At 51.8% G+C, this 70,127-nt stretch overlaps 1 protein-coding gene and 2 long non-coding RNA genes across 6 annotated transcripts in view; 1 reads left to right on the top strand and 2 right to left on the bottom strand.

Moving 5' to 3' along the window:
* LOC131509709 (uncharacterized) overlaps positions 1-2,773 on the bottom strand; it is a 4,485-nt gene extending 1,712 nt beyond the window's left edge. The window contains exons 1-2 of the long non-coding RNA XR_009260666.1: positions 1,341-2,773; positions 1-312 (exon numbers count right to left, since the gene is read on the bottom strand). The exon at positions 1-312 is cut by the window's left edge and continues 1,712 nt beyond it. This is a non-coding gene — a long non-coding RNA (uncharacterized LOC131509709). The remainder of the gene's footprint in view (positions 313-1,340) is intronic.
* A 9,061-nt stretch (positions 2,774-11,834) lies between these two features.
* Positions 11,835-22,061, bottom strand: LOC131509708 (uncharacterized). Of its 3 annotated transcripts, XR_009260665.1 has the most exons (4): positions 21,937-22,058; positions 21,342-21,557; positions 13,733-14,152; positions 11,835-12,013 (listed from the first exon to the last, which is right to left on the bottom strand). It is a non-coding gene; the product is annotated as an uncharacterized LOC131509708 (long non-coding RNA). The 3 variants fall into 3 exon arrangements; XR_009260664.1 differs by having other exon boundaries at positions 11,835-13,310; positions 21,342-22,061; XR_009260663.1 differs by having other exon boundaries at positions 21,342-22,059.
* Positions 22,062-22,336: 275 nt separating this feature from the next.
* On the top strand, positions 22,337-37,028 carry KLF15 (KLF transcription factor 15). 2 transcript variants are annotated; one of them, XM_058725745.1, is made up of 3 exons: positions 22,337-22,447; positions 27,021-28,121; positions 35,793-37,028. In XM_058725745.1, the coding sequence occupies exons 2-3, from the start codon at positions 27,046-27,048 to the stop codon at positions 35,959-35,961; spliced, it is 1,245 nt and encodes a 414-aa protein (XP_058581728.1). In that variant the 5' UTR covers positions 22,337-22,447; positions 27,021-27,045; the 3' UTR covers positions 35,962-37,028. The 2 variants fall into 2 exon arrangements, with proteins under 2 accessions (XP_058581728.1, XP_058581727.1); XM_058725744.1 differs by lacking the exon at positions 22,337-22,447 and adding an exon at positions 25,423-25,718.
* The last annotated feature ends 33,099 nt before the right edge of the window (positions 37,029-70,127 follow it).

The following is a 70,127-nucleotide window of genomic DNA, read 5'->3' as shown; positions in this document are numbered from 1 at the left end:
GGGAAAAAAAATGGTTCCCCCCTTGGGATAAATATCTTACTTGAAAGAGAAGTAAATATCAGAAAATGGCTGATTTCGTTATTTGATGAGATGAAGAAGGCCTCAAATCTGTTGCACGTGGACAAGGAAGATAAAAAGAAAAATCAACAAAGTCCAGGCGGTAATACTGGAATAATGGCTGGATGTGCGAAAACGGGAGATGTGGTTGACAGGCATCCAGAACGCGGGAGTCAGAAGCTCGGAGGCCTGTGGACTGACACGGGAGTTCCTCTTCAGGGCAAGACAGATAGTTGCAGCATAGAAGCCAAGGGCCTTCGGGGGAGGAAAAAGCAAGGAAGGATGTAAGCCAGCGTGGATGAAAATACGCCCACTAATAAACCAAACCAAACAAACTTGAAAACTCAGTGGTAACATACGGCTGGGACATGTTTACGTATTTTGCAGAAAAATGCTGAGCCCCCAGAAGCTTGCTGGCAGAAGACAGAAACTATTTTTAAAGACATGAGCTTCGGGGCGCCCGGGTGGCTCAGTTGGTCAAGCGTCCGACTTCAGCTCAGGTCATGATCTCACAGTCTGTGGGTTTGAGCCCCACGGGCTCTGTGCTGACAGCTCAGAGCCTGGAGCCTGCTTCGGATTCTGTGTCTCCCTCTCTGTCTGCTCCTCCCCCACTCATGCTCTTTCTCTGTCTCTCAAAAATAAATAAACGTTAGAAAAAATTAAAAATGAAATAAAATAAAGACATGAGCTTCAAACTGCACCCCTGAGAAACAGCCCTGAGTGACAGAAGCCCTCCGGGGGCAAGAGTAAGACAAAAGGATTCTACAACCAGCTAAGTAGCGTTCCTGATCCTTTCTCAGACTTGGAGTTATTGTCTGTCCCAGCCAGCTGCCCCTGGCATTTTTCTTCTCTGTTTAACAGATGGGGAAACTGAGACCCAAACATCTGGAGGCCACACAGCTGGCAGGCCTCTGAGCCTCTGGCGGCCTCTTCCCCTGCATGGTTATGCCTTCCCCAGTGGTCAGTATCCCCTACATGTGGGCCCCCCTCCGTCACCAAGCATCCTTCATGTGACCGCTACTCTTGACTCCTGTCCGTCAACGCCTCCTCCAAGGCCCTGGTACACAGGCTCCCCCTACCTCTGGTCCCATGTCCAACCCTGTCTGCCTGCTCTGTTGGACAACCTGCACCATCCCAAGGGGGTGTCAATGCTTACACTCCTGAGCAATGCTCTGTGCCTGGGGCCGCCACCCTCCCGGGTAGCGATCATCCTGGCTCCCACCTCCAGTGTGGGGTCAGGGGTGGGGAAGTGGGACTGCCTGGCGGTCAGACCCGAGCTTGACCTTCTGGGCCTCTGTTGCTTCCCATCTCTGATGAGGACTCAGTCTTCTATTTTCTTTACAGATGTCCTCCCTCAGGATGAAGGTTGTGACTTTTTTTTGTCCCAAACTTATGGCTCTTCAAGAGCCTGCGCTCTGGCTTCAGATGACTTGCCTTCAAATCCAGACTCTGCCATCTTTCAGCTGTGTGACCGGGGGTGAGTTCCTTCACATCTCTGTGCCTCAGCATCCTTACCTATAGGACGGGACCATGAGTGCACATGCTGTATAAGGCTATGTGAGCATTAAGTGAATTAATACTGGCAAAGCTCTTGGAATAGAGCCTGGCCTGGGCTAAGCTCTTGGTCCCGCTGTGTGTCCTGCTGGATTCACGCCGCGGCCGCTCCCCTGCCTCAGACACCTTCATCCATCTTACAGAGTCTCCAAGTGCTCTCCTGGCTTCCACCTTATACAACCTTGCCCCTCTCCTTTGACTCTCCCTGTGTTGCTGTGGCCACACTAACTTCCTTGCTTTCTTAGCTACCACAGGCCGGCTGCCTCAGGGCATTTGCACCCTCTCCTCTTCCCTTCCCCTAGAAAGACTGCTGTCACTTCAACAAGCCTCACTCCCAGTGGCCTGTTCCAGACTGCCTCCTGCGTCTCTGGCCTGGGGCTCCTGAGCACAGCACTCTATTTCAGTTCTTCTCCACCGCGTATCCCCCTTCTGACCTCTCCTATCATTGCCTGTGTGGGCCTTTCTGCTGTCTGTTTTCTGTCTTCCCCGATAGAACGCAAGCTCCTCGAGGGCAGAAGTCTTTGCCTGTGTGTTTGCTGCTGTGGTTCAAATGCCCAGGTGGTAGCTGACACGCAGCGGTGACTCATAATGCGGACTGAACTGGGATGTTGTGTCTGAGGCGGGCACATTCTTCAGGGCCTTGCACGGAAGGCGGAGGCCTGCATCCCAGAACCCCGCCTGACTGCCACATGCCCCACTGCCCGGCCCACAGTTGGAGGCTCACTTCTCGGGCCCCTAGCTGTTCTCGCCCCCGAATTCTCCTGGTTTCTCCGACAGTGGCAACACACCCAGTGCTGTATGGGACACATTTGCTCTTGCAACAAGTGGCCAGAGGCACAGAATAAAGTCCCGGTGAGGACTGAACCAGATAAAGAGCCATTTTCAGGCAGCTCCTGAGGTCTTGCTCCTGAGGATGAAGGATGGCCTGAGGCTGGGTCAGTGTGGAGGGCCCAGCCCTGCAGGGGCGAGATAGTGATCCCTCTCCCCGCCTACAAGAGGAACGGGAGCCGGGCAGGGCTGCTGGTGGGGCTGGCAGTAACTGGGCAAAGGGGTTAGGAGTGGGTTAACCCAATTCCCTTTGATTCTCTTATCAAGAGCCAGTGACACACCTTGCAGATGTTAACCCAACTTTAAAAATGCAAATATCCTTGACCTAGCTCCACCCCCCCCCCTTCCCTTTCTCCTTCCCCTGCTCGGCCCATTATGCTACAGGGGGCGCTGGCAGTGAATGGTGAGTCACATGCACAGTGGAACTGAAGTATCAGGGAATATCCGCTGTATCCACACAGAACAACCCCAGGGAGATTGTTAAGAAGTGTGTGTGTGTGTGTGTGTGTGTGTGTATTAGACTCCACTGTGTATTAAAGATGGACACGCTTTTCTGCTTGGCAAACCCATGGAGATGACCTCAGGGTGGCCTCTGGGCAGGGGCACTGTGGGAGGGGGTGACAGTAGGAGGCACACTGGCTCTTTATTGAACACCCATTTCCACTTTTCGACTTACTTGCTGTGCGCATGAGTTACACAGAAAACTCTGCTACCCTGAAAACAAACATAGGCAGCCATGGTCCCAGCAATGGGCATGCTGGGCACACACTCACTCACCAGGCACGGACTTCCATTCCCTTCGTGCCTTGCTCGGGGCTCAGCACAGGGAGGGCGCCTCGGGCGTTCTGTTTTGGTTTTAAATGGTTTTTGTTTGTTTGTTTGTTTGTTTTTTTAATTTTAGTTTCTGGGAAAGAGAGAGAGAGTGGGCGCGTGGGAGAGGGAGGGGCAGAGAGAGAGGGAAAGAGGAGTCCAAGCAGGCTCCGTGCTGTCAGGTCCAATACGGGCCTCGATCTCACAACCACGAGATCATGACCTGAGCCAAAACCAAGAGTCGGACACTTAACCGACCGAGCCACCCAGGCGCCCCTGGTGCGTTCTGTTTTGAACCAGGGAGAACCCATTCATAAGTCACCAGGAAGCCGACTGAGAGAATGTGGCGGCCCTGAACCATGCTAGCCCAGGACCGCAGATCCGGGGCTGAACGGCAGGATAGTGAAGAGCTCTGTGCAACTCCTCACTGGCCTTGGCTGGAAACAAGCCCTTCCCTCTGGCCTGCTGACCTCTGCTCCACTGCCTGTGCTGACCATGCTACGGACACACTGGTGTTGTCTTGGTCTGTCTCACCTCAGTGCCTTTGCATGTGCCGAGCTCTTGGCTAGAGATGCTCTCGTGTGATTCTCAGCCTGGCTGGGCCCTTCCATGTAAGAGAAGCCTGTCTTGACATTGCAGTATAACTATGCCTTCTGTTCCTCTTTTTTCTCTGTCTCAGTCTGTGGCTGGTTTTCTTCAACCACGTTACAGGTAAGCTCTCTTCCCGACAGGTGTTCCTGTAAGTGCCAGGGAGCAGGGGCTGCGCTGACCTTGTCTGCTGCCTTCTCCTCAGCACCCAGAATGGAGCCTGTACCTGGTAGCTAGAGCACACACACCTGTCTCCTTGATGCCATCCCTCCCTAGCCCTTCTGCCCTGATTCTCATGGCCCCAGAGCCCACAGGAGTCGGTAGGGGGAGTCCTCTCACGGCCCCCAGTATACCCACCCCATGTGGCCTCTCCCATCTCCCCCCAGCCTCACCTGGGGTCAGTACCGGTGTGCACAGGCAGGGCAGGAAGCCATAGGGTCCCGGACGGGACATCCTCCTCCCTGGATTCCCTCCTCCCCAGTAAGATGGGGACAAAAACAGTCAAGAGGATGATGCGGTGAGCCAAGGGAGGTGAAAAGCCAGAGAGGAGAGCCTGGGCAGGTCCCAGGGAGCGGGGACGGGACAGCAGCAGGAGCTGGCCATCTGGAGCGAGAGTGCAAAGAAGGGAAGCAAGGACCCTTGTCTGCAAACGCAGTGACCCCCCCCCCCCCACTTTAAAAAGTACCCGTCCTCTGGAGCAAGCCTGAAAGGGACTCTTCAGGGGACAGTGACTGTTTTGGTGCCTGCAATGAACTCTGATGTTTTCCTTCCTTTCCCTTTTGATTGTACCCTTCGGTTTTGTTCCGAACAATGCTGATTGCACTTCACTAAAGGGATCGCCATGACCCACTTACTGGGCTCTAACTTGCAGCTGGACGTAGAGGTAAACACGTCTGGCAAGCAAGCATGGAGGGAAGGTGCCATCCAGGCCTGGCTCTGCCGCTTCCCGTGCCCCTCCCCCCAGCACGTTGGGGTCCGGGAGATGATGAGTGTCACACACCTTCCTCCATCCTGCTGGGTTGGGCTCGTCCCCCCACCCCAGATGCCACCCCAGGCTGAGCTCGGCCTGTCTGTCGTTTTTTGCTGTGCCTTAGGAACATTCCAGCATGATCCCCTTTAGCTCAAATGCCACACCTGGGTGGTGACACACCCAGGGCGCCCTGGTGTGGATGGACCAGCAGGGAAGAGCCCTGTCCCGACCTCCAAGGGTGCCCTGTTCCCAGCCACTCCTCTGCCCTGCGCCCCACTCTGCAACCCCTGGGCTGCCCGTGGCCTGGTGACGGAAGGGGGCACCTCACACAGCCCGCCCTGCCCTGGCGCTCTGACCAGGGGACGCCTGCACCTTCCTGGTGGGGAGATACTCTGAGTGTCCTGGCTGCCCACAATGCCTGTGTGCCTTGACACCTGTGCTCTCCCCTCACCCACCCTGGGCCCCCACTACATCTTGCATCTTGTGTTTTCTGAAGAGCCCCCAAAGTGGAAAAAAGCCCTTTCTGCAGGAGTCTAATCCAACCCACAGGCTGGTCCTGGGGTTCTACCTTCATGTTCCCAAGGCCATTTCCTCTGCTGCTAGCCCGCCCCAGCCAGCTCCGGCTCTCACCTGGCTCTTCCATTGGCCCCACTCTGCTCCCCACCCCTGTCAGGGACCTCTGCTATGTCCTGGAGGCTGACCTTGCACCTCAGAGGGGATGTCTGTGTGGTTGGGCCAATGATAGGCAGACAATGGGAGGTGGGAGCGGAGAGGGGTGAGGCATTTCCCCTGAACCAAGGTTCTGGCCCGCTGCTGGCCCCTACCTTCCCACGCGGTTCCTCCAGCTCCTTCCGGCCTTGGTGGGGGTGACTGGTTGTGGGACTGCCCCTCACCTGCCCCACCTGCGCGGAGAGCCCGGTCTTTAACTCAGTATCACCCTTTTGAGGGCGTTGTCTGTCCTTCGGGGACTCTGGCTGACTGACTGACACACCCCAGACACTCCCTTTTGCATACAACAGCAGGATAGTCTTTAAAACCTCAGTCTGGTCCAGTCTCTCCCTCCCCTAAACACGCCGCCGTGGACTCCCACTGTGCCGAGCAAACAAACAAAAATCTTTATTTCCATCTACAACGGCCTGGCGTTAAACTGCCAGTTGCAGCCCCTCAGGGGGTCAGGAGGTTAATTGCAGGGGTTGCATTCCTTTCCTTTCTTCTTCCTCCCTCCTTTTGAGGAGAGCAGAGCAGAATAGACAGAATAGAAAACCCCAGCACTCAGTGCCAGGAGCGCGGGTTAGGTGATGGGGTGAGACTTTTGCTAACACACAAGCTGGCGAGGCCGGAAGGTGAAGTCTCACCGTGGGTTGCGGTGTGCTGAATGTTGGAATCCCTGGCCTTCTCTGGCCTCCTCTCCATTGCTCCTGCCTCACCCCCACAACTGCCTGGCTCACAGCCTCGGCTTCCTGTCAGCGCCTCAAACCCACATGCTCTTTCCCTCCTGAGGCCTTTGCATGTGCTGTTCCCTTGGCCTGGATTGCCTTCCGTTGGCTCCTCCTAAAAACTCCTCCTCACCCCAGTGTCACCTCCTCAGAGAGGCCCTCCCCGGTTGGCCACCCTGAAGCAGCTTCCCTCTGTCTGTCCTGGTCACAGGACATTGGTTCCTTAGAACCTCCATGAGGACATAAAAGCTGTTGGGTGAGTATTAGTAACTGTTCCTAGCACTTATTCGCATGAGGAGTTACGCCATGTCCCTTTACTCCTCTCCTTGCTTATTCCCACTGGAATAAAAGCTCCAGAAGATGGGCTTTTGCCTCTAGTTAATGGCTGTATCCCCAGACCAGTACTGGGTACACGGTAAGCACTGCAGTATACCCGGGCCAGCACCGGGCATATGGTAAGTTCTCCATAAATGCGCGCCAGGTAAATGAGTGGATGAAGTGCTCCTGTAACAGAGAACAGGGAGGTTTCAGGGAAGCACATCTCAGGATGCCTTGCGTGTTTGGCGACCCTGGGTGGGGGCTGGGACTCAGAGGAGTGGGTGTGGGTGAGATGGCTGAGGGTCCTTGAGCCTCAGGCTTCGGCCCCTTGCCCGCCCTGGGCCCCGCTCGTGTCAGCACCTATGGCTTGCAAGGTCCCACACAGCCCTGACCTGACAGCTGGAGCTCCCTATGGGTCCCTGCTCCTGGGACGGGTCCCTTCCTGTGGCAGAAACCTCGAGGATAGGCACCAGGAAAGCCCCCATCCTGCCTCTGCTGTGTGTAGGTGGTATCACCAGACACGGTCCTCTGTGTGGCTCCCCCTTCAGCTGAGAAGTCAGGATGGAAAGCGATATGTACTGTGAGGACCGAGGGAGATAGTGTGCTCTGCTGAAAGACTGATGTGCAGTGTGACATTGACAGTAAATCATCCCAAACTGGGGGCAGAGTGGGTGCCTGCCGGTTTGGCCAGTTGAAGAAGTAGCTCCTGGGTCCCACGATGGCTCATCCATTACATGTCAGTGGTGGTTCCTGAAATGCCACTGTCTGGACCCTCCCCCCACCCCCAACCTGGTAGCTTCTCCCGAATCCTCTTCTGTAGGGCAAATGCCTTTGGGAAAGGCCGTGCGATAGGGCTCAATAGGGCTCCTGCTCAGCTCGCTGTGGAAAAGAGTTTTTCTTGAAGGTGGGGATTATGCAAAAGGCCAACTCATGACAGGAGGAAGTGCTGAAGCCCAGAGAGTGTGCAGGGAAGACTGGTCATCCAGGGATGGCTGGCCTTGACTTTTAGACACAGGGGACGTCCTAATCTTAGCACACACCCATCCAAATAATTCCAGCTGGACTAAAGAAGCAAGTGAGAACACCGAACCGTGACAGCACTGGAAGCAATGCAACAGGGGTCACTATGCAACAGGGCGAAAATGTGACTAATCCACAGGTAACCCTGAAAGAGAGGAATTTGCTAGATATGACCCCAAAGGCAGAATCCTTAACTGCATTTGGCTCCATCAATCTAAAAAAAAATCCTGCAGCTTCAAAACGTGGCTGGTCACATCCCTGGTGCATAGAGTTCACGCATCCTTCCTGTGCAGTTCCTACACACCGGTAAGAGAAATATCAGTATCTCTATACAAAGTAGAGACAGGACTCCACGAAGAAACACAAACTGCCAGTAAAATATAAACACAGGAAAAAATGCAACTTCACCAATAATCCAAGAGATACACATGAAAACAACGGCACTTTTTAAAAAACCTGACACACTGGCAAAAACTGCCCAAAATGTTGTCACTTTTTATGAAGTGCTAATATTCAGTACCGACCAGGATATTGGAACTTGGGGATTGAGATTCATTGATGGCAGGGATCCAGATTAATATAATTTTTGGAGGACAAATTGGTCAAAGAAACCAAATCTAAAAATACCCCTTGACTCAGAAATCTCACTTTTCAAATTTATCTTTAAGAAATAGTAGGATAAGTACACAAAGACTATTGCAGTTTTGTATATATGAAAATTTGGAAACAATGTAAATGTCCTTCAAGAATGGATTTGGTAGGGGGCACCTGGATGGCTCAGTTGGTTAAGCATCCAACTTTGCTCAGATCATGGTCCCATGGTTCATGGGTTCGAGCCCTGCGTTGGGCTCTGTGCTGACAGTTCAGAGCCTGGAGCCTGCTTCGGATTCTGTGTCTCCCTCACTCTCTGCCCCTGCCCCACTCATAGTCTGTCTCTCTCTGTCTCTCTCAAAAATAAATAAGCATTAAAAATTTAAAAAAAAAGAAAAAAGAACAGATTTGGTAGGATCCCTATGTTATACAGCTGAAACTAATATAACATCATATGTCAACTATGCCTCAATAAGAAATAAAGATACATTATTAAAAAAAAAAAGATTTACCAAATATAGAATACTAGGCAACTTAATAAAAGTAATTGCTATTGGGGCACATGTGTGGCTCAGTCGGTTAAGTGTCTGACTCGATTTCAGCTCAGGTCATGATCTCATGGTCATGGGATTGAGCCACGCATCGGTCTCCATGCTGGGTGTGGAATCTGAGATTTTCTTTCTCTCTCATTCTCTTCTCTCTCTCTCTCTCTCTCTCTCTCTCTCTCTCTCTCTCTCTCTCTCTCTCTCCTGCTCCCCCACTTGCTCTCTCTCTTTCAAAAAATAAGTAAAATGTTTAAAAGTATCTGCTTTTGGGGCACCTAGGTGGCTCAGTCGGTTGGGCATCTGACTTTGGCTCAGGTCATGATCTCATGGTTCGTGAGTTTGAGCCCCACGTCGGGCTCTGTGCTGACAGCTCAGAGCCTGGAGCCTGCTTCAGATTCTGTTTCTCCCTCTCCCTCTGCCCCTCCCCTCCTTGCACTCTGAGTCTCTCTCAAACATAAATAAACATTAAAATTTTTTTTAAAAAAAGTAACTGCTATTAATTTATCATTATTGGCACAGGAAGAGGTACACAATATATTGTTCTGTTTGAAAAGGCTCTAGAAACAACCCAACTGTCCATCAATGGATGAATGGATAAGCAAAATGTGATAGAATATGGTTCAGCCTTTATTTTTTATTTTTTTTTTTTTTAATTTTTTTTTTTCAACATTTTTTATTTTTGGGACAGAGAGAGACAGAGCATGAACGGGGGAGGGGCAGAGAGAGAGGGAGACACAGAATCGGAAACAGGCTCCAGGCTCCGAGCCATCAGCCCAGAGCCTGACGCGGGGCTCGAACTCACGGACCGTGAGATCGTGACCTGGCTGAAGTCGGACGCTTAACCGACTGCGCCACCCAGGCGCCCCAAGGTTCAGCCTTTAAAAGGAAAGAAACACTGTCACATGCTACAACATGGGTGAGCCTCAAGGACATTCTGGTTCATGAAAGAAGCCAGTTACCAAAGGACAAATATTGTATGATCCCACTCCTATGAGGCCCCTGGAGTGGTCAAACTCACAGAGACAGAAAGTAGAGGGGTGGGTGCAGGGGCACGGGAAGGGGAATGGGGAGTTAGTGTTTAATGGGGACAGAGTCTCAGTTTGGGGAGATGAAAAATTTTGGAAATAGTGGGGATGGTTGCACAACAGTGTGAATGTACTTAATGCCACTGACTGCACATTTCAATGGTTAAGATGGTCAATTTTATGTTACATGTTTGTAGTCACGAGTTTTACAAAGTCTCTAAAATAGTATGTATGATGTGTTTCCATTTTTGTAATATAGCAAGAAAACGTTAACAATGATGGGATTACAGATGAGCGTTTTCTTCTTTTTTATACCTGTCTGTATTTTCTGATTTGAGGGCAGTGAGAGCATTTACTACTATACTAATGAAAAACCTATTTAAAAAATAACATACCAAGTTGCACAATCAAACGATATTTTTTTTCTGGTTATAGAAGTAGTATATATTCATTGTAGAAAATCTGGAAAAGTGAAAAATAAAATGCTAAAAAAAGATCACTTGTAATCCCATTATTCAATATAAATACTTTCATTTAAAAATTTTTTTTAGGGGCGCCTGGGTGGCTTGGTCAGTTAAGCGTCCGACTTCGGCTCAGGTCATGATCTCACGGTCCGTGAGTTCGAGCCCCGCGTCGGGCTCTGTGCTGACCGCTCAGAGCCTGGAGCCTGTTTCAGATTCTGTGTCTCCCTCTCTCTCTGCCCCTCCCCTGTTCATGCTCTGTCTCTCTCTGTCTCAAAAATAAATAAACATTAAAAAAAATTAAAAAAAAAAAGAAAAAAAATTTTTTAATGGTTATTTTTGAGAGAGAAAGAGAGAGAGTGAGAGAATGAGTGGGGGAGGGGCAGACACACACACACACACACACACACACACACACACACACACGCAGAATCCGAAGCAGGCTCTAGGCTCTGAGCTGTCAGCACAGAGCCCAACGCAGGGCTCGAACTCACGGACCTTGGGATCATGACCTGAGCTGAAGTCGGATGCTTAACCGACTGAGCCACCCAGAAGCCCCTCTAATGTTTTCTATAAACATATATTCTTTACATAATCACATATAGAATAACTCCTACATAAATTTTTCATCCTGCCTTTTTTCACTGTAACTTTTATCAAATAGTCTTATGAAAACCCAATTTAAATAGATAAATGATATTCCACTACATAGATGGGGCATTGTTCATTATCACTTTCCTTTGGCTGGACATTCATTCAGTGGTTTCTAATTTTTCTCAGCTGGAAGCAACATTGGGAAGAACAAGCTTGTATAGAAATCTGCCAACAAATCCGATCACTTCTTTGTGATCAGTTCCTAAAAGTAGACTTACAGACTGAAAAGTGATGTCTATATTGCAAGGTTGCTTTCTGGAAATGTACCTCTTCCCAACAGTGTTATAACTTAAAATGTCCTTGTCAGTTGGATGAAGACAGCACGTTTTCATTTGTGTTCTTTTGATCAGTGGTGATGTTAGAAATTTCCCTGTGCATGCACTGGCCATTTGCACATTCTGTTTACATCTTTTTCCCACTTGGGTCACCGTTTTCCTTGTTGTGTTTTGAAATGACAAGGAGTTCCTCCCTGAATCTGCCAGGTGGCTATTGTCAGGCTGGCGTGGTGCCCGCCCAGTGCTCTCGGTATCTTCGTGTAAGTCCAAGATTCTGACACAGAACCCCCCCCCCCCCCCCCCCCCCCGCTTACCTGTTAAGCCTGCCCTGTGGGTGCCGATCAGTGGCCACTTCCCAGCCCCACTGGTTCCCTGTGGTTTGCTTGGGGCCCGTGATAGCTAGCAACTTCCCGGACTACCAGGATAGGCACCTGGGGAAAGGAGATGGGGACCTCAAGTACAAGGGTGGCTTAAAAAGCACACACTAAACCTCGAGGGCTTTAACTAGGCAGGAATGACTCACCAACTCCCTGTTATCCATCAACATCTCTCTGCCGGAGCAAGGAGGGGCCAGATTTCACTGGGAAGGTGATTTTGATCCATCTTCATTTCTGCATGTGAATTCAATTCCTTCCATTGAACCGCGGCTCTGGCATTTTTCTCTCATAATTTGTCTCTCTCTGTCTCTCTGTCTCTCATCTGTCGCTTTGATTTGGTTCTCAGGTGTGTCCATTCTGCTATTCAGTCTTGGTTGGGCTTTCATGATTACTGTGAACGCTTACGTTTTCGAATGTTCTTTCCTGTTCTCTGAATGCTCCTTTTTCATAGTGGTTGGTTCTTGTTTTACAGGTTTGCTATTCCTGTGGTGATAACAACAGCGCCTGTATCACAGAGAAGTTGTGTGGCTTAAGCGAAGTGGAAGTTGTAAAGCACTTAAAATAATGCCCAGCATATAGAAAATACTCATAAATGCTAGCCCTTAGCTCCAAGCCTGGTGTATAACAAGCACTTAATAAAAAAGTTACCTGACGTATTAGCAGCAGTTCATAGAAGATTTTCCAAGAAAGTTTGGGAGCTCGGGGGCTGTGTCAATGGCCTGGGGTGCATTGCTTGCCCCTGGCCTCCCAGTACAGTCGAGGGAGCCACCCACAGCCTGATTTCACCTTTCCTTCCCCAAGACTGTGCCTCAATGGCCTCGAGAGACTATTGGTTCAGAGTCTTCCACTGAGGACCCCTCAGAGGCTATTTTGGCCAAACGTTTGGTGCAGAGAGGAAAACAGTGCCACAGAGTATATACAGTGACTCGCTCTGATCTCTGCAGCTGGAGACAGGACAGGACTGCAAGTGTCTGGCTTCCCAGCCCCACTGGCAGACAGACACAAACCCGGCCACACAGCTCACACCCCAACCTTGTTTTCTCCCAGTGACAGTGGCTCCTTCTGCATGGTGGCCTTAAAGGGCAGAGACATCCCTCCCCTTTTTCTTTCCCCTTCCCACGGGCTAGAGCCCACGTGTAGCTGTGAGTCGTCATGTGGGAGAGGGCAAGGCCCTGCAGGGAAGGAGCCTGGCAGGCAGCAGTCTGGCCTGGTGGGTGGGTGCGAGATGGATTCCTCTCTTATTTACAACGCTGCTAGTCTCAGAGCCAGTGTCACATCATTGTCCTGGGCCTCCCCCCTCCCAACAGTGGGCTGGAAGCTTGGCTCAACCCCAGGCCTGTGCCCACTTGGCTGCTGGTCACTACTTGGACCTCCAGAGCCATGCAAGATCCCCTAGGCCTAGGTGCAGTGGGATCGTCCAGAGGTGTGGGGGTAAGGACAGTAAGGACTGAGTGACAGAAGATGCTGAAGAGGCGAATGCCAGGTGTCACTGCCGGAGCTGGGCTTCATCTGTCTCCTGCCCTGGGAATTGTGTGAGGTCTGATGCCCTGACCCACCCCCTCCAGGCTCCCACCTGACACCTTGCTAGGGGACCCTTTCTCCAGACCCTTCTCCTACTGCCCCTTCCCAGGGTTTCAAAGCCTTCTCCAGGAAGCAGCAGACGCCTCCCAAATTCCCATGACCTCGTTATTTTCCGGAACCTGAGCACCACCTCCTGCCGGCTGGGCTGTGTGATTTCTAGTAAGTGACTTCACCATGCCTCTGTTTTCCCATCTGTAGCATGGACCAAGTAGGAGGGGGGCTATGCGGATTAAATAAAGTCACCTGTTTAAAGAGATTAGCACAGGGGCACCTGGGTGGCTCAGTCGGTTAAGCTTCCGACTTCAGCTCAGGTCATGATCTCATGGTTTGTGGGTTCAAGCCCTGCATCGGGCTCAGTGCTGACAGCTCAGAGCCTGAAGCCCGCTTCAGATTCTGTGTCCTTTCCTCTCTCCCCCTCCCCACTCATGCTCTGTTGCTCTCTCTCTCTCTCTCAAAAATAAATAAACATTAAAAAAAATTAAAATAGATTAGCACAGTGCTGGGCATACTTCCTGCCTTCCCCTTGCCCACTTGACTTTTGCCCAAGGGACTCCTGCTGTTTCCAACCAGTGGGCCCATTAAGTTGTATCCCATGCAGGGTTGCCGAGCGCCCCCCAGAGGAAGCTTTCTTTCTCCACTGACTTGCTAGGCCAGCAGCCAGCTTGGATGATGATGCTTCCCCCTTCCCGGGTACACGGAGGTGGGGTAGATGCAGCAGTGAGAGCGCTGGTGGTCTTGTGAGGACTGCTGGTCCCAGGACTGCAGGCTGGTGTGAGGTCTGAGGTGGGGGTCCGCCTCTGCTGCATCCAGCCGTTCTGGCTCCATCCTGACTCCTGACAGGGAGATCCTCTCTGAGTGGCAGGGAAGGGTACAGGTGGCCTGGGAGGAGCGGCAGGGTGAAGCAACAGTGGGGACGCTGTCCTGGGGCCAAGCTCTACAGCCTGGGATGGGAGAAGAGAAGTCTCTGGAGCGAGATAGTTCTCTGTTCTCTTTTTGTCTTTGCCAGTGCATTTGCTGTGTGACCTTGGGTGAATTGCCCCTCTCTGGCCTCAACTTTCTTTTCTGTAAAACGGGAAGAGTCAAGATGTGAGCGCTGCCCCCCGTGTCACAGCGCCGGGCCTGGCACGCCACAGACCCCGCCCTCCTCCACCTGTCTCAGAGTGCGTGGCTGTGAAGGGTTCAGCATAGACCCGGCACATGGTAAGTCCACCCTCTTTCTCCGCTGCCCTCTCCGGCAGCCTGGGACTGGTGAGGCTGCTTGGCACCCCTTACCATGAGGCAGATCTGGGCTTCCTGCCCTCGCCGGTGGTGGTAGGTGTCAGCAGGAATTGGATGACTAGGGAGGGCTGGCCGCTGTGATTGGCCGTGCTGCCTCCATGACGTGAGTCCTCAGTGTGACCCTCACTGAGGGGGCCAGGAGCAGGGGCTCGAAGGCCTCCTCTGCCTGGTGGCCTGGCTCGTGTGTCAGGGTTGGGACAAGTGTCTACCTGATTTCAGCAGGCTGGCAGCTCCTGCATTAGGGGAGGGGCTGCATCTCAACACTCCCTTCTAGCCTGGTGTGCACTGTCCAGCATGGTGGCCGCCAGCCGCATGCGGTACCTTACTGGACAACAGGCATACATGGAGCATTTCCTGCCTCACAGAAGGTTCTAGCGGATAGTGCTGCTCTAGATTTCTATACAACTTCACTCCATGAGCTGGGTGCTGTGGCGGTCCCCGAGATGGCTGAGAAAGGGTCCAGCCCCCAAAGAACTCATTCACTCACTCATCATACAATAATCAAGGACCTTCTGGGTGCCGGGAGCACATGGTGATGACCAAGGTGGACCTGTTCCCTGGCTTCACAGAGCTTCCTGTTCTACAGGTAGCCAAATCTCTGCCGTTAACAGAGACTCAAAGTAGTGTTGGCTTAAACAAGCTACACTTTGAGTTTTCTCTCCTTGAAATCCCACGCTGGTGAGGCAGTGCACTCTGAGGCTGTTTGGGTCTGTATTCCTTCTACCTTGTCCATCTCTCCAGCAGACAGTATTGGCCTTGTCTGCCCGCATTCCAGCCAGCAGGGAGGAGGAGGGAACATGGAAGGAGGCATACCCCTTCTCTTCCCAGGGGAACGCAGAAGGGACAGCCATCACTTCTGCATACATCCCATTGGCTAGCTGCAAGAAAGGCTGAGGAATGCAAGCTTTCTTTGGGGCAATACTGTGCTCTGCTGAAAACTGGGAGTTCTGGGAAGGGATGGATAGGGATCTGAGGACTGGCAATCTTTGCCCCAGAGAGACAAGCGTGAAAGAAATGAACACACATAAATGGATAAACCTTGAAAAATTCTTTGAAGGAGAGGCACATAGTGTAGGGAAAACATATAAAGGAGGTCAGGTAGGCTTCCCTGAGGAAGTGATATCTGAGCTAACAAGAAAGAGGGGTAAGAGGGCTCACAGTAAAGGAACAAAGGCAGTGGTGGGTGCAAAGGCCCTGTGATCACAGGAAGCTTGGCACACTTCGGAAACTTAAGAAGGCCTGGTCCACAAAAGAATATGCAGAAATCTATGGACAGGGCAGATACAGTCCCCAGGAATGGCCCTTAGAAAGGAGCTATGTGGTGTTGGGACTCAGATACCTACTCTGTTCCAGGCACCTTTCTAACTAAGGTTTCTGTGTGTGTTAATGTGTTTAATCCTTGAACAACCTATGAGACAGCTACCTGGGCCAGTTCTCATCTTCAGAGAGCAGATGCCAAGAAGGGGTTAGACGTGCAAGAGGCTCATGGGGCAGTGCCTGTGGAGGATGAGGGGAAGGAAGTAGGAGCAGGAACTGGCAGGGAGAGCCTTCGATCTGGGTGTGGGGTTGGCACCCGTGAAAGGAGAAGAGAGGAGGGAGGATAAAGAGGGAGAGCCTCGGGCTGCAGTGCAGCCAGGAGACAACTGGGCCACACTCAGTGGAAAGCCCCCGGGGTCAGCCTGCCTGTGGGGAAGCGGGGGTCAGGCAGGAGCGGTGGCTCCAGTGCCTAACATCCTGGCTTCTGGGTGAAGCTCGGCCAGATCCCCAGGTGGGGCTGCTGCTGGAGGCAGTCAGTCAGCAGTGCTCCGTGTGGCAGCTCTTTAAGAGAGACTGAGCAGGACACCTGTATGGCCGAGGCACAATTGCTGCTGTCCCCGCATCGTAGGTATGGTGGCCCACAAGGGGAAACAATGTTCCTAGAGTTACGCAGCTCGGGGGTGGCAGGAGCATGATGTGAGCCCAGGCAGGTCAGTGCAGAGTCCTTGCTGTCCTTGGGTGGGACAAGTGGGGCAGGAGGCGCGTCACTCAGAGCCATGGATGCCCGGGGAAGTTAGGGCGCAGACCTTTTACTGTGACCATGGGGAGCCAGTGTGGGCTCTGAGGCAGGAGACTGCTTTGCCTGGCCACCTGCGTCCCCCCGCAGCATGGCCATCCTGCTGCCCCCACACATGACTAGGTGGGAATTGCTGGATGAAGCACTGGGTGAGGGGGGTGCCGGGATGGGGGCACCCTGGGGGGTTATGATGTTACTATATCCCTCCCAGTTTGTACGTTGAAATCCTCAGTACCTCAGAATATGTACTGTATTGGGAGACACAGTCTTTACAGAGGCAATTGAAGTAAAATGAGGTCATTGGGGTGCCCACACATCTCACCTGACAGGTGTTAATAAGAAGAGAAGGTTAGGGCCCGGCCCACGTGAAGAGTCGGAGAAGCCACCATCCACAGAAGGAAGCAGAAGGAAGCAGGATTGCTTCATCTTGATCTCAGACTTCCGGCCTCCAGAACCGTGCGGAAATCATGCGTATTGTCTGAGCTGTCTGGTCCGTGTTACTTGTCACAGCAGCCTGAGCTGACTAGTACCCCGGGGCAGAGGGGCAGGCCTAAGGGGTTTTCCTTGGGACGCCTGGTGACATCTGCGAGGTGTCAAGGGGAGATGTCTGGGGAGGATTTGGAGCTGGGGGCTGGGGGGAGGCCAGGGCCGCAGACATCCCATGCCTCATGGATGCGGTTTATGGGACCACACACAGGGCTCCTGCCGGGGGAGCAGAACGGCAGAACTGGCGAGGCCCACCAAGCATGTTCGGGACAGGCCCTGCCAGGCCTCGTGTCTCGTCCAAGCCATCTGGCTGTGGGTGTCCCGGGCCCTGCAGCGGGCCCAGCCCCTCAGCCAGGCCTCGGGAGCCCGCAAGGACAGGGCCGCACGGGCCTGAGGGGGCAAGTGTGTGCGGGCCCTGCCATGACCGCGTCATTGGCCCCTGCGAACAGGTGCCTCCTCTGAGCATCATTTCCTCATCTGTGATGCCGGCCTCTGGGGTGCCGTGAACACACAACAAAGTGAGCATCTTTGAAGTGCGATGCGTGCGCCTCCATATTATTAACCCGAAAGCTGGAGATACCCAGCCAGGAGGGTTGCCCCCAGACGAGCCTGTGGAAAAGAGACACTGGGCGAGGATGGGGGCGCGGTGGGAGGCAGAGGCTTTCTGGGCAAAGGTTAGGAGAGGGGGGGCTTCAAGCTCTGCCAGGCTGCCTGAGAGGAGCCACTCCTGCTGGAGAGACACAGCCAGCTGACAGTGACCTACAGGGGACAAATGCAATGTCATGTTCCTCCCATCCTCACCTGTCACCAGTGCCTCCCACTGGCCAAACCCTCTCGGAAACCAAAGGGCCCCTGTTCATGGTCTGTGCAGATAAGCCTCTGGGGGCACAGAGCAGGGGCAGAAGGGCAGAGAGAGATCTGGAGGGGCAAACACAGAATGTGCAGCACACAGAAAGGGGGCATCATTCGCTTCCTTTGTAGACACAGAAGAGACAAGCATAGTACGTACAATTAGGTCACATGGAAACAGAAATACTGAGCGGAACTGAGGCCGAGTGCAATTTTACTCTTCATTTCATGCCTTTCTGCGGTGCTTCAACACTAAAACAATGTGCAGGCATTACTTTTAAAAGAATTACTCAAGGGGCGCCCGGGGGGCTCAGTCAGTTAAGTGCCTGACTCTTGATTTCAGCTCAGGTGGTGATCTCAGTTTCTGAGATCGAGCCCTGTGTCAGCCTCTGCGTTGATGGTGTGGAGCCTGCTTGGGACTCTCTCCCTGCCTGTGTGCTCTCTCTCTCTCAAAATAAATAAATAAACTTCAAAAAAGAAAAGAATTATTCAAACAAATGGCTTGGATGTCAGTCCAAGTGGCTTGGGCTTGCACCTGCAAGGGGACAGAGAATCTACACCTTTGGTTCCATCCACAGTGTGGCCACTGTTTCATAGGCTTTCTTGTATTTTCCGGCATTCCAGAGCACGTCCTGGACTGCCTCCTCTCCAAGGGGGCCTGGACATACGCTTCTCAGCAAAGTTGTTCCCTCCTCCCCAGGAGGGGCTGCTTGCTGCCCTGTTAGAGCTCATTTACTGCCATTATCCAGCTGCCCCCTGGGGGGGGGGGTGTGTGCTGTGTGCCAGGCTTCCCATTCCCCAGCATTGCCCAGTGCTGCTAACCGCCTGTCCTCAGTCTCTGGACCTTTCCAATGCCTTTTCCCATCTATTATTGTTTTGGCTCCTCCAACAACCCTGGGAGGTAATGAAGTCAGGGGTCCTGGCACCCATTTTATAGATAAGAAAGCTGAGGCTCTGATGGGCAAAGTAACTTGGACGGACTCTACCAGGACCGGAGGCCAGGCTGCCATAAACACAGTCCCGCTGGGCTGAGACCCAGCCTGCCTCCTAGTCTGGAATTCTAGCAGATGTCAGAGAGACCACCATTTATGGCAGAGATGGGGAGGAGGGAAGCTGAGGAGCCCTCTGTCTCCCGGAGCTGTGCCTGTGTCCTCGAAACAGGGAAAGCTGGAGCCCCTGCCCTAGAGGTGAGCCCCACTTCTGTCCCTGGGGTCTTTGCAACCGTTCAGGGCTGGACAGGTACCAGGGACTCGGGTCCTTTTCTGTGGGAGATGATGTACAAGTAGGGAAGGAATTAATTGCGTGGGAACGTTGGGGGTTTTCATTGCTATGAAGAGAAATATTTCTTTTTCTTTGTCATCTGTTTGGAAAAACACTACCTGGTTTCTTTTTCTTCTAACAGAGTCTCCCCACAACATGGGGAGAGTTTTTCTACTTAGATACAGCCATACCTAACTACTCAGGTGGACATTCAGCTACTTAGGCTGCCAGTGTCCCCACATTCACTCATTCATTTATTTATTTTCTCAACAAAAGTTTACTGAGGTCCTACTACATGCCGGGCACAGTGCCACAAAGGATAGGCATGTGAGACCTGGTCTTGCCTGCATGTGGGAGAGGTTTTTATGGGACTATGTCCCCAAGAAAGGTAAGTTTGAGCTGATGGCTGAAGGATGAATACAGTTCACCAGGCCAAGGTGGGGGCTGGAGGGAGGAGGAGACTGAAGCAGAGAGAAGGCACCCTGTACAAAGGCAGAAACTAGCTTGAGGGTGCTCTGGGTCTCTTTGGGGAAAACCGTTCTAATTTCTCCAGTAGCCAACTCCTTAACTCATTTGGGGTAGGTCCCTCAGCCCTGTTGAATTCCTCTCAAGCCGACCTTTTTGCTTTAAATCAGAAATTCATTAATTCAATAACTGAGCACTTACTATGTGCCTGATGCTAGAAATATGAAGGGAACAGGTGGAGAGAAATCACTGCTTTGGTGGTGCTTACATTCTATTAGAGGAGACAAAAACAAATAAAATATAAAATATATAATACATTAGCAGGGAATAAATATCAATTAAAAAGTTAAACAGGATAGGGGAATAGGATATACTAGGGAGAGTGTTAACATTAAGAGAGAGAGAGAGAGAGAGAGACAGAGTGCGAGTGGGGGAGGTGCAGAGAGACAGGGAGACACAGAATCCGAAGCAGGCTCCAGGCTCCCAGCTGTCAGCGCAGAGCCCGACTCAGGGCTCAAACTCACAGACTCATGGACCGTGAAATCATGACCTGAGCCGAAGTTGGCCCCCCAACTGACTGAGCCACCCAGGCGCCCCAGGGAGAGTGTTAACATTTTAGACTGGGTGGTTAAGGCAGGGCTCCCTGAGAAGATAACATGCAGAGAAAACCCTGAAGGAGGAGAGAGAACCATGTCATTTGCATGGAAAGAGCTTATACAGGCAGTGGGAAGAGCACATGCAAGGGCTCTGAGGTAGGACTGTGCCTGGTATGTTTGGGGAATGATGTGAGCAAGGGGAAAAGAGTAGAGTGTAAGGTCAGGGATCTAATTTTGGGGGGGAGGCGATCCTGTAGGGCATTGCAGGCTGTGATGCTGGGAACCCCTGGAATGTTCTGAGCCAATGAGAGACATGATCTGACTCAGGTTGTAACAGGAGCACCTTGGCTGTCCTTCAGTTTCTTCCCCTCCCCCCAGTTTTATTGAGACATAATTGACATGCAGTATTGTATGAGTTTAGTGTCTACAACATAACAGTTCGACACCTATTTTGTGAAATAATTACTGTAGTTTTAGTTAGCAGCCATCATCTCATATAGATATAATAAAAAGGAAACGAAAAAAAAGAAAAAAAATTTTCCTTCTGGTGAGAACTCTTGGGACCCACTCTCTTAATCACTTTCCTGTATATCACACAGCAGCACAGTGCATCACGTTGCACATGACTTCCTGGGACTTAGTTCTCTTACACCTGAAAGTCTGTACCTTTTGATCCCCCTTCTCCAAATTCTTCTCCCCTGACCCTCTGCCTCTGGGACCACAAGTCTGATCTCTTTTTCTATGAGTTTTTTTGTTTGTTTGTTTTTAGTTTTTAAAATTTCACAGAGAAGTGAAGTCACACAGTATTTATCCTTTTCTGCTTTTCAGTTTCTGACCACCTACGTGCTGAAACTGCTATGGGTGTATTTCACCTTTAACACCAGTGTCCCCTAACCTGTCCCCCCCCCCCCAGCCCCTGCCACCCCCAGCTGGGTTTGGCTCCTGGTGGCAGCAGGAGCCACATCCCTGGCCCCAGCTGGGTATACAGGGAGGACCACATGACCCAGGGGCAAGCACCAGCCTGGATTTAGGAGCCCAGACCCACAGCATTCCAGAGAGCAGGGAAAGGTCCTGGCTATGAGTACGCTGCTCTGGCAATACACTGGGAGAAAAGTGGAGGGAATGCTCTCTATCTCCCAGGCCAGGAAGGGAAAGGATGTCACTCCTTAGAAGGAGCTCTGCCCACGTGTCCCTGTGTTGCCCGGAAAAATGCCCTCCGGGGGCAGGCGGACAGGCTCTGCCTCACCCCCTCCTCTCTCCTTACCAGCCGAGTCACCCGGGGAGGACCCGTGGCCCCTCACAGTCCATGTCTTCATCTGTAGGCTGAGGATCCAACAGGAGTGTGAGTTAAAGGGCGTTAGCAGGGTGCGTGGCACCGTCGGCTCACTGCCACCTCTTGGGCAAGTTCCTCTGGGCCTCGCTCTTCCCATCTCCGCGCGGAGTGCCAAAGCGTCCCGGGACTGCTGCGGACCACAGCAGCCTGAGAGTGAAGCACAGGTCGGTCCTCAGGAAGGTGTCCCTGACATGGGGGTGTCACTGATTCGAGGCAGGGGTCAGACGCCCTAGGCCGTCCTGGAGGCTGGGAGGCTCCGTGGCAGCGCAGCGCAGCGAGCGTGCACTTTCCCGAGGGTAACCGTGATCGCTAGGCAGAAACACCGTACCGTATTTCTCCAACAGTACGTCCCCAGGGTAACCCCCCACTTTATCCGGCCCACAGCCGGAGGCCAGCTGCGGGTACCGGAATGGAGGTGGGAGTGAGGGTGGCGGTAGAGGCCAGACCTGCCCTGGCGGCCTCATGACGCCCGCCCCCTCCTGGACTCCATTTCTCGCGGGGCCCGCGGCCTGTCTCCCGTCCTCACCTGGGGACCGACCTGCAGAAGCGACGCCTGCGGACTGCGCGAGGCCACGGCCGGGATGGGGGGAGGGGAAGTGGCCGGAGAGCCCGCGCTGCGCGCAGCCGACAACTCCCGAGGCCAGAGCAAGGGGCTGGGGGCGGGACCAGGGCCGGGGCTGGGGGCGGGGCCAGGGCCGGGGCCGGGGGCGGGGCCGAGGCGGGGCCGGGGCCGGGGCGGGGCGCGTGACGCGCGGCGCGGGCCAATGGGGCGCGCGGCCGGGGCCGAGCCTCCTGCGAGCCTTCGCGGCGCCCGCGGCGTCACGTGAGCCGCGGGGAGTGAGCGCAGAGCAAGCGGCGGCGGGCGAGTGCTCCGCCGCAGCGACCCGCGGGCCAGCGGGCTAGCGAGCCAGCGCAGGACCCGCGGCTGGGCCCGCGGCCGCCGCCGGACCGGGAGACAGGCCGCCGCCCCCAGCCCAGCCCCCGGGGCCTCAGGACCGCCGGGGCCTGGCCGCCAGCCGGGCGTGCTCCAAGTTCAGGTGGGAGAGGCTCTAGGAGGCCGGAGGGGAGCCCAGGGGGCTGATCGGGACGCGAGTGGGGCGGTGGGACGCCGGCTGGGCTCTGGTGGTGCGGCCGGGTGCCCGCGCCGCTGTCCGGAGCTCCGCGCCAGTGTCGGAGGAAACGCCGGAGAAGCCGGGCGAGCCCCTGCTCGGGGCCCGGGGTCGGACAAGCCCGCGCGAGAGTGACCCCCCCCACCCCCCGTGCCCATCGGCACTTTCCCCGCGCGTGTCCGGGCCGCTGCCTCGGCGCCTGGCCCCGCGGGTCCTGCGCGCCTTGCGAGCTGGCCCTCCCATATGGCGGGCACCGGCGGGGCCTGGCGACCGGAACGGGCCGGCGAATGCGCCGGCCAGTCGGGGGCCGAGGAAGGGGGGACGAGGGGGCTGTGGCGGAGGGGTTACTGTCGGTCACCGCAGCCGTGGCCTCTGGGAGAGGGGCACCGGCCGAGGGCATGGTGCCCGGCCGGCAACGCTCCCGGGCTCTACCGGGGGGTCTTCCTTTCCCACGCTCCTCCCACACGCGGGCGGGCACCCACGCCAGCTCCACGCGCGAGTATGTCGCGGACACCCTCCGGCACAGCCACACCGCTGCCGCGCACCACGCCCCGCACACGCACAGTCACACGACATGAACTCACACCCCTTCGCGCACACCCGCACTGCTCACACACCTCTTACTTCTACTCCCCACGCAGAGTCCCTGCTGCTTTCCACTGAACATTAGCAGAACGATGGCCAAGGGGTGGCAGGGGCAGAGGAGAGGCCACCCCCACCCACCGTGGCCGTGCTGTTCCCTCTTACCTCCGCACTGTGGTATTCCCTAAGGAGCCCCCCTCCCAGGGCACCGGGGGGCTGTTTTCTCGCCCAATCCCTGGGAAGGTGACAAAAATCCCCCAATGCTTTAGTCCCTCAAATCACCTTTCCCCCAAGGACCGGGTGGCTCGTGGGAGCCCCCGCCGTCCTACAGGTGGGAGAACGCCTGGGTTCTGCGACTTTGGGGCCTGCGGGTGGCGCAGGGACCAGAGACTCTTATTTTGAAGGGCGGCCCCCACCCGCCACCCCCGTGATTTGCACGCTGACCCAATGGCAAGCCCTTGGCCGGCGCTGGGCTTGTTATCAATTACATGTTGTTCCTGCAGCGGCTGTGTCCCCGGGAGGATAAACAGCAGGCCGGGCCGGGCCTGGGGGGAGGGGGCGGAGTCCGGCTGTAGGCCGGGGACGGTGCCCGGAACAGCGTGTCCCCTCCCCCTGCACGCAGCCTGTGCTTCTGGCTATGCCATGTGCTGCTGTGTTTTAGCTTCCTAGCCGGCTCCCTCCAGCCCCGGCGGGCCCTTTTTCTATCGCCAGTGCCCCCGGGTGTCCCAGAACCCCTTCTCTGCTTTCAGTGCCTCAGTGTGCAACCCTGGCTGACCAGCCCTGCATGAAAACCCTGCTGCCTGACCCTGGCCATTCCATACCTGGGAGAATCCCCACCCCCCCCACCCCCTGCCCAACTTCCCCAAGCACCTCTCACACAACCAGCGCATTCTACCAGGTCCTGTTTTGGAGGCCGGGGTGGTGGCAGACTGGATAGTCAGAATAGCTTCTATTTTGGTGGGGAGGTAAACAGAAAAGTACACAAACCCATAACCAAGATGATTTCCCCCCTGGTACCAACTACTGGAAGAATAGTGTGGGATGAGTTAATAGATGGTGGTCAGGGGAGAGCCCCGCAGGCAGTGACTTCTGAGCTGAGCTCTAAATAAGGCACTCCCACTTGGAGTGTTGGGAGAAGAGGGCCCCACAGAGACAGCACAGTCAAGGTGGAGTGGAGCAGGTGAGGTGAGATGTGGGAGAGATGGGCAAGGCCCAGGTGCTGGGAGAAGATGGGGTCACATTTCCTAGGGAAGTTATTGGATGTTTTCTCCTACCCTACCCTACCGTACTTACTCCTCCTCCCTCCACACTATTTCTTTTTATACCATTTCATCTGTGAATATCTAATTATCAACTATAATACCATCATCGCACTTAAAAATATGAACACTAACTCCTTACTATCATGTAATATTCGGTTGGTGATCACATTTCAGGGGAGAGTTTTAAGTGGGCAAGAACATGGCCTGATCTGCCTCTTAACCACTAGTTAAGGCCTGTTCCTAGGTTCTAGGAAGGCTGGAGTCCCTCTGATTCCTTAGGATTACATCGGAGGGGCACAAAGACCACGTGTTCACCCATTTGGAGGTTAATCCTAATGGCTGGTACTGACCAACGCCTGAGTGCATGCCAGCCAGTGTAGTAAGTGTTCACCTGGTGTTAGCTCATTGAACTCTTTGAGTAACCTGGGAGCTAGGCACTACTGGCAGCATCCCTAGCCAACAGACTGGACACAGAGAAGTTGTGCCACCTGCCCGAGGTTGCCCAGCTAAGTTGCAGAGGCCAGAGCAGAGCCCCCTGCTCAGAGGGTGGGCCAAAGTGGTGGTGGTGGGGGGGGGGGGGCCCAGGGCCCAGTGTGAGCTCTGTACAGCCTTGTTGCCCTTCATGTTATCGGGTACTTTTATTCCTTCCTGGCACCTGATTGGGTGAATAGCATGTATTTTAAAACTTCCAGTTTTAAATCCTCAGATGAGTATTAACAATTAAAGAGCCAAATATCCTCCTGGCAAAACTGCCCTGGGGTATGGACTCGCCAAAGGCATCCACCCTGCCTTAGCTTCCTGGAGCTGCATGAAGCTTCCTGGATTAGTGGGGAACTGAGGTCACTGGGGCCCGGAATAGATGGGGAAACTGAGATTCGGGGAGTGAGGACTTGTCCAAGGTCGCAGCTGATGATGATCCTGGCCCTGACAGGTTTCTGTCCATGGCCAGACCTGTCGGCCGTAGAGTATGCTGTGTGCTAAGTCTGGCAGTGGCCCTCGAGACAGAGCATAGGAGTGGGTGCAGAGTGGGGATAGGCAGCAGAGAATCTCTGGTTTTAGACGTGGAACATTCCCTGTTCCCCAACCTCACTGGTCATTGGGCGGGGACAAAGGTCCACAGAGGTGGCTCCATCATAGCCATACACTGTTGACTCTCCTTGGACACCGGACCTAGCATGGCCTTCAGAGGACACAGATGTCCCCTCTCTTCTCTGTTGATGTTCCCTGAGTCCCTCCTGGGCACTAGCTGCCATGCCAGAAGCTGGGAACACAGTGGGGACCCAGCAGAGCGGCCTGCCTTCCTGGAGTTCACGGTCTAGTGGGAAGACGGGAGTTAGCTGGGCCTTCCTGAGGTGGTGAGTGTTCCATGGGGTACAGGCCAAGGGCATCCTCTTTCTCATCCCACTAGGTGGTCGTGTAGTCACATGGGGTAATAGCCGTGCAAGTACTCTGGGACCTGGGTCCACTTTTGCCCTTGTGAGTTATCACCGTGGGTCAGGGCCCTGTCCACCCCATGGTAAAGCCTCAGTAAACTGGGTACAGTCGAGAGCCTTTTTGTTCTGTCCCTGCCTCTCCCACTTCACAGAGGAGGCAGCTGAGGCTGGAGGGGTCCGAGAACAAGAGGGTGGATGAGGTCTCCCCCTTCAGATGGGGAAACAGAGCTGGTGAGAGCAGGTGCATATGGGTCTTTAATTTTTTTGCAGAGGAGGCACAAATTCGACTTGTCTGATTAAAATATAGACTGCCAAGTTGAGGTTCAATCTCAGATAAAATATTTTTTTAAATTTTTTTCTGTTTATTTATTTTTGAGAGAGACAGAGAACAAGCAGGGGAGGGGCAGAGAGAGAGAGAGAGAGAGAGAGAGAGAGAGAGAGAGAGACAGAATCTGAAGTGGGCTCCAGGCTCCAAGCTCCAAGCTGACAGCACAGAGCCTGACGCAGGACTCGAACTCACAAACTGCGAGATCATGACCTGAGCCGAATCGGACGCTCAACCCACTGAGCCACCCAGGCGTCCCTAAAATAATTTAATATGAGCATATCCCATTTAATATTTGGGACATACTTATGTTAAACATTGCTTGTTTTTTAAAACCTGAAATTCAAATCTAACTGGGTGGCCTGCAGTTTTATTTGTTTAATCTGGCAACCTTACCCAAGCCCCAACCAACACAAGGGTCAGGGGGCAAATGGCCATCCTCCTGCCCCCTTCCAGTGAGTCAAGAATGAAGCTGAGGTCAGGTGTCCTCAGAAGTGCAGCCACTCCAGTCAGCTGGACAAGGTTCCCCAACGTTGGCCATTTCAGGGTACAGACATCCTCCTTGCATACTTTCTCGCTCACACGTGCACACACTCAATCATTCACAGATACACACGTGTTCTTTCCCAGAACTGTTCTGGAAAACCTGTTTGAAACCAAAAGTACCTCGGATTGTGCAATGGGCTTGGAGAGCGCTCTTTTGCAAACAGGTGGTGCAATTTCGGAAAACACTCTTGCAGACAGAGTTCTCCCACGGGATGGGATGGAGACAGGATCCAGGCATTTGGCAATGGGAGACTGGGCAGGCAGTGGAGGTGGGGGGGGGGGTGCACAGGCCCACGAGGTGGCAGGTGAGCATGCCATCCTTCTGACCAGGCCTCCTTTGTTCTTCTCTGCAGCCGCCACCGGCACGGCCAGGCCAGCATGGTGGACCACTTGCTTCCAGTGGACGAGACCTTCTCGTCACCGAAATGCCCAGTTGGTTATCTGGGTGACAGGCTGGTCGGTGGGCGGGCGTACCACATGCTGCCCTCGCCCCTCTCCGAGGATGACAGTGACGCCTCCAGCCTCTGTTCCTGTGCCAGCCCGGACTCACAAGCAGTCTGCTCCTGCTATAGCGGTGGCCCGGGTGCTGAGGGCCAGGATAGCATCTTGGACTTCCTGCTGTCCCAGGCCACACTGGGCAGTGGTGGTGGCGGTGGCATCGGGGCCAGCAGTGGCCCCATGGCCTGGGGGTCCTGGCGGCGGGCACCAGCACCTGTGAAGGGGGAGCATTTCTGCTTCCCCGAGTTTCCTGTGGGTGACCCTGATGACGTCCCAAGGCCCTTCCAGCCCACCCTGGAGGAGATTGAAGAGTTTCTGGAGGAGAACATGGAGCTGGGGGTCAAGGAGGCCCCAGAGGGCAGCAGCAAGGACTTGGAGGCCTGTGGCCAGCTCTCAGCCGGGCCACACAGGAACCACCTCCATCCTGGGTCCAGTGGGAGAGAGCGTGGCACTCCCCCTCTGGGCAGTGCCAGTGTGGGTGGCAGCCAGAGTCCGGGTGGGGGGCCCACATCTGACGGCCCCATCCCCGTGCTGCTGCAGATCCAGCCTGTGCAGGTGAAGCAGGAGTCGGGCAATGAGCCTGCCTCCCCTGGGCAGGCCCCGGAAAGTGTCAAGGTAGCCCAGCTTCTGGTCAACATCCAGGGTCAGACCTTTGCACTGGTGCCCCAGGTGGTGCCCTCCTCCAATGTGAACCTGCCCTCCAAGTTCGTGCGTATCGCCCCTGTGCCCATCGCCGCCAAGCCCATTGGGTCGGGACCCCTGGGGCCTGGCCCCGCCGGCCTACTCATGGGCCAGAAGTTCCCCAAGAATCCAGCGGCAGAACTCATCAAAATGCACAAATGTACTTTCCCCGGCTGCAGCAAGATGTACACCAAGAGCAGCCACCTCAAGGCGCACCTGCGCCGGCACACAGGCGAGAAGCCCTTTGCCTGCACCTGGCCGGGCTGCGGCTGGAGGTCAGTATGACAGGTGACAGGCCAGGCCATGAGCACAGCCAGCTTGTCTCTGCTCCCCTGGGGGTGTGGTCAAGGCCCAGTTCACCATTACATAAGGCTGATTAGGAAGGGGAGATGGGGCGGGCAGGCAGCGGGGCCAGAGCTGGCGTGGCTGCCCACAGGCTTCCTTGTCCCTGCTTCCCTACTGATCACTGAAGCCTGAAGCCACCTGGTCTCCAGGTTCATAATGACCCGGTCCGGCTTGCTGCAGGTGAGGGGCTGGGCCATGGCAAAAGGGCTCTCTTAGTAGTAACAATGGCAGCTAAGAATGATGGAGTGAGGGCTGTATGTCAGATGGGGTTGTGGCCCTGTGTGCGCTGTTCCCTCAGTGCCTCACAGAACCCCTAAGGGCAAGTGCTACCCTTACAGCTGAGAAAACAGGCTCAGACCAGCTAGGTAACTTGCCCAAGGCCATACCACTTGGTAAATGGGGTTTGGGCCCAGAGGGCCGTATCAGAGGCGTCACATCCCGAAAAAACGCTGCTTTTCTGACCGGAGGGACCAGCTTCACTTGTGGACGTCCTCAGACACCTGGACAGGGCCTGGCCCTTGCTTCCCTGCGGGTACCTGAAGGTGTATCTGGGAAGCTGTGAAGGAGGACCAGGCTGGGGGTGCTGCAGCAAAGGTGGATGAGTCCTCCCGGACTCTTCTCTGTGTGGTGCAACACGAGAAGCCAGCTCTCAAAGGGCCGGAGTCTTGCTCCAGGGCTGCTCAGCCAGCAGACGGCAGAGCTGGATGGGATCCCCCCGGGTCACCCTCACCTGGGCCCCCAGGGGTCCCCAGATCACCCTTCAGGTGGACTGGGTGCACCTTTCCCTGAAAAGCAGGCAGCCGGGAGCTCACACGCTCAGGGGCACCACAGCTGGGCTGTCTCCAGTTTTTAGGACACCTACCCTGCAGGAATCTGGCCTATCTGGCCGGGGGTGGGTGCAGTGTGCATTACCAGCACATTCCCGGTCTTTACTGCCAGGGCTGCTGTGGCCGCCGCTTTGTGAGCATGCGTGAGAGAGCGAACGGGCATGCCCCTCTGTGTGCAGACCTCACAAGTGGGCGTGTAGCTGCGTGTGCACCTACGTGTACTTGCTTTCTTCGTGTGTGTCTGGGTGTGCTGCAGGACTACGCATGTCATGTACCTTGTGCGTGCGTGTGCATCTGTGTGGGTGTGGCCTACAGGGAGCAGTTGGCAGCTTCTTGGTCAGACTCATCCGGCAGCTCGGGAGGGTTGGCCCCAGTTGGGAGGTGCTGGCCACAGAGTCCTGGCCAGCTGAGGCCCTGACTGCAATATGTGATGTGACCCTGCAGCTGCTTTCCGTGGAGTGCTGAGCTGGCCAAGAAAGAGACTTTTCCCAAATAGTGTCTTGGGTTATGGAGGCCCTTCCTGATGAAGGGTCTCATGCAGCCACTGCTCCAGAGGCACCCACCGGACAGGCCCACGGGGCTTCTGCCAGAGGCCCATAGGGTGTCGGTGCTGGTGTCACATCCCTCTCTGAGCCTCTGCCGTAGTCTGTTGAGTGGGCCCCCAGGTGACAGATGTACCTGCAGGGCCACTTTGAGACCTGGTACACTGGTGGGTATGCGGTGTTGGTGGTCAGAGCTTGGGGGTGTGGGGAAGCCGAGGCACTGGGGCCATAGAGGCAGGTGCTCAACTGTAGAAGGGAGGGCCATTGACCTTGGGTGGGGGGTAGCTGGCGGCAATGGTGGGAGCCTCAGCCTATGTCAGCTTCTGACTTGCTATGTGCTCTCGGGGAGCTCCCCCCTGGCCAAGCTTCAGTTCCCCATCTGTGAAGTGGGGGGCCTGCTCTCTCCCTCTCAGGGCCAGGGGCGCAGGCGTGCTCAGCACCACCCCTTTCTCATTGGTGGCACTGTTACTCATACAAGGGCAGAGTCTGAGAAGAGTATCGTTTTGGAGGTGGCCCAGACTCACAGGGACTCCTCTTAGATGCATTTTCTCTTGGGGGGGGGGGGCAGGGCTGTGGAGTGGTTGGGCATCTGCCTGGACAGAGCACTGGTCCGACTCCTGATGGGCTCACCTTCCTGGGCACTGTCCCCTGGCCACTGCTAACTCTTGGCGAGTGGCCCTTCCTGTCGGGATGAGGCTGGGCAGGGCTACAGGGAGAAAGGTGTGGTCCTTGGTGAAGGCTACCCACTTGTCTCATTCCCCCAGGAGGAGGGGACGTGCTTTCTGGGCTGTCTCAGAGAACAGACAGAATCCTCAGCCCAGAGCGCATCTTAGGGAGGCAGATCTCACCCCCAACACCGCAGCCTCAGGAGATAGTGAGTTTTCCATGGTAGGAGGTGTGCAAGCAAGAGTGGGATTTGTGGAGGGGATTCAGCCTTGCCACTGTCTGGGTCCTGGCACTGTTCTTGCCCAGGACCCACTTGGCAGGGGAAGGCACGGCATGTGCCTGGCATAGTGAGTTCCTGTGGAACTGACCCTGGGGCCATCCTTGCCTCCAGCCACTCCTAGGCCTTCAAAGGCCTCCCCTGCTTCTCCCAGGGTTCCCCTGGAATGGGATCTGGCCTTTGTGGGATTACACGTGATGGAGGCACAGGCAGCTGAGGGTACCTGTGTTTTGGGAGAGCTATTTCTCTGAGGACGCAAGAGTCCCTCATTGGCCTTCAGGAGTCCAGAACCCCTGGGGATGTACACGAGATGTGTGTGTCCCTTCTATGCGGAGGGAGCCCTTGCAGTAGTTGGGCAGGCAGGCCGATCGGCGCTGGGACAGCTTGATCTGGACAGGACAGCAGAAGTAGTGATGATGATGGCAATTAGGTGCCACATTTTCTGGCCACCGACTGTATTCTGGGCACCACCCTAAGGTGCTCAGAGTGGGAATCCCTTCCACAAATCCCCATTACTTGGTTGTATACTTCCTGCCATGAGGAGCCCATTACTTTATGAGGCTACTCTCGCCTCTTCATGTACTTGGTACTCTTAGATTCCTATCCACACTTCGCATTCTGGCCTGATCTGCTGGCCAGCCTCCCTTGCACAGTGCAGGCTCACACTTGGGCCCCCACCCTCTTTGCCCCCTCTGTGTGCCCCCTGTTTCCAACACTTCCCTCCTGATGGCAATGGTAGTCGATCTTGCGATGGTCCCTGCTTTCTTCTGCACATGTCACAGAAATGAGCTCGTTGAGCCCTCAGGACAGCCCCATAACATGGGCGCACCAGTCTGCATTTCCCAGAGGGCCCACAGGGGTGGAGCTAGTGAGCATGGCTCTGGGTGTGCCCTCAAGCAAGTGCCTCAGCCCCGCCCTGTCCCACCAGCAGTCTGGTGGGCATGCCTTTCGCACCTGGACAGCTACGCGGCTGGCCTTTCCCTCATCCTCTCTCCCTGTGCACCTGGTACCATGATGGCTGGGCGTCGTCTCTCCCCGACGAAGCCATCAGCTCTTTCAGATGTGAAGCTTCTGGGCGAGGAGCAAAGAGCTAACAGTAACAACAGCAATAACAGAGCTCTCGTGCACGCACTGAACATTCCAAAGTAACTCACTGAATGCGCCAGATAAGTCCACAAGGTAGGCACCAGTATGCTGCCCCCATTTAGAGAGGAGGAATTTGGGGCACAGAAGAGTTAAGTAATTTCTCCTTGGTCACACAGCTAATGAGTGGCAATGTCCGGAGTCCAACCCAGACTGTTTGCCCCTTGACCTCCTACACCCAGACTCAGGACCTCTCTCCAGCCCCCTGCGCACCCTCCAGTGAGGGATGGCCAGCCCCAGTGCTGGGAGGGAGGACCTCCACCTGCAGCTGGTCTTCAGGCAGCACCCCTGCACACTTGCCTGCCTCCTTGTATGGGGAGTTTACCACTCCCAAGGCCACCTATCTTCCTGGTGGCCCTGGCCCTGTGTCCTGTGCCCCTTTGTGAAATGATGGTGGCTCCCCCACTCCCCCACCCCTGCAACAGCCAGGTCATCATTTTGCCAGGTCACCAACCCCCCACTTCCTTCAGCTTTTGATCCTGAACCCAGTATTCTCTGTCCCCTTCCTTCTCGTGACGTGGTGCTGGCATCCTTGACGGGGCTGAAACCAGACTTTGCCTGTTCCAGTCTGTCTGGGAAGTGGCTGTTTGCCCGCCTTCCTAGAAGTTCCCTTGCTACGCTCTCAGACACAGGCCCCTTTTGTTCACGGCAGCAGAACATCCTGTTCCGGAATGGCCAAGCCATTCTATCCAGTAAGAATCTCCTCCTTCCACAGCTAATATGAATATTAATAACTTCTAGCAGCCCTGTGTGGCAGGTACTGTGGTCATCCCTGGGGGACACAGAGGGCCCAGAAAAGGGAGCCTGTGGGCCTGAGGCCCCAGAGCCAGGATAGGATTCAGACCTGGTGGTACACTGCTGGCCTGCTTGGTTCCCATGTCTCTGCTGCCCTTATTCAACAAGGCATTCTCTCACCCCTTCCCCCAAGTGGTGTTGGACAGATTGTACACTGTGCAAATCTGGGGGGGCACCATGCCCATTGCAGGCCTTGAGACCTGTCTACAATAATGGCTTTCTGGCTGATGGAAGGAGCACTTTGCACAAAGGTGCTGTGTGTGCCAGCGGTGGGGCTGATGTTACCGGCTGCTTCCCTCTCTAGTACCTCAGCAGCACAAATCATGGTGCTGACCCATATGCTCCTGGATGTCACCAAGGAGCAGGTTCTGCGCTGAGCAGCTTGCAGGTAATCAGAGCCCACGGTCACTGAATCATTGCCACGTGCTGAGCACTGTTGTAAACCCTCAAGTACCTTCCCCAATCCGCACAGTCCCCCGAGGCAGATCTGTCCTTTCCACGTCTCCAAGTGGGGAAACTGAGCCTCACAGAACTTGGTGACTTGCCCGGGTCACCTGGTCATAGGTGGCAGAGCTCACAGCCTGCAGAGCCTGCATCTTAGCCACCTGGCCCCCCTCCCACTATGTGGTCCCCGGGCTCCTCCAGTGGCTGCTGTCTGGGAGAATGTGAGGGTGTGAGGTAGGGATCCTCTGAGGGCTCAGTTCCCAGGGATGGACCGCTCAGGTCACAGGGCCCTAAGGCAGAGGGAGGAGGCTGGCAGGTAGGGACAGCTTGTTCTCAGGCCTGGCTCTCATGATGTGCCCAGGATGAGAGGGCCACTGTGGCCATTGTGTCAACTCCTTTGGCCTCTGAGACGAGTCCCAGCAGGTGGGCCAGAATCCCAAAGTCTTCATTGGATGAGTGAGGAAATCTTGCCCAGGACCACACCGGGGCTCCTGGTGGGGTAGGGACCTGAAAGGATCCTGCCGTTCTGCTGGCTCTGACCCTGGCAAGCCCCTTATCCTTTTGAGCCCTTGCTGTGGTGTTGTCAACCCTATGGGACTGATCCTGGCTCCCTGGCCAGAAAGGTGGAAGGTAATCCCAGTGCCTCGTGCCCAGGATGGCTCAGATATTGCTGGTGGCGTTGTTTCTGTGGCTTCCTGCTTACCCCTGCCCTGGGCAGGCCCACCTGTATAGAAGCTGTATGTTCAGCTCCTGCTGGGGCAGGTGGCCCTGGCCTGAGAGCATGATCCAGGCTCTGACTGCCAGGGTGCGTTGTGCAGCTTCCTCACTGGCTCAGGGCTCCAGTGATACACCGCCCAGCCAGGCAATGTGGAGGAGGCCAGGCACAGCAGGGAGTTGGATCAGGATCTTCGCTCCGGCCTTGGCTGCTCTGTCGCGCTGGGGATGCTGGATCAGGCCCTCATCACGCTGAGCCTTGGTTTCCTCATCTGGCAAATGGGCCAGTCAGTCTTCCACAGCTCCAAAGATAGGATGAGAGCATTGCTCTGTAGCAGCCTCAGTTGATGCTCTGGGATATGAAGTGGAGTGCCAGCCGCCTGTCTTCTGTGCTTCTGGGCCCGGATCCCTATCTGGTGCTCAGGCCTTCCTACTGCCCACCTCGAGCCTTCCTCAGGGAATGTTCTGCTGTGTCCTGATTCTTGGCAGGCTGTGGGATTAAAGCTTCCACCAATAGGGTCAGGCCACAGGTAGGCTACCGGTCCCAACACATTGGCTGGTCTGGGGACAGCTGTTCCACCTAACCTACCTCTTGCTGTGTGGCCCTAGGTTCGGGAAGGGACTGTTGGTCCCGGTACCTGTGTGTGTGTACATGTGTGTGCTCACGTAGGTACACGTATGCCCACGCACATAATGTGCATACGTGTACATGTGTGCGTGTGCACACCCTGTGCACCCGTGTAGAGTGGACGCATGTGTGTGCAGTGCACCCATGCTTATGTAGCACATGGGTAGCTTGTGTGTATGGGTGTGTCTGTGTGCATTGCATGGTGTGCACGCATGTGCGTGTTTGTGCATGCCATGGAATTTGAGAGTGCCCTGTAACAGTCCTTCGTCCTCCTGTGGGTGCTTGCTGTGTCCACGCTCTCACGTGAATGCACTTGCTGGCATCTGCCATGCACCAGGCCCTGGGCTGCTTGTGGGATGGACCACAGGGAATGAGACACACATCTTTCCTCATGGAGCTGATGGTCTAGTGGTACAGGCTGACATTCATCAAGAAGTTGGAAGCGAATTTAAAGTTACAATAGTGGCAGGGCCAGGAAATTGAGGTGCATATAGTGCTGTGGGAGCCTAGAATGGGATGCAGTCCTGGAGGGCTTTCTTGAGGAAGTGACATTTGAGCTAAGTTCTAACTCCATCTGGGGGGAGGCAGCAAGGAGAGGGGAGAGAAAAGCATTCCAGGACTGGAAAAAGTATGTGCAAATGTCCTGTGGCAAGAAGGACCAAGGATAGGTCCGTGTAGATGGAGCAAGAGGAAGACAGTATGTGGCGGGGAAGGGGGACGAGTGGGATCTCGTTGTCAGGATGAGGGTCACGGGATGGAGAGAGCTTCAAATCCCTGAAGTCAGTGACAACATTCTGAGCCCTGTGCAGCTCAGATCCTTACCTCTTGCATTAGCAGCTGCTCATTCTCAGTGGCCTCTGGGCTATGGGAGCACTCACTCCCAGGCAGGCTGAGGCCAAGAGAGGGAAGTGGCAGGGGAACCATTTAAACTCTCAGAAGTACCTTGCAGTGGCATGGTTTTGTTTGGTGACGTTTTAGGGGGCCCAGCCTTCAGGAAAGCGGTGTCTGGGACTGGAGTGGGGACTCAAGTCTGAAGACCCCCACCTCCGCTGTAATGGAGGCAGGAGGAGCCGGGAGATCCCTGCAGGGCCGGGGAGACACCTCTCCCAGGCTTCAGCTTCGGCTCCGGACAGGCCTCCCCACGCACACGCTCATAGAAGCCCCAAGTTCTGGCCTAAGGGGGCAAGGGAACGCGAGGTGTATCAGGGCCAGGATGACCCCACTGCACACTGCCGGGCGGGAGGGGGCTGTGGGCAGTAATCCCGGACTCTGGTGGGCTTGATCGCCTATCGGAATATTTACCAGCTGCTCGCAGGCCCAGATGCCTGAGAGCGGACCGCCGTGCAGCACTGGGCCTTTTACTGGCAGTTCTGGAGGGGGGGATGGGCGATGGGGCTTGGGACAGTGACTTTTCAGCAGTGGATTCAGAAGTTATCGGGAGCCGGAGCAGCGCCGGGGCCGCGCCTGCCGGGCCCGTGCGTAGAGCCCTGCACCTGCCGGCCGCGCTCTGGGTGGGCGTCCGGCGGGGCGGGTCTCGCTGACCGCTGCCCGTGCGTGTCCCGCAGGTTCTCCCGCTCGGACGAGCTGTCGCGGCACCGGCGCTCGCACTCGGGCGTGAAGCCCTACCAGTGTCCCGTGTGCGAGAAGAAGTTCGCGCGGAGCGACCACCTCTCCAAGCACATCAAGGTGCACCGCTTTCCCCGGAGCAGCCGCTCGGTGCGCGCGGTGAACTGAGCGCCCGCCGGCCCCGCCCCCTCACCCGCCCAGTTCTTTTGTAGCAATAATTTATTTGCCTCTTCAGAGGCACGTGACGATGTTGCAAACCCACCTTCTGGAGCCCGGGAGGTGCAGGAAGAGAGGGGCTTGCCTGGGAGGCGGGAACCGGAGCCGCCCGGCCCGCTGCCTTTCCCGGGAAGACCTAGAGCCACGCCCGGGTCCCTGGGGTCTGAGCCCCTAGCACCCGCGCAGGGGGCCCTGCCTTCCCGCCTTTGTGCCTTCGTGCCTTCCAGCGGGCCGGCCTGTGCTGCAGCGGCGCGGGGAGCCTGGACCTTCTCCCACTGGGCTCCCTGCCTGGGCCAAGGCCGACACTTTTTGCTCAGAAGAAGAAATGTGCCGTTTTGAAATGTCAGTTCCCAGAGGGAGCTGTGCTGGGAAGAAGGAAGTAGGCCAGAAGTCCAGGGCTGCACTGTGGTGTGAGGGTGGCTTGGTCCCAGACCTCTGGCTCAGCCTGACTGCCGGAGGAGGGTACGGGAAGGGCCGTCAGGGGTTTAGAACCTGGCCTCTGGGCAGATAATGGAATTAGGGTGAAAAGCCCCCTCTTTGGTTGGGGGGGGGGGTCTGGCAGTGCATGTGCTTGAGTTAAACAGTGCGGGGCAGACAGGTGCAGTCTAGGTACCCAGCATGGCTCATCCCCTCGTCCTGTTTCCAGACAAATCCAGACACCAGCCTCCAGGATCACCTTGGGGAAAAGAGGGGAGCAGGCTGCATTGCATGTAGACGAACTAGATAGAGCCTCCGAATCCTGATTTAGAAATGCATTCCTTATTTTGTCTAGAAATTAATATCAAATGAACTAGCTTGTTTTGACAGGTTTATTTCACATCCTATGAATGTATGTAAATAAGCTGTACATAGGTACATCTACATAAAATATCTTTTAATAACATATCAACATTTGTGTACATTTGAAATTAAAAAAATCTATAAAGCTGGTGTACATATGTTACAATTATGTATATTTTCTTTGGTCCTTCATAAAAATATATTTACTTTGCCAATAAAAAGAAAAAAGAACTCGATAACTTTATGGCATTCCAGTGCTGTTTTCCTGTTTCTCCAGAAAGTGGGTGTGATTCTGAGGGCAGAGGCTCTGTGTCTGTGTTTGCAGCATTTAGGGAGCCTTGTTTTGTATCCAGAGGGACACGAAGATCCCTTAGGGGTTCAGCCCCTGGCCCATCAGTGCAGGCTTCCCAAGGCAAGCCCTCCTCCATGCCGGCTGCTGGGTTTTTGCTCATTGTGGACTCCCGGAGGGCTCTCCCTCCCCTCCCCACAAACCCAAATCCAGCTCCCATCCCAGCATCACCTATGGGAAGCCACCATGGGCTAGGCCAGGCCTGCAGTGATCACTATGACGACTATTGGAGACCCTCACACAGTGCTTCCTGTGCAGTCAGTCCTTCAAGCATCTGCTGTGCAGAGGAGAGTCCCCTTCGGAGATGGCATAGTTATTGTCACCGGCTCGGGGCATAGTGAACGAGTGGACTGGTGGAGGGGAGACTTAGGCCGGTATATGCCAGGAGGCCGCCTCCTGCACCCATCCCAGCTGCTCTGAGCTCTGGGGAGACAAGTCCTCCTGAATTCCCCCAGATTCCTGGCATCTCCACCGTGTGCTTGCACAGTTGAGGTCTGAGTGCATCCACATGTCCTGGTGGGTTGGAAGCAGGGGACAGTGGGAGCCTGAGAAGAAGGAGAGGCTGTGAGCTAGCAAGGGGCTCAGTGGGGTGGCTGAGGTTGGGCAGAGAAGGTAGGCTTGGTGGCTGTAGTAACGAGGCAGCCCCAGCTCTCCCGTCCACGTGAGGTGACAGACAAGGACCTTCTAAGGGTGACCCTTAGAAGTCCGATGCAAGTTGGGCAAGTAGTTTTTAGGGACCTCCTCGGAGATGGAGGCAGGTGGTGATGCATCCATGGATTTGTAGCAGAGCGATGTCTAAGTGAGATGTGTGTGCGTGCGTGAGGTCACAGGCCTTTGAGCCACTGTTCCTGCTGATGGGAGTCATCTGCCACCATCATCTTTCCTGCCTGGCAGGAGCTGGCAGGTGTGAAGCTTTCACGTGTGCCCAGCACACAGCATGAGTGATCGGGGAGTGGACGCTTCCATCCTGACCAGCTCTGGCCCTGGGGAAAGGACTTTGCCTTGTGACCTCTATCCTTTGACTTACCCTCTGTGGTCAAACATGCTGTGGGGAAGTGAGGCATTGATTTCCAGTGCATTAACGTAGCCTTTCTTTATTCATAAACAAGCAGTGCAGCCCAAATAAAAGGAACAGTGGAGGTCAGGACAGTCATACTGGAGGAGGAATAAGTCTGTGAGCCCATGTCCCATGATGCCAGGCACCAGGACTCTGCTTACCTCCGTGTATGTCCCCCAAAGTCCACTGCTCTGAGCCTGCAGTGCCCTGGCTAACCTGTGCTGGCCAAGGTAAGGCTGGCCAGTGTGCAGGGTGGTCTAAGCCATCGCCCTCGGTCTGGGCTCCGGACTCCCCACCTAATGTGTGTGCTGACACCTATCCCGCGTGGGCAGCACAGCCCCAGGCTCTGCTTCCCAGAGGCGCCAGCTGAGAGAGAGCTGGCAGGGACAGCAGAGTGAGCACGGCAAGAGGGAAGGATGTGGGCACGAAGTCAGCTGTCTCTGGATCCTCACTCTACCTTCAGACGAGTTTGTTAAAACTTTCCGAGTTCACCCTGCAGGATGGACACGATAGTCCCTGGGTGCCGTTGGTGAGCGTGAGTGTGACTTTGGACAACAGCAAAGCCCCTTTCTAGGGTGGGAGCCTGTCTCTCGGCCAGGTGGAGAGGCTGGGGAGGCGGGGTCTCCGTGCTGGGCCGTGGCCAGCACCTGTGCAGGCACTCCCGTAGTGGGACCCACAAGAACACTGAGAGCTCTGCTGAGGTGCCTGGCCTGTGACTTGGCCCTGGGAGACCCCCATGCCACCACCTTTGTCACCCTTTGTGACCTCTATGACTGGAAAAGTAGTGTTTGTCTTGGCCCACAAGCTAAGGAAATGGGTGAGAGGTGAGCCAGCGTGCCCCCAACTGTTTGTAACAGAGAGGAGTCTGGATGGTTGCAGAGCAGAAATCTGGCCTTGACAGCCTCTGGCACCCTGCCCTGCACAGTACCCCTTCCCCAAGGCGCACAGAGGGGAAGGAAGTACCATGTATCAAGGGCTGTATCAGGCAGAATATGGGTCAGGTTGCTGTAACAAAGAGACCCCAAACACTGTGCCTTACACAAGGTAGACATGTATTTTTCTCTGTTGGAATAGTCTGGAAGCAGGCAGCCTTGGCTGAGAGGTGGCTGTGGCATGGGACAGCCAGGCTCCTTCTCTCCTGTTGCCCTCCACACCCTAGGTGCTGGTCCAAGGTGTCTCGACAGGGTATCAGGTGAGCCCATAGAAAGTAGGCAGGGGGCCGCATGTTCCTTTTCCCCGTGAGTGCACGGGCTGGGATTTGCACGGTTGGGCCTGCTTGGGTCTCTTGGGCTAGTCACATGCCTCATCCACCACAAAGGAAGCTGGAAAATGTGGTCTTGAGCTGTGAGGTCATGCACACAGCTAAAATGCAGGGGTTCTCCAATGTTTGTAGCAGCACTATCCACAATAGCCAAAGTGTGGAAAGAGCCCAAATGTCCATCGATGGATGAATGGATAAAGAAGATGTGGTATATATATATACAATGGAGTTTTACTTGGTGATCAAAAAGAATGAAATCTTGCCATGGAACTGGAGGGTATTATGCTAAGCAAAATTAGAGAACGCCAAATATCATGACTTCACTCATATGAGGACTTTAAGACACGAAACAGATGAACACAAGGGAAGGGAAGAAAAATAATATAAAAACAGGGAGGGGGACAAAACAAGAGACTCTTAAATATGGAGAACAAACAGTGTTGCTGGAGGGGCTGTGGGAGGGGGGATGGGCTACACCGGTAAGGGGCATTAAGGAATCTACTCCTGAAATCATTGCACTATATGCTAACTAACTTGGATGTAAATTTTTAAAAAATTAAATAAAAAAATAAAAAATAAATAAAATGCAGGGGTTGTACTGCAGGAGAATGAAAGGGAGCCTAGGAGCTGCCTTTCTGCCGTGAGCACATCCTCCGCGCCTGGCGATGTGTGCAGAGCGGGCCCTACAGCTCTCCCCAAACCCCACGCCTGCACAGTGAAGTCATGGGGGGACTGGTGGATCTCCTGACGCATGGCCTCACCCACATGCTCAGAATGGGTGTCACTGAGAGCTCTGGGACCAACAGTCAGGCTTCCAGGGACAGCAGGGGATCACCAAGGGAAACCGTGGGAAAGGGGTGCTAAGATGCTTTGGTGGACAAGCCAAGGCTGCCAAATGGCAGAATCCTAAATCCTGTGGACAAAGTAAACAAAACCAAACCCTTATAATGTCATCAGTGTCTACTCCTGCATAGGGCCCAGAGTCTATACAGGTGCTATGAACAGAAGTGGAAATCCCCTGGGTCCAGGCTTTTAGGGACTCGTAGTCTTTTCTGGGCTCCCTGAGTTCAGAGTACCAAGGCTCAGGGCAGTGAGTACAAGGGAGACTCTGCAGAGAATAGGTGTGTTAGTCTGGACAGCAGTTGTTATGACTAGGGGCTTTGAATGTCACATAAGGAGACCCAGAGTGAGGACAAGGTCTGTCCTCTGTGTGACAAACACCAAGTCTCAGCAGAAAAAGACCGCAGATGGAAAAGAGGAACATTCTGAAGACCCAAAGGAAGTGCACACTCCAGCCATTCACTGCAGGACAAAGAAAGGCATCCCTGCAAGTTTCCTGTTACTGTCAGTCTCCTGGGAGGCCATAGGGAGAGCTCAGGTTGAAACAGAAGAGCAGCTGGGACACCTGGGTGGCTCAATGGGTTGAGCATTTAAGCATCTGACTTCAGCCCAGGTCATGATCTCGTGGTTCATGGGTTCGAGCCCCAGGTTGGGCTCTGTGCTGACAGCTCAGAGCCTGGAGCCTGCTTCGGATTCTGTGTCTCCGTCTCTTGCGCTGCCCCTCCCCCGCTCACGCTCTCTCAAAAATAAATAAATGTTAAAAAAAAAAAATAGAAGAGCAGCAAGACAGAGTGCAGAGAGAGATGGAGGGGATCAGGGAAAATCCCAGGGAAATAAAGATGGTAATATCAGAGTCAAAGCCTGCCTTGGTATACAGCAAGGGGGGTTGGGAATACTCACATAGATCTTCTAGAACTAGTGGGGAAGGAAGGATGGAAAGGAGATACATAAGTGTGGAGGGCAGAAAATACAACACCAATAGTTGGATTCTGGATCAGACTCCAGAAAAATAACATATATACCAATACAAACACATATAATACACTAATATATAGCATGTAATATACTAATATGCAACATATGTAATATGCTAACACACTGATACATAATATTCTAATATATAACATATAATACATAACATACCAGTATATAGTATATGAATATATAACATATAATAATGTATAACATATATACTAATAAAATATAATATATAATTCTGACCATACACACATGTGACATAAGCAGAGGACAGGGAAAATATCTCAGCTTGGAGGACAGGAAGGCATAGTGGGGGATCTTAGAGGCATTTCGTTGACATGAAGCCACGTGAGCTTGGTTGGCCTGTCTGAACTTCGGAATCCTTATCTGTGAAATGGGTGTGATAATGCTGACCTCTGGGCTGGGTGGAGATGGGACAAGTCACCCTGTTTAAAACAATGGAAGCAGTGCATGGTGGATAAGAAGTGGCAACAAGTGACAAGGTGGAAAGGAAAAAAATGCAGTAAGCAAAGAAGGGCCTACTACTGGAGGAAGCAGCTGAGATAAGGACGTAGAGGCTGTGCTGGGAGTGGCCACATCTCATAAGGTCCTGCTGTGTGTAAGTGGGAAGGGACACCTGGGGGCCTTGCAAGAAGGAGCCTGTTGTGGAAGGAGGTCTAGACCCTGAGACGCAGAAACCTTCCAACCACCATTGGTCCCTCCCCATTTCAACTCATTTGCGCTGACTCTGTGAGCCCCCCACACACGACAACCTGCCAGCATCTGCCTCTGATAGAGACCTGAGGACGCTCCCCAGGGCTGTTCATTGTCCACCTGTTCCCAATGGCAATTCTGGGAACTGGGCTCAAATCTGAGCTGAGCTAATCTGGTAAAACCCAAGAGCAGTGTCTGAATGGGGTGGCTGCTGGCACAGGTGAGGAGCGGGATCACCACAGCTCTTGTGGAATGATGACATCAGAGACGTGACCAACTGGGAGACGAGCAGAAGGGAGACCTGGGGCAAATGCAGGGTGGTCATAGTTGGACATATCTAAGAATGAAAATACGTTTATGTAGAGATGAGTCTAAATACTTGCAAATGGGTTTTAAAATCTAAATGCAGATGTCAAATACTGTCTCAGAAAGAGAAGGAAAGTTGGCAGTGAAGAAATAAAAATGTAATACCTACCAGTTATCCGGCTTTAAAGCCCCAGGCTGTACAGACTCAAAGTTGTGTGATGCTTAAAGTAGGTCTCTCATCAACCACCTCTTTCCCAAAGAAGAGCATTGTACATCAGTAGCATTTCTTGATATCCTATTTTGTATTTCCCTCTTCCCCAAGAAGTCTTTATCTGGTCACGTGATGAACAAATGAAGCCAGATGCCATTTCTATTGGGTAAATTGGTAACTGATTGGACAACTGCCTTCAGTGAGCTCAACTTGAAAGAAGAATGAGGGCCACTTTGGCCCCACAGCAAAGTGGGTGATAAGTCCCACTAAACCTGGACAACAAGCATGCTGGCTTGGGGCTGCTACAGGACAAGTGGATGAGTGCCCCCCTCGCTCCTGCAACCACAGGATGTTCCAGACCTGTGATTGCACCATGCAGAAAAGTTCTAGTTCCTGCCTTGGGTGCTGAAGGTGTGGCCCCTCCCTGTATGTCAGCTAGAGGGGGGGACCTTTGGGGGTGGTGACATTGTGAGCAGTGGAAGTCCTCTCTCTCCTCTGTCCCCAGTCACTCCGCTCCAGAGAGGACCTTGCTAGATGGACCTTGCTAGAAATTTGGGTGCTCAGCTGGAAATTCATGCCCCCTCCTAGGCTGAGGGCCACCGGACGTCCTGCACAGAATTCCCATGGTGGAGAAGGTTATGCCTTGTGGGATACCCGTTCCCTCCTGTCACACTAGTACACGTTTTTCAAGTAGTGATGACACCCCTCAGCAGTGTAGCAGACTCTGCTTTCTATGACAGCACCAGTTTGTCATGCTTAACCCCTCCACTGGTTCTGAAAGTCCAGCCACTCTGGTGAGTGCCATCTATGTGACTTCTCCTGAAGGTCTGTGGGGTCCCCTGGCCCCGATGGTTTCCCGTGGAAAATACTTCAACTTATTCTGTTGAAATAATGTAATAAAATAAATTATAATATATACTAAGTTCTATTATAATTATATTATTTATAACATATAAATACACATATGAATGTAATATATAATATAATAATCTAATGTAACATATATTCTAATACCTAATACAATATACTAATATATAACATATAAAATATATAACATATATACTAATGTAACTACAATACAATACTGTAACATAACTAAATAGCCTAATAACTATATGCACACATATAGAGTTTAAAGAACACAACTTTATTATATGCTGTTATTTATAACTTAAATAATAGAACTATATGATATATAATGCAACCAAAGACTATAACTGTACTTAACTGTCACATACGCTGTGAAGCACCCAGGGACTTGCTTCTTGAATCTGTCCCTTGACCACCTTGTGAGCATCTTCCTCTTCCTCTCAGAACATCCAATTCCCTACCTTTTTAAATACAAGAAGAATTTAGAGCCAGACTCCCTGGGTTCCTATAGCCTTTCCTTGCCTCAATTTCCTCATCCGTGTGGGACAATGATGGTACCTCTCTCATAGGGTCACAGTACAGACAAAATGACTTAAAGCATGAAATGCACTTAGAAGAGCCTCTGGCAGGGAACAAAAGCTGTTATTGTTGGTAGTATTCTATTACCACCCGTTGTCACTTGAGTATTCCCTCAGTATCCCCATCCGCTTCACTCCAAGGGGTATAATAAGACACTTCTGCTAAATGAACACTGTCCCCTTCTGATAAGCATGTTTCTCGGATCAAACATTCTCCAGCACTGGCACCTTGCTGTCTAGTGTGCAGATGGGTCTAGCAGAGGCCAAGCTCATTCCTTTGGCAAAAGGATCGTGAGGCTCTGTTTAATCAGTGTGTTCTCAGTCTTCATTCACAGACCATCAAATACTTAACGCTAGGGAGAACTATAAGCCAATGTGTTCAAGCCACTGCTGATTAAGTATCAAGCAATAAACAAGATAAAGCCAATCAGAAACTGTAGTGGCTGTAAAAGGTCACGCATGTCTCATGGGTTTCATTTGCATTTTCCTTGAACAGAAAGCCAGTCATTGGACTGTTCCACTCAATGCCACACACCTGGGAATACTACCTAGGCCTGAATCCTCTCTTGCCAGCACTCTTTTCACCTGCACAGAGGGGCAGGCCTGCAGTGCATAAGAAGGCCCCCCAGGTATATGGCCCTGTGCTTCGGGGCCTGAGACCTGAGGGTAGTGGCCTGTCTCCAGAGGGTAGTTGTGCTCTCAGACAACTGGGCAGTTGAGGCTCACTTAAAAATGCCAGGTGGATATTCTGGGCACCCTGTGGTGGGCGCTGGTGACTCTTGAGTTTCTGTCCATGGAGCTGAGGGTGAGGGGGTGTCTTAAGTGCTTCTTTTTCTCTCCCTCCGCCTCCCTGCTGTTCCTATGAGAAGGATGCTAGATGGATTTACTGTGTCTAGAAGAATGTTCTCAGGCTGCTGGAGACACTGGGTCCCATAATAGCCCTTGTATTCACAAACAGCAGCACACTCCTGGCACACACAAAACCTAACTACACCCTTGGTATTGTTCGTGAAGACCTTGCCAATGACAACAAAGAGGAACAACAATAGCAAAGGAAGGAACAGGGTGATCTTTACTGCATATGATGTGATTATCCAGGGGAAACCATCCACTGAAGGTCTATCAGAATTCGTGACTGTTTACCTAGTGGCCAGGTGCAAGGTACACACGTAAAATTAGATTGCTTACATATCATTGTGTTAGCTAGGAATTGCTGCATAATGACCTGCCTCGAAACTCAGTGCTCTAGAACAGCAGTGATTTAACATTCTAGCTGATGCATCTGGCAACTGGCTAGGGGTCCGCTGACGTAGGCTGGCCTCACGCATGTGTCTGTGGTTTGGCGGGGAGTTCTGCTCTAACTTGGGCTGGGCATGGGCAGTTTAGCTGGACCTGTGCTCTACATTCACTCATTCTCTCCTGGGCCCAGTGGTGGGCCACCATGTTTTCGAGGAGAGGGCAGAGCTAGGATCCTACATGGAACTTCTAACCATGGGAAGGGCAAGAGCGTGAGTTTGAATGTGCAAGCCCATTTCGAACCTCTGCTCGTGTCCCATCCACTACAACCCACTGACCAATGCAGGTCATGTGGTCAAGCGTCAGGGGGTGGGATAGGTTATCCCTACCCTAAGTGAGAGCATGTGAGGTCACATGGTAAAGGACATACATAAATGGAGCGATCATCACTGGCGCCAATGATGCAGTAAAAAACCAACTAAAGCTGTAACAATAAATAGCATTGATGACTTTCATAACAGCAAGAACAACATGGCAGTAAACTGATTAAAAATGTGTGAGAATAGGAGCTCCTGGGTGGCTCAGTCCGTTAAGTGTCTGGCTTCGGCTCAGGTCATGATCTCGCAGTTCGTGGGTTCGGGCACTGCATCAGGCTCTGTGCTGACAACTCAGAGCCTGGAGCCTGCTTCGGATTGTGGGTCTCCCTCTCTCTCTGACCCTCCCCCCACTCATGCTCTGTCTCTCTCCGTCTCAGAAATAAACATTAAAAAAAAAATTAAAAAAAAAGAATACACATCATGGATAGGGTTGAAGGACAAGTATTAGATATGGAGAGAAGTATGTGAGTAACGATCCAAATATATCTGGAATGCATAGAACTGTTCTATAAATTACCGAATAAAAGGTAAAAATTCCAACAGAAAAGTGTGCAATGGATATAAGCTAGTAACTTGTGGAAAAAGAAATGTCAAGTGGCAAATAAGTATAGGAGAAGATGTTTGACTTTGTAAATACATGGGAAAATAAAAATAACAATATATCCTATTTATGCTGGCTAGAATGAAAACAGGTGAAAGATTGACAATATGTCCAGGGTGGGGGAAATGACTACTGTCATCACTGTTGACTGCAACACAATTGTTTTTTGGAGGATAATTTGGAAGAATGTATCAAAATTTAAAATATATCTGCTCTTTGACCCAGCAAACCCACTATTAAAAATCTGCATATGGAGGGCATTATGCTAAGTGAACTAAGTCAGACAGAAAAAGACAAATACTGTATGATCCTAGTTAGATGTGGAATCTAAAAAGGAAAAAAAAAACTAAATTAGAAGAGATCAGACTTGTGATCACCTGAGGCTGGGGCGGTGGGAGAGGGGAATTGGAGAAGGGGTGTCCAAAAGTAGAAACTGGCAGTTATAAGATAAGGAAACACTAAGGATGTAGCATACAGCCTGATGACTGTAGTGAACAGTGCTGTGTGGTATACTTGAAAGTTGTTAAGACAGTAAGTCCTAAGAGTTCTTATCACAAGGAATAAAACATATTTTTCTTTCCTTTTTTTTTTTTTTGTATCTATACGAGATGACGGACGTTAACTACTGTGGTTGGCATGTCATGATACGTGTATGTCAAATCATCATGCTGTATACCTTAAGCTTACACGGTATTGGGCATCACTTATATCTCAAAACTGGAGGGAAAAAGAACACTTAAGGAATATATTTTAAAAACCCACAGACAGGTGCTCCTGGGGGCTCAGTCGGTTGAGTGTTCGACTTCGGCTCAGGTCATGATCTTGGCGGTGTATGGGTTTGAGCCCTGCGTTGAGTTCTGTGCTGACAGCTCGGAGCTTGGAGCCTGCTTCAGGTTCTTGTTTCCCTCTCCTTCTGCCTCTCTCTCCTGCTTGTGCGCACTCTCTCTCTGTCTCAAAAAAAATCCATGTACAAAGATATGTGTACAAGTGTGTTCTTTTTTTTATTTTTATTTTTTCTTTCTTATTTATTTATTTTTTAATTTTTTTTAACGTTTATTTATTTTTGAGACAGAGAGAGACAGCATGAATGGGGGAGGGTCAGAGAGAGAGGGAGACACAGAATCCGAAACAGGCTCCAGGCTGTCAGCACAGAGCCCGACGTGGGGCTCGAACTCATGGACCGCGAGATCATGACTTGAGCCGAAGTCGGCTGCTTAACCGACTGAGCCACCCAGGCGCCCCAATGTGTTCTCTTTTTTAATGTTTATTTAGTTTTGAGAGAGAGAGAGAGAGAGAGCATGTGCACACACACAAGCTGGGGAGGGACAGAGAGAAGGGGACAGAGGATCCAAAGCAGGCTTTGCATTGATAGCAGCAAGCAAGATGTGGGGCTCAAACTCATGAACTGTGAGATCATGACCTGAGCCGAAGTGGATGTTCAACCGACTGAGCCACCCAAGCACTCCCAACTTTGTTCTTTAAAAAAATCTTTTTTAATGTTTATTTTTGAGAGAGAGAGACAGAGTGCAAACAGGGGAAGGACAGAAAGAGAGGGAGACACAGAATCTGAAGCAGGCTCCAGGTTCTGAGCTGTCAGCACTGAGACCAATGTCGGGCTGGAACTCACAAACTGCTAGATCATGATCTGAGCCAAAGACTGTCACCTGACTGAGCCACCCAGGCGTCCCTGTTCTTTTTAACATTATTTATAACTGCCAACAGTGGGGAACAGTGTAAAAATCTACTAATGGAGAATTGGGTAAAGTAAGGTGCCCAGAAACCAGTTCTTTACTTGGTTGGCAGTGAAATGCTCATAATTAGATACAATTTACATAAATAAAAATTATGCATAGGGTTTTAATTTTTAGAATCACCCTGTGCACAGAAGATAGAAGGGTTGGTTAAGGGACCTAATTAAGGTGCAAATATCCATGACACGAGCATAGCTGACAGAGATGCGACAAGAATATGGAGAGGTATGCTCCGGGGAGAACACAAGCCCTAAGAATCATGGAGTGAGTCTAGTTCATGAAGGAACATCTCCTTTATCAGCAAAATATAACTGGAATCTCCTCCCACCCACTGGGGCCCAAGCCACCCCTGACCTCTCACACGGACTATTACAGTACCTCCCACAGCTCTCCCTGCTGTGGCCTCACACCCCTAGCACAGCAGCCAGAAGGATCCAGATAAAATCTGTCTGATGGTGTCCCTCCTCCTCTCAGAACCTTCCAGGGGTTCCTGTGTTTCACTCAGAGGAAAAGGAAGACAGAAAGCCCTACAAGGGCTGTCTGCCCTGCACTGCATGGACCTCACCACTCTTCTCCATCCACTCCAGCCTACTCTGCTGATCTGGGAAAACAGCTCCCGCCTTGTGGGCTTCGCGTTGATGGTTCCCTCTGTCTGGAGCGCTCTTCCCTAGCTACTCCATAGCTCCTTCCTCACCTCCTTCAAGCCTGTGCTCAGATGGTACTGTACAGGAAAGGACTCCAGTTGATAGCGGGGGTCTACCTTCATGCCTTGAGTCTTGATAAATATACCCTCCATATGTAATGTGTTCCTAGGGCAAACTGGGGGAGGGCATTCGGGGGCCCTCTGTACTATCTTTGCAACTCTTGTAAACCTAAAATGTGTCAGGACAAAAACAAGCAGAAGTTCCACCCACCAGCCCTCCTTCTCCCTCTGAGCTCTTGATCTTTCTCTGCAGCACTTACCGCCTTCTGCACAACTTGATTTACTTGTGTGTTCATTCCCTGCTAGACTGCTCTGTGAGGTCAGGGTTTGCCATAAACCCACATCCTACAACAAATATCGTGTTAATCTACAAATTCTAGATTCTGGGCACCACTTATTTAATGGTAAGTTGTTCACCATCACTACATGATTGATTAGTTCCCAAATGTCTGCTGTCATAAACGTTGCTATAAACATTTAGCATATAGAACATCATAGACAGATTTTTAAAGTTTATTTATTTTGAAAGAGAAATAATTTATTTATTTGAAAGAGAAATTTATTTATTTGAAAGAGAAAGCAGGCATGCACACGCATGTGTGCATACACACACACACACACACACACACACACCATGCAGGGGAGGCTCAGAGAGAGAGAGAGAGAGAGAGAGAGAGAATCCGAAGCAGGCTCAGCGCTCTCAGCGCAGAACCTGATACAGGGCTCAATCCCACAAACTGTGAGATCATGACCTGAGCCGAAATCAAGAGTCAGACCCTTAACCGACTGAGCCACCCAGGTGCCCCTCATATGCAGATTTTTAATGGTGGGTTTGCTGGGTCAAAGGGTAGGCACATTTAAAATTTTGATAACTTTTGCCGAATTATCATCCCCAAAACAATTGTGCTGGAAACATGTCTTACTTATTTATTCCTTTTATTATCTGTTCTTTACTAGAACATAAGCCCCTTGGGAATGAGGAAACAGGGAAACCATTTTGTTCGGTGCTATAAACCCGGCTCCCAGAACAAGTATTTGTTGAGCAAACTGGGTAGTAGCAAGGGCTATGACTAAAATGGATGGGATAAGGTATAGAGGTTTAAATAGATTATTTAAAGTTATAAAGGTAGTGTGGTAGACAGAACAATGCTCCCCCAAAGATGTCCGCATCCTAGTCTCCAGAACCTGGGAATGTATTTCTTTGCACAGCAAAAGGGACTCTGCAGCTGTGATTCTGCTAAGGCTCTCCACCTGGGGAGGTGATCCTGGATTATCTGGTGCACCTGGTGTCATCACAAGGGTCCATACAGGAGGGTCATAAGGAGGTGTGACAGTGGAGGAGAGTTCAGAGGGACAGGTTGGAAGATGCTGCTGGCTGTGAATATGGAGGAAGGAACGCGAGAGCCTCTGGAAGCTGGAAAGGTGAGGAAGCAGAAGGGACGCCACCCTGCCCACATCTCATTCTAGGACTGACCTCTAGAACTGTAGGAGAATGCACTGGTGCTGTTTTCAGCCACCGAGTTCGCGGTGATTTGTTACAGCAGCAGTAACAAATTAACCCAGGTACCAGGAGAAGTAAAATAAAAATGTAAGTCCCAAACATGAGCTGCGGAGGAGGTGGGATTAGAAGACAGAGGGAGGGTAAGGCTGCCGACGTGACATCAACCGGCAGAGTCCAGAGTCAGCAACTCCAGACGCAGGACCCGCTACACTCAGATGCAGCCCCTAGAAGGATAAGAACCAGACGGGTAAAGGAGGCCGTCCCTGGAAGAGGGCCAGGCTCACGGGGCTAGTTGTCACCTGCCCTGTTTGCACTTTGGTGCTCATAGATTCATTATCGTGGGCACATCTGACTGCCATAAAAATGCACTCTCAAAACCTGCTCCTGGGGCACCTGGGTGGCTCAGTCGGTTGAGCATCTGACTCTTGATTTCGCCTCAGGTCATGATCGCAGGTTTGAGGGATGGAGCCCTTGTTGGGCTCTGTGCTGAGTGTGGAGCCTGCTTAAGATACTCTCTCTCCCTCTGCCCCACTCCCCTGTTCACGCACGCTCTCGCTCTCTCTCAAATTAAAAAAAAACAAACAGGGGCGCGTGAGTGGCTCAGTCAGTTAAGCCTCTGACTGGCTCAGGTCATGATCTCATGGTATGTGGGTTTGAGCCCCACGTCAGGCTCTGTGCTGACAGAGCCTGGATCCTGCTTCAGATTCTGTGTCTCCCTCTCTCCCTGCCCCTCCCCTGCTCACACTCTGTCTCTCTCTCTCAAAAATAAATAAACATTAAAAAAATTTAAACAAACAAACAGCCTGGCTTTGCATTGGTGCTCTGGAGAAGTGACAATGTGTCCTCAGCCATGCATCTATGGGAGTCCAGTGGCCGCAGAAAGGCTCAGGCAGACTGGAGCTGCCTCTACCTACTGGGAGGACATTGTGCCTGGGCCTCCGACAGCTCACCGAAGCATGCCCAGTGGGAAGGGAGTCCAAGCAGGAAGGCAGAAGGTCCAGAAGGTACCATGCAGGTACCACGTAGGAGGCAGAATCTTGGCCCATGATACCCCATCCCTCAACCACAGAGACTGGACTGACCACCGTCTTCACCCAGGCCCAAGGGGGCACCTCTGTTCTCCAGGCCTCCCTGCTGGAGAGTTCCAACACAAGGCCACCCGTGTGTGCGCGTGTGCAGTACTTGTGTACATGGGTGTGCGTGCGTGTGTGTGGGCACGTGCAGCTGGGTAAGTTGAGGCATGAGTGAGGCATGTGTGTACAGGCATACATGCTCATCTGTGTGCACACTGCCAGGGCTGCGCGGAATGTGCACGTGTACAGACACATGTGAGTGTGCGCAGGCTCTTGTGTGGGTGCATGTGTGTGTGCGTGTGTGTTCACGTATTCATCTTTGTGCATGGAGAGCTCATGGTAGCCTTGTTGCCAGTGTTAGCTCCTGGCAGCATTCTGTTTGGTTCTCATGATTCAAAAGCTCGGAGCTAGTATTTAAAAAATTAAGTTTTACATGGGGCGCCTGGGGGGCTCAGTCTGTTGAGCGTCTAACCTCGGCTCAGGTCATGAGCTCACACTTCATGGGTTCAAGCCCCACGTCGGGCTCTGTGCTAACAGCTCGGAGCCTGGAGCCTGCTTTGGATTCTGTGTCTTCCTTTCTCTCTGCCCCTCCCCCACTCACACTCTGTCTCTCTCTCTCTCAGAAATAAACATTAAAAAACAAATAAATAAAAAATAAGGTTTTACAAACAAACTTACACGTTCAGCTTCTTTTGAAAAGTAATAAGGCAGTACTGGGCCCTGTTTCTGAACGGTGTAGGCTCTGCCCTGACCCTCTAGAGGGGTCATGTGACCTCCAGTGAGTCAGAGTCCTCACCACTCCCAATTGTCTCACACATTGCCTGCCTGGCCCGTCTATGTCACCTCTTTGGCTCTTACAGGAATTTGAGATCTTTTGACGAAGTCTGGACAATTTAGCAGCAAGTTTCAACCTGGTCTAGTGTGTACCCCCATCCCAACCTGGGCAGCTTCTGCACTCCTGCCTTCATTCACCTTCAGGGGCTTTGTCCACATGGTCACTCTGCCCACACGGTCACGACATCTCCTGACACTGTCTCCCTAGTCTGCTATGCCCGCCCCACCCTGTGTCTCAACTAGAGTCTTACTCTTTCTTCAGCAGCACTTCAGATGGGTCCCCTCCTCTGGGAGGTCTTCCCAGATCTCCCCCAGCCATCAGTCACGCCTTCTCTTCTCCCTGGCTCGTGATGCTTCAATGCCGATCGTACTTCTGGCCAGAGTACGTGGAAAGGTCATCTTATGACCTGGGATTAGAAATCCTCCAAGGGAGAGAAATATCTTTTCTTGGGAAAGCCTTTGATAAGTCCACGGTATGAGAGAGGAGGCACAATTGTGATCAGGAGCCCAGTCACTAAAATCAAAGAAAGAACTCCTGAAACTCAGCAATAAGAGAAGGAACAGCCTGATTAAAACATGGGCCAAAGACCTACAGAGACACCTCATCAAGGTGCACAGATGACAGGTCAGGATATGAAAAGATGCTCCACATCATCTGCCATCAGGGAAATGCAGATTAAAATGACAGCGAAACACCACCGCATGCCTATTAAAATGGCCAAATTCCAAGACACTAACAAGCCAAGTGCTAGAGAGGATGTGGAGTGACAGAAACTCTCCTTCATTGCTGGTGGGAATGCAAAATCGTGCAGCACCTTTGGAAGACAGCGTGGCAGTTTCTTACAAAACTAAACCTGTTCTTACCCTAAGATCCAGCGATCACACTTCCTGGTATTTACCCAAATGAGTTGAAAACTTATGTCCACACAACAACTTGCACATGGATGTTTACAGCAGCTTTATTCATCATTGCCTAAACTTGGAAGCAACTGAGATGTTCTTCAGTAGGTGAATGGATGAACTGTAGGACCATCATTCAGTGGGATGTTAGGACTGAAAAGAAATGAGCTATCAAGCCATGAGAACACATGGAGGAACCAGTCTGAAAAGTCTACACACTGTATGATTCCAACCATATGACGTTCTGGGAAAGGCAAAACTACAGAGACCGTGAAAAGATCAGTGGTTGCTGGGGGTTGGGGGGTGGTGGAGGGGAGGGATGATTAGAGCACAGAGGGTTTTTAGGGCAGTGAAAATACTCTGTGGGATACCATAAAGATGGATACATGTCATTATTCATTTGTCCAAACCCATAGAATGTACAATGCCAAAAGTGAACCCTTTTGTAAACCATGGACCTTGGGTGATAATTACGCGTGGATGTAGGTTCATCGATTACAACAAATGTACCACTCTGGTGAAGGACGTTGATAACGGGAGGTTGTGCATGTGTGGCAGGACAGGGGATACAGAGAGACTCTGTGCATTTTACTAAACTTTGCTATAAAAATAAAGTTTACTGGGATGCCTGGGTGGCTCAATTAAGTGTCTGACTTCGGCTCAGGTCATGATCTCACAATCCATGAGTTCGAGCTCCGTGTCGGGCTCTATGCTGACAGCTCAGAGCCTGGAGCTGCTTTGGATTCTGTTTCCCTCTCTCTCTGCCCTTCCCCTGCTTGTACTCTCAGTCTCTCTGTCTCTCAAAAATAAACATTAAAAAATATAAATAAATAAAGCTTATTAGTTAAAAGCAATAAAAAAAAAAGATGAGTCATGTCTTAAAAGGGGAGTTAAACCCTAAAACCAGCTCAGCAAATGAAATCCCAATTAGCCAAAATTACTTTTGAAAGTTTTCTTAAATCATCCATAGAGCACAGTGTGTCATGTATACTGGCCACCTTGGTCACTGACATCCCCTCTGTCCATATGGCCATCACAGATATATTTTTCCCTTCAAGCTGGGTAGAATCAGTAGTTGGCTTGCATTTAAGAGGCATTTATTTTGTATGATAAATACATGTCTCTCAATGCTAGTAATAAATGAGGCTGGAAACTCACTCTTTGAACTGGAGTCAGGATTGAGAAGCACACCTTCTAGTACACGGGTGTGGATGATCCCACACAATCTAAATTAATGTGAATTTTTCTCCTTCATTTTTGGGGACTGCCGTAGTGTGAGGTAAGTTCTCAGAATGAGGTTATAGTCAAGTTGCTTGGCATGATAAAATGGAGGAATTTGTTGGAGGAGAAGAACCAGATGGGAAGATGGAGAAGGGTGCGTGAAGGCAGAAAGAAAGAATTATGGTGGATTTGGAGAGAGGAGCTGCTTTTTCACAGGTCCAAGTTGGCTCTGTATAAAGCAGAGCCAGCTAGCCCTGAATTAGGGGCTTGGAGCACAAAGTGATCACAAAGATGTTTTTTCCTGGGACATTTGTAGATATATTTGGGAGGGATTTGAATGTCCACAAGACATAGAATTAAGGATGTAGAGTCAGTGCTAATTAGATCTCAGAGCACAGGGCAGCCCCAGGTGACATCTAATCTACCTGCCATTATATTCATGGTTTGTAGTATTACTTTCTGTGTTCGACTCAAAGGGATTGTTGCCCCATGGTGAAGGTGGGAAGGAGATGGATAGAATCTAGAGGACCTCCTGGTACTTCCAAATCTTATGGTGAAATTTAGTGGAAAATCCTAGGGATCTGGGATGAAATCAAGCAGGGGTGAGATCAAGAATTTTCCCGGAAGCTGGCAGAGAGCGCAAGGACTGGGCCAGGAGGGGAAGGTCGCGATCACAGGCAGCAGCCATGGTCTCATGGTCAGTTGCTGAAATGAGGATGTGGCCATATTTGCATGTCTTTCCTTGTTAGGTTATGGAGATATTTGTATAGAGTAACTTTCCTTTTCTTCCCTCTCTTTCTCCCATTGATGCGTTTGGGATGCTCTGTAAACTTTTGGAATGCTAAATTGTAAACTTTGCAATTCCTCCATAGGTTCGGTATGTTAAAACGGGAGCATGATGGTCAGAGGAGATGTGGTCATCACTCAGGACTTCGAGTTTGGAGCTGAGGTCACCAACCGAATGTGTCGGTCAGTCGAAGGGGTGGACTGTGCTGGGCAATCTGGCCTGGGTGCCAGACTCAGTTCAAGGAATCTGATTCTATGTGACACTTGCTTACCTTGACCCTGGGTAAGTTATGGGCCTAGGACCTGTGGTTGGCCAAGCAGATGCTTCTGCCTTGATCCTTGGATCTGGAGCAAGTGAAAAAAGAAGAGACGACAGCTCATGATTCACTGTGGTGGCTTTCATGACCTGGCACGTGGTACCTGGGGCAGAGTTCACAACAGCACTGGGGCCGTGTCCAGGGCTTAGCAGCAGTGCCAGCCAAGACCAACAAGTCTCTCTCTGTGGTGTGATCTTGAAGGTGACTCTGCCCACAGCTCTTGCCCATTGATCTGAACCTTGTTCTCTGATAGATGCGGTGAGCTACTCTGGGTCTTTCCATTAAATCTCTTTTCTGATTATTTAAAGTCAAAGTCCGTTTATTGTTTGCAAAAAGGAACCTTGAGCAAATCAGTCTGTCTGCCAATGTGCCCTTCAGGCAGCTCGTCTGTCCCTCGGCTCTCCCAGCATGTGAAACAGACCCTGGGAAGGCTTGATCCTGTATGGGGGCAGGCCAGCTAGGTGGAGGAAATATTCAGTTTGGACTATTCATCTACCCGCTCCCCTCACCCCCACCACCCGGCACATTTCTACATCCTCCATGGATCTATTCTTAGACAGCTTTGGCTCTCTGTGGCTCTCCCAAGCTCCCCCAAACCTTTCGTCCCTTCCTCTGGTCTCCCCTCAGCTCTGAGCCCAGAGAAACCTCCCACACCTTTGGGTGACAATAGGTGATTTTATTGGCTGAAAAGAAATCCAAAGGGAAGATATAGAGATGTAGGAGAAAGAAACTAATCGGTGGAACAACTTTTCTAAGGAGGATGACGGACGCCCAGAGGATTTACCCGCCAACAGGTGGGACCCACATTTTTCCCAGATGGCAGAGCAGGAGAGTGGGCACAGGTGATAGTTCACATGTGGTGACAGTAGGGAAGTGAGTTGACTCTGTCCTTCCTTTGCTGTGACCTGCCCCACCCCTTTCCCCCTGAGAATAAAGCCTTAGCTCTTGGGCATTGCATGACAGGGCCTCTCCCAATGACACCCTTGCCACTCAATAGCACATAATCTGTTCCAGCCTGGCTGGCCTGCTCCTCTCTCTTCACATCCACATATATATGGCCATTCCCACATTGGTGATTTTATTCTATTTTTACGTATTTGGAATGCCTTTTTCAGATTCTCTAGCCTGGGTTTCCCCAAACGCTGGCCTGGAGACAGAGATTTGGGTACATGCTGTTTATTCAGGAACAGATCCAAAAAACATTGGTAGGGGAGTGGGAAGAGTAGGGCAGGCAGACGCATGGGTTGCCACTATGGGCAACTGGGGCTCCATCTGGCCTCATCCCAAAAAGGACTGAAGACCTTTGCAGGTGGGGGTCACTCTGGAGGCATTCATCCTGTGGCACTTCTGCCTGCCCTACCTGCCAGATCACGTGTGCTGCCTGGTCTCTGAACACCCATTGGCAGGCAGGGGGCTGTCTGCAGGTAGCCTCTGGGTCATGCACAACAGTCTTTGCCTCACCATCAAAGCCTAATTTGAGGACAGGAGTAAAATACCCATGATGTCTCTAAACTTTTGGAATGCCAAATTGTAAACTTTGCAATTTCTCCATAGGTTTGGTATGTTAAGATGGGACCATGATGGTCGGAAGAGATGTGGTCATCACTCAGGACTTTGGGTTTAGAGCTGAGGTCACCAACCGAGTGTGTCAGTCAGTCAAAGGGTGCCCAGCATTGTCCTTCATTACTCAGGTGGAGGAATCTGATTCTGTGTGACACTTGCTTACCTTAACCCTGGGCAGGTTATGGGCCTAGGACCTATGCTTGGCTAAGTTGCATGAACTTCCTCAGTCTTCACAGAAGCCCAGTGAGGTAGGTATGCCTGTGGCTGTCCCTGCTGTGTAGATGAGGAAACAGAAGCACAGATAGGTTAAGTGACTTGCCCAGGGTCCTCACTTCAGTTATCTTGCTACGTAACAAGCTACCCTAAAACTTGGTGTCTTCAACAGCATTGCCACTTCTCTCAATGCTGTACATTGGGCTCAGCTGGGTGGTGGTCCTGCTGGTCTCACTTGAGGGTCTCATGCTCAGGTGGTGTCTGGGCCTGGAATCTCCAAGTGGGCTCCATGTTCATGCCCTGGTGGGGACAGCTGGCAGGCTGGGTCTGTTCTTTGTCTCCACTTTTGCTTTGGCTTCTCGAGGGGGTGCTGGAACCCAAGAGTAGGAAAGTGGTGATGGCCAGGCCCTCTTTCAGGCTTCAGACAAAAATGGCACAATACTCTACTGGAGAAAGTGAGTTGGCTGCCCAAGTCGCAGGTGTGACTGCTGGGAAGTGAGGCTCATGGGAGTCATCTTTCGAGACCGCTGACCTTAGTTTCACAGCGAGTGAGAGACAGCAGCAGATCCCAGCCATGTTGCCAGGCTCTGGAGCCCATGCTCACGGCATTACTCCCAATGGCTTCCCTGCACCCAGAATGTCACCATGCAGACCCTTGGTGGCCAGTGAAGGGTGGCACACATGATGTCGGCGGGGGAGGGAGGTGTTACAGTTTTCATACATGCCACCAGGGAACCCCCTGGAGTGGGTGGCGGTCCCCCAAAAGATATGGCCAGGCTCAAACTTCCAGAACCTGTGAATGTGACCTTACTTGGAGGATGGAATTGAGTCCAGGTTCTCAAGATGAGATCATCCTGGATTATCTGGGTGGGCCCTAAATCCAATGACAGGTGCCCTTGCAGGAGACAGAAGAGGAGGAGACACAGAGAAGAGGAGATGGCCATGTGAAGAGGGAGGCGAGCTGGAGCTGGTAAAGGCTGGGAGAGGTGGGGAGGACCTGAGTCTGGAGCCTCTGGGGGGAGCACAACCCAAACACTTTGATCTCTGGCTTATAAGCCACCATTATGGGGGTCCGCTCTAGGAAGTGGGTATACCCCCAGACCCCTCCAGGTCAAAGTGAATTGAACTACTTAGCTGGAGAGGGTCTTAGGCCTTCTGAGCTCTCTGCTGCTTTCCAGGGCCTTCTGTGGGGATTCTTCTAGTCCTGCTGAGAAGATGCTCAGCCCTTTCTTGACTCCAGGCATTCCCAACTTTGGAGTCCCTAAGGAGGACGCAGGAGCAGGGGCAGTATGGGACAGGAGGCTGCTCACAACCCCCCTATGCTCTCCATCTCCCACATTTTATACTGTGATGGAATCTGATTTTTCCTATAAAGGGGAAGATAGCAAATATTTTAGGCATTATGAGCCACATCTACATATGGTCTTTGCTGAAATTCTTTTTCTTCTCCTTTTTTTTTTTTTAACAATCCTTTAAAAGTACAAAAACCATTTAAAAAAAACACACCATTTTTAGCCTGCACAAGAACAGGCGCTGGCCCAATTTGGCCCTCAAGCAGTTTGCCAATCCCTATTCTAGAATTTCAAAAATTCCTCTCTCTCTTATGCAGAGTGAGGGGTATGGTCGGTGTGGGAGCAGGGGATGTGGGGGGGCAAGGGGGACATGGAAGGGTGCTCAAGTTGAGTTGTGTTGGACCCATCTGTGAAATAAATGGCTCTGGGCCCTGCTAGTATCACCCTGGGAAATGTCGACTTCAGCTCTCAGGAGGCTTACTAGCCTAGGGCTTAGGCTCAGAGGTGCAGGGAGGCAGGAGGACCTACTGAATGGGAGGAAGCGGGGGATGTGACTGGGAGCTCTGAGCCCTAAGAACACCACACCAGCCATGGTGAAGGTCATTCTGTGTGATATTCCTTTCTCCCCACCAAGTCAGTAAAGCTCTGTCAAGGACCCTAAGCTGAACTTAGCTGAGCTGTTGTGTTCAGGGGAAGACATTTGTGTGATTTTTGTAATGATGGTGACAGTTCCTTCCACTCTTGGTATGTAGACACAGTGTCTCCATATGGGAACTTTCCCTACTTCCTGAATATGGCTGTCATGTGACTGACGTGTGATTTCTGAGCCCAGGCTTCCAGAAACTTTGCAGCTTCTGCTCCCAGCCTCTTGGAATCCTGACACCACCTTGTGAGGAAGCCTAGGCAGGCTTCCCTGAGGATGACTATTGGTACCAGCCACCTAGCATGAGAATGATGCTGCCTGACACCGAGGGTCAGAAAGCTTTTTCCATGAAAAGCAAGATAGTAAATAGTTTAGGTTTTGCGAGCCATATGCGGTCTCTGTCCAACCACTCACTCGCTTTATTGAAAGTGACCATCAATATACCAACAAATGTTCCTGGTGAGCTCTCATCTGAGAAGGAGAAATACAAAATGTGGGGGAAATGCTACCTGTGCAATCAATGGAGGAGCACACTGAAAACTGGTTCTTAGAAGGCAGCTGTTCTTCCCGTGAACTCTGACAGGCACAGGTGTCTACAGCATGCTTGACTCTGACACCAGATGCTGCAAGGAGGGGCTGGGACAGGCTGCAGAACTGGGGCTGCCTGGTGGGCCCAGACTAGTCAGGGGCTGGACAGATCCTACTCCCATTCTCGACAAAGGGATAGAGCACAGCGTGTGCATGCAATATGGATCCAAGCAAGAGGGGCCAACCCAACTATCTGCAGTTGATAGGGAACTGGTTGGACCAGCTGCCGTCCCACCTCCAAGCCAGCTGATAAGCAAGGGGCTGGGGCTGTGCCACCTTCCTGGCTTATTCCTGACCACTTAGTAGTAAACACGGTGGGGGGGGGGGGGGTGGTCCACAAACACTGGGCCCAGGCTGGCAGTAGGGTCTGTGCTTTCTAGTACATTCTTACCTTTTCTGCTGCCCTTGGACCTGGCTGACTTTCCCAGAGGTTAGTGAAGGTTGAGGAAATAAAGGTTGGAGCCCTGGGGGAGAAAGGCACCAGGGTATAAAGGGTTCTCTCCCCCTATGGGGTAGCTGATGAATGAGTTGTGATTCCAGAGGAAGAATGAGAAGTACGCACTGTGTCCAGGCACATGACTTAGGGCAGGAGACAGCTCCCCTGTCTCAGCTCAAGGCCTAGTGTTTTTCACAACTTCTGAGTTGTGTTGAGAAGACAGGATAGAGGCCTCTGGAGCAATGGCTCCCATTAAGTAGGTCCTCCTGCCTCCCTGCACCATGATTCCACAAGGTGGAAGATACACTTGGGCACCTTGGATTGGCTGAGCCCAGGACCCAGATGTTAACATAGTCAGCCCTTTCCCAGGGTCTAATGTGCACCTGCTTATACACAGTGGTGTTTGTGTGTCCACCTGGGAGAAGACCAGGAGCTTGACTTGGCAAGAGAGTGGAAGATGAAGGAATATGCCAGGAATTCTCTTCCTCCAAAGGCCCTTTGGACTGAGCTCAAGCTTCTGCTGTCTGGGCAAGGGCCCTTTCTTGTGTTGGGGGGGTGAGATTCTGGAGTAGCTATCATGGCTGGAAGTGATGGACACGCATAGCAAGGGAACTTGCAGATATGGACAGTGAGCTGCAGAGGGGACTGTGACAAGAGTGGCTTGGGGCTTGGGGGAGACCATCCCCTGCCTCAGGCAAGGACCCAGCACTGCCCTGGCATCCTGATGTGGATGCACTGGCAGAAACTGGGCCCCTGTGGTGGGCTAGGGTGGCAGAGAGTTAGGGGATCCTGAGTGAGGGCGGCACTCACCCATAGGGGGGCTTGTAGGTGTGTGGAAGCTCCTGGATTGTGCCTTCTCTTCAATCCACATGTGGAAGTCCTAACACCCTGTACCTTGGATGTGACTGCATTTAGAGACAGGGTCCTTACAGAGGTAACTGAGTTAAAATGAAGTCATTGCGGGGGTTGGGGGGGGGGAGGTACCTTTCCAGCAAGACTAGAGTTCTTATAAGAAGAGCAGATTGGTACACAGACATATACAGAGGGGCGACCATGGGAGAAGATAGCCATCTGCAAGCCAAGGCCAGAGGCCCCAGGAGAAACCGACCCCACAGACACCTTCATCTTTGAATTCCAGCCTCCAGAGCTGTGAGAGAATGAATGTCTGTTGTCGAAGCCGCCTGATCTGTGGGACTTTGTTGTGGAACCTGAGCTGACTAACACACGGCTGGTGAGGACTCCTGGAGCTCCGCAGGAAGGGCTGTGGTCTTGGCACCCCATGCATGGGGGTCTCCCAAGCTACCGGATGTTGGGTTACACCTGCTCCGTAGCCAGTGTGAAACAGCCCTGAGTTTGCAGCTAAGGGCAGAGCCTGCAGTCCAGGCCTGGGGCAAGAAGATTGTCTGGAACAGAGTCCCGGGACTCGTGCAAGTATATTTTATATTTTGGGTGATGGTATGCTACAATATTTATTTTTCTGCTCCAGCAGTTCCAGCTTTGGCCAGGGGGGTCTCCTGCAGTTGTCTCCTGCAGTCTTCCTTATTGTGGTTTTGATTCTCGAGCGCTTCCTTACTTTTGGCACTATGAGACGTGCCAGGGTCATCCTGTGCCCAACCTGGAATCAGCCATTCCAGGAAAGGGGATCCCTTTTCCTTCTGCTGGAGACAGGCATCAGAAACCAAGGTGTGGGTGTTGGCTGTGCTAGGGGAGCGCCGTTTCTTCTTTCAACTAGCAGAGCAGAGGAATATCTGTGTGTGCATATGCACAGGTCAACGAATATTTCTACATGTGGTCATCTGTACCTAGTTAAGTTAAAAATGAGGTTGCATTCACACCTCCAACCCTGGTCCATTATGCACGGATCATTCCAGCCTCTCCCCTGGTTTGCCTGTAGCCTCCTACCCCAACAGTGTGAAACCTGGCCCCTCACCTGCCATCCAGTTCCTTAGTCAACTGTACAATTCCAGGATCGATGTAGGGAGGCATTTGGATCGCTGACCCACAGGAAACAGCTTCACCTACTGGTTGGGTGCTTATGTACTCTCTTGCTGCTGTTCTTAGAGTCTCCACTCATTTCCAAACTCACTTAGGACAGTACTATTTCCCCCAGTCCCCTCAGTGAGCCTCTTTCATATGTGTGTGTGTGTGTGTGTGTGTGTGTGTGTGTGTGTATATATTAACAATTATTTGCTTGGGGGCGCCTGGGTGGCTCAGTCAGTTGAGTGTCTGACTTCAGCTCAGGACATGATCTCACAGTTCGTGAGTTCGAGCCCCGAGTCGGGCTCTGTGTTGACAGCTTGGAGCCTGGAGCCTGCTTCAGATTCTGTGTCTCCCTCTCTCTCTGCCCCTCCCCTGCTCTCTCTCTCTCTCTCTCTCTCTCAAAAATAAATAAATAAATATTAAAAAATCTTTTAAATATTATTTGTGTAACTCATGAATTTCTGATGTTACGATTTCCTCATGCAGAATTTCTTACGTGAGTCCATGGCACCATCTCCCCTGGTACCTGCTTCTCTGGTTTGTGCTCCCACACGTCTAAGCGGGGTGCAGGTACTCCACCAGGTTCCCCATCTTCCCCTCTTCCCACCACTGGCTCCCCAGTTCTGATCTCTCTGGATTTTAACACCACCTTCCTTGCTGGCCTTGCTTGAGTCCAGCCCTCCTCAGGGAGCCGTCCTGAGTGCAGCAAAGTTAGCACTCTGTTTTACTGTTTCCCATTTCTCAGCAGTCATGTTAAGATCTTTCTTCCACTTGGAGGACCCCATGGGGAGAGCAGAGTTAGCTCCTCTTTGGGAAATGGCGCAGGAGCTATTTCACTGTCAGGGGGAAGGTCTGCTCTCCCCTTGGGATTGCTGCACTCTCCAGGAGAGTTTCCTCGTGTTATCGCACAGAAAACTTTTCTCTTGGGTCCTTCAGGCTGAGCTCGGAGGCCAGCGATGTTAAGTCAGGACTCAGAGGACAGATAAAACCCAGACAGGGCAGGGACCGCGGAGCTCTGGGGCAACAGTCTTGTGGGTCTGCCTTGGAGGAACTCTCCTGGGGACTTATTTCAGCATCATATTGTGGCAGATACTGGGATGCACCTGTCAGATCCCCCCTTCAGGAACAAGGGGCTTATTCTCCTGACTGCTGACTGGTACTGGTCAGCTTTTGGGGGATTTCCTCACCTAAAGAGAACTGGCTGACTCATGACTCCTTCCAGTAACAGACCAGGAATAAGGCCTGGCCCTTTCTTCCCAACTTGGGACAATTCTGCAAACCACCAGCCCCAGAGGGTGGCTGAGGCCTGTGTCAGGCCTGCACGGTAGCTCGACTGTCCCTCTGTCAACATGTGTGCAATGGACTGCAAGTTTGGTGTCCCCCCCAAATGCATATGTTGAAGCCCTAACCCCCTCAGTGTGATTATGTTAGGAGATGGGGCCTTGGGTGGTGACAGGCCATGAGGGTTGAGTCTCATGGGTGGGATGAGCACCTTTCTCTGGAGACAAGAGATGATCTGCCACATGGGGACACAGCAAGAAGGAATCTGCTTGCAAACCAGGGTCCAAATGGGCTATTGCCTTGATATTGGACTCTTAGCTTCCAGAGCTGTGAGGACTGAGTGTCTGTTGTTTAAGCTGCCCAGTTGGTGATGTTTGTTATGGCAGCCTGAGCTGACCTAGACACGTTGCTTCCTCCTTGCCCTCCACGGGGTTGCTCTCCAGGGCAGCATGCATCCTGCAAGAGGAGGTCCACCCCAGAGTCTGCTTGTGGCAAGATCAATAGTTTGCCTTAGAACAGAAGACCAGCCAGGAAAGGGCCCAGCCCAGCTGGGCCATGGTTCTTCCTCTGCTCATGCTAGGGACCTCAACTTGGTCACTAGTCGGCTGGCTTTGTGTCCACTGTTAGCCGACAAGTCTGTGGCTCCCTTTCTGCTCCCTGCACCCTTCACCCAGACTCAACATGTCTTCAGGCCAGGGCCTCAGAGTAGGAACAAAACTGCTGAGGCCGGGAGACACGGAGCATGTGGGGAAGAGGCCGGCTGGGAGGCTTGTCAAGTCTACTATCGGGGTTTTCACTGGCGCCTGACACTCAGGCGGCTCACTCTGGGAAAGTAAGTGAGCAGAGACTGTGGAATGAGAGGGAGACCTCAGTGGGGCTGCTGGCCAGCTGGAGACAGAGTCTGGGCTAAGGGGACCACTGATTGCTGCCCCCAGGAAAGCGAAGGCCCAATGTCGCCTGAGCTGTGGATTTTTAAAGATAGGCTAAAGATCCTGACTTTTATGCAAAACATGCTGGTCTTTAACTGGTGCTGTTTTTCAAAAACAAACAAGACCCACATACATCTGAATCTTCTGGCTGTGCTGCCACATGTGTGGCCCTGCTCCGTGAGGAGGCAATGAGAGGACATGCTGGTGAATGGGCTGGGTCCCGGGGTGGCCCTGTAACCCACTCTAGATGCTTGCCTATGACCAGCATTGTGCTCGTTTCTCTCACTTTTTCAAAATGGCAGCCACATGTCCCATTCCAAGGTCTGCATCCCCTCCTGGCGTCCAGCTTCTTTGCTGACTCCTGCACCCTTCTAAAAGGAGTCCCTGTGGGTCTTGCCAGACAATGGTCCACATCCGTGTCCCACTGCTAGAGGTTGGGCAGAACTGGTGGTGCCATGGTGGAGAGTGGGGAGCGGAGAAGCGTGTGTCTGGGATTGGGGGGCGTCAGGCCCGTGAGGGAGGGGAGTGCATGGACCGGACCCTCTGTCTGTGTCCAGCCTGGCCCTGAAGGCTGGCTGGACACCAGTCAGAGCTCCCTCTGGATTCGGCACTGCCCCGAGGGGTTTGTGTGGGGCCAGGCTGCAGGGAGGGGATGATGCGGGGCTGGGCTCCAGGGGCAAGGGTCTAGTGAGAAAGCACGGTAGAAGCAGATGGAGGGCGTCTCTTTAGGCAGCACTGCTGGTGACTGGCTGTTGGCATTCGACAGTGCAAATGCCCTGTTCGTCCCCTCTTGCTCCCTGACTTGGCCAGCTTGGGCTTCTATCACAAAGTGCTAGACACTTGTGGGGTGATCGACAGCAGACAGTTATTTCTCCCAGTTCTGGAGGCTGGACGTCTGAGGGCAAGGTGCCAGCATGGTCAGGTTCTGGGGAGGGCTCTCTTCCTGGCTTGTAGAGGCCCTTCTTGCTGTGTCCTCAGTGTGGTGGAGGGGACAGACCTAACTCTGACCGCTTCTGATAAGGGCACTAATCCCCTTCCCAAGGGCTCTCCTCCCCCCCCCAACCTAATCACCCCCTAAAGATGCCACCTCCAAATACTATCATACTGGGGATTAGATTTTAACATAGGAATTTGAGGAGAAACCAAACATTCAGTTCATAACACCGTCAGAGCTTCCACACACTGGACTTCACAGCTGGGGTGTGTGTGTCGGTGCGTGTGCACATGTGTGCATGTATCTTTGAATGAATGCATGCGTGTGCACACACGTGCACGCATGCTTGTGTATGCATGTGTGTGGGTGCATGTGCAGGCACCGAGTACCCATGTTTATGTATATTTGCATGAGTATGTGTGTGCACAGATGCATGTGTGTGTGTGTGTGTGTGTGTGTGTGCATGTTAAGGAAAATGACCATTTGAGGCCAAAGTCAGAGTCCAAGGTTGCCAAGAGACCACAGACCCAGAGAGAGCTCACAGAGGCCTTTGGACTTCAGCAGGGCGTGGAGTGAGGTTTAACCAGTCAACATCTAAGTTACACATTTATTTTCATAGAGTAAATATTTTGGGGGTGGAAGAGAGATGCCACAATGTGTTTTTTTCCCCTCAATGTGATTTCTAAGCAATGTTCACCAGGACTTCTACCCGTAAGTCCAAGAGGCTTCCAAGAGGGTAAGGATTCCAGAACTGTGGTTAGTCCCTGAGTAGGGAAGGTGGAGAGAACACCTCTGAGGCTGTGATGCCAAAAATAACCAGCAGTCCAGGCCTCTTGACTTCCAAAGCACAAACCTGAGAAGAAAGCTTCTAGAAGCTAAATCCCTCTGACCCCGCAGGCCCGAGTTTAATGGAGGAGACACAGAGCTGCATCTTGCACAGTGGTTAGCATCCGCATTGGCAAGCGTGGAAACAAAAGCATGCGGAATCAGTGTGTTCTGTGAAAATCTCTTTTGCCACCCATGAAACACAACACATAAAATGTACCTCGATTTCTCCACACACCTCTGATCAATAAATTCCTTGTGCATGGAAGTTTGAAAATCATAAAGATAGTCTACGAAAGGCGTTCTTCCTTTTTTTCCTTCTCCTCTCCCCTTCCCACACACAAAAAGTCTATATTCAGATGTCTGGGATTTCAAAACCTTTTGCCTTTAGGATGGCTGTGATCTCTATTGTGTGGGGGAGACAATGCTGGTCTCCCGTTGCCAGCCTCCCACAGCAGAGGCTAGAAAAGCAGGCAGTAACTTTCCCAGACTCCCTTGTGGTAGGAGTGGCCATGTAGCCAAGTCCTGAGTTAGGAAGGGTGGAAGGGACTTTGGGGGAGGTTTTTTCTTTCTTGATAAAAGAGACAGATGCCAGATGAGAATGAATGCTGGGAGCTGCTTTTTTCCTCCTCTTTTTGCTGGAACACAAATGTGATGCCTGGGTCTGTGGCAGCCATCTGGCAACCCTGAGCCTCCAAGGATGAGAAGAAAAAGTTAATACACTTAGGAGAGTGGAGTGTAATTATGGGAAGTGCTGGGTGCTTGATAGTATCTCCGTATCATGTACAAACTTGGAGAATCTTCTGCCTCTATAATTCTTGTTTTTTTGGTATTTGTTAGAATTAGGTTCAGATATGAATGACAAAAAGCCCAAATTCATCATATTAAATAAAATTAAACTTTATTTTTATTAAAATAAAAAATACATTTATTAAAATTTTTTTTAACATTTATTTCTTTTTGAGAGAGAGAGAGAGAGAGAGACAGAGAGCACGAGCAGGGGCGGGGCAGAGAGAGAGGGAGACACAGAATCTGAAGCAGGCTCCAGGTTCTGAGCTGTCAGCACAGAATGTAACTCGGGGCTGGAACTCGTGAACCGTGAGATCATGACCTGAGCCACAATCAGAGTCAGACGCTTAACCAACTGAGCCACCCAGGCACCCCCCCAAAAAATATATATTTATTAAAGTAAGAACACGTAGCTGGCAACCTAGCTCCATAAATTGCAGGGACTAGGTTCAACACGTGGCTTTCATTTGGTGGTCTAAGATGGCTGCCCCAGCTCCAGGCATCATGCCTGGTTCTAATCAGCAGGGCACAGAAAAGGGGAGGAGGTGAGCAGGTCTTCTCTCTGTGACAATACTGCCTGGACGTTGTAAGCACCACTTTCATTTACAGTAAATTTGCAAGAACTTCATCACATGAGCACGCCTAGTGCCTGGGGGACTGAGAAATGTAAATTCTGCCCGGATGGTCATGTGCCTAACTAACTTTTAAGAGTTCTATACTGAGAAGAGAGAGGAGAATGAGATATTGGGAAGGGGCTCACGGTGTTTGCTACATGGGTAAACAAGGAATGGTTTAGGCATACTCATATTTTCGGTTACTTGTAGCCAATGAATGGAAGGGTGGCAACTTCAGCAGCATCTCTCAGACTTCCATTTCCAACCAAGAGGGGATAGCAGGGAACTAATTTACCCTCCTGTGTGAAACAGTCACAAGCCTAGACAAAAGATAAGAAACAATGTTAGTTAAGGCGTTGGATATCAAGTTGTGAAGGACAGTGATCCCCACAAGATGGAAAAACAAGTGTTTTCCAGCCCAGCTTACTGCCTTGAAGTAATTCCCATGTGAAGGTGCTAGGAGGGTAACTCAGACGGCCACACAGGAGGAGGATTTGCAGGGGGGGGGTCTCAGAGTACTCAGCAGTCAACTGGTCAGTGCGAGCGTGCCAAGAAAGGAACTGAGGCTGGGGGAAGGCCGTCAGAAAAACTTAGGGAGAACAGTGCCTGAGTGCATATAAAGGCCTGGAGTTCACAGCTGTTCCCGCCAGCCAGACCAGAAAGCCTGATAATTCATGGAGCATTAGATGCCATACTCAGAATGGTTTTGCTTCACTAGATTAAATGCTGTTCTGGCTCCACTTAACAAATCTGAAAAGCAATACCTGATATGATCAAACTGTTTCCAGTAACTTGACTGAGTACCAAAACAAAGTTCAAGAATATTAACCAGATACAAAGACATCCATGAACCCAGCAGAACCGTATATATATATATATATATATATATATATATATATATATATCACCTCATTTCTGAAACATCACTCACATCATCAGCTAGATTCGTGTTTGATTAGTCAACAGGTGTGTGTATCCTGCAAAATGACCACTATTATGTCATCTGTCCTATCTTTTATAGCCTACCCTAACTGAAAACATACCAGGAAGGGAATTCTAGGGAATATAGTATAGCCTAGCCAAGTTCACATATTCAAAGCCATCACAAACAAGTGGGTTTTATCTCAGGAATGCAAAGTTAGTTTAATATTTGAAAAACATTCAATGCAATGTACTATAATAATAAACTAAATTTTAAAAAATTGCATTATCCTAATAGAAACAGCAAAAACCATTTAGAAAAAACCCCCAACATCCATTATGATTGAAAAAAAACCTCTTAGAAAACCAGGAAAGAGGGGCGCCTGGGTGACTCAGTCGGTTAAGCGTCCGACTTCAGCTCAGGTCACGATCTTGTGGTCCGTGAGTTCGAGCCCCGCGTCGGGCTCTGGGCTGATGGCTCAGAGCCTGGAGCCTGCTTTCAATTCTGTGTCTCCCTTTCTCTCTGCCCCTCCCCCTTTCATGCTCTGTCTCTCTCTGTCTCAAAAATAAAATAAAATAACGTTAAAAATTTTTTTACAAAATTAAAAAAAAAGAAAACCAGGAAAGAGGGAAATTCCCCAACCCAACAAAGTGCGTCTGTGAAAAAGCCTAGCGCTAACGTCATGTGTAATAGTGGAAGACTGAATGCGTTCTCCGTAAGATCAGCAACAAGCCGGAGCGCCTGGGTGGCTCGGTCGGTTGAGCGTCCGACTTGGGCTCAGGTCATGATCTCACGGTCCGTGAGTTCGAGCCCCGCGTCGGGCTCTGTGCTGACAGCTCAGAGCCTGGAGCCTGTTTCCGATTCTGGGTCTCCCTCTCTCTCTGCCCCTCCCCTGTTCATGCTCTGTCTCTCTCTGTCTCAAAAATAAATACACGTTAAAAAAAAAAATTAAAAAAAAAAAAAAAGATCAGCAACAAGCCAGCATGCCCACACTCAACACATCTATTCCACATTGTACTGGAGGTTCTATCCAGCTCAATAAAGCAAGGATAAAAAGTAAAATGCATCGATTGGAAAAGAAGACGTGAGTCGTGTTTACTCGCAGACAACATGATTGTCTATTTGGAAAATCTAATGGAATCTACAGAAGAGCTACAAGAGTTACAAGTTGCTACTAGAAGTAACAAGTGAGCTTGGCAAGGTTGCAGAATACAAGATCTGATGCAAAAATTAGTTTCTCTATACTGGTAATGGTCAGAAATTGAAATAAAAAAATTAACACCATTTAGTAAGAGGCATTAAGGAATCTACTCCTGAAATCATTGTTGCATTAGATGCTAACTAACTTGGATGTAAATTTAAAAATAATTAAAATATCGGGGCGCCTGGGTGGCGCAGTCGGTTAAGCGTCCGACTTCAGCCAGGTCACGATCTCGCGGTCCGTGAGTTCGAGCCCCGCGTCGGGCTCTGGGCTGATGGCTCGGAGCCTGGAGCCTGTTTCCGATTCTGTGTCTCCCTCTCTCTCTGCCCCTCCCCCGTTCATGCTCTGTCTCTCTCTGTCCCAAAAATAAATAAAAATAAATAAATAAAAAAAATAAAATAAAAATAATTAAAATATCAAAAAAAATCATAAAAGATAAATTCCCAGAGGCAGAAAAAATCAACACCATTTATAATAGAATGAAAAATCCAAAACTTGGGTGTAAATCCACGAGGGGCTGAAAACTACAAAACATTTTTGGAGAAGTCAAAGGAGACCTAAGTAGGTAGACATTGTTCACTGGTTGGAAGATAAAACTGTTTTGATGTCAATTGTGCCCAAATTTATCTATAGATTTGGTGTGATTTCAATCAAATTCTCAGCA

Source organism: Neofelis nebulosa, chromosome 4, assembly GCF_028018385.1.
Source record: "Neofelis nebulosa isolate mNeoNeb1 chromosome 4, mNeoNeb1.pri, whole genome shotgun sequence".
In the NCBI taxonomy this organism is placed as follows: Eukaryota; Metazoa; Chordata; class Mammalia; order Carnivora; family Felidae; genus Neofelis; species Neofelis nebulosa.
This window is presented reverse-complemented; position numbering and strand designations above follow the sequence as displayed.

Excerpts from the sequence above, each read along its gene's own strand:
- KLF15 (XM_058725744.1), top strand. The coding sequence starts at position 25,615 with ATGCCAGAAGCTGGGAACACAGTGGGGACCCAGCAGAGCGGCCTGCCT. Across the intron at positions 25,719-27,020 it reads AGCTGGGCCTTCCTGAGGTG|CCGCCACCGGCACGGCCAGG; the intron begins GTGAGTGTTCCA and ends TCTTCTCTGCAG. Across the intron at positions 28,122-35,792 it reads TGGCCGGGCTGCGGCTGGAG|GTTCTCCCGCTCGGACGAGC; the intron begins GTCAGTATGACA and ends CGTGTCCCGCAG.